This window comes from Cetorhinus maximus, chromosome 1 (genome assembly GCF_964194155.1).
Source record: "Cetorhinus maximus chromosome 1, sCetMax3.hap1.1, whole genome shotgun sequence".
NCBI lineage: Eukaryota > Metazoa > Chordata > Chondrichthyes > Lamniformes > Cetorhinidae > Cetorhinus > Cetorhinus maximus.
Genome location: NC_135879.1, coordinates 245,435,281 through 245,507,369, shown reverse-complemented (window position 1 = coordinate 245,507,369; position 72,089 = coordinate 245,435,281). Strand labels below are relative to the sequence as shown.

Sequence of the window (72,089 nt, the reverse complement as noted above, 5' to 3'; positions counted from 1 at the left end):
TTTATATGGCTAGTCCAGTTCAGTTTCTGGTCAATGGTAACCCCCAGGATGTGGATAGTGGGTGATTCAGTGATGGTAATGCCATTGAACATCAAGGGGCGATGATTGGATTCTCTCTCGTTGGTGATGATCATTGCCTGACACTTGTGTGGCGTGAATGTTACATGCTATTTATCAGCCCAAGCCTGCATATTGTCCAGGTCTTGCTGCGTTTTGACATGAACTGCTTCAGTATCTGAGGAGTCGCGAATGGTGCTGAACATGGTGCAATCATCAGCGAACATCCCCACTTCTGACCTTATAATGGAAGGAAGGTCATTGATGAAGCAGCTGAAGATGGTTGAGCTGAGGACACTACCCTGAGGAACTCCTGCAGTGATGTCCTGGAGCTGAAATGACTGACCTCCAACAACCACAACCATCTTCCTTTGTGCTAGGTATGACTCCAACAAGGGGAGAGATTTCCCCCCGATTCTATTGACTCCAGTTTTGTAGGTCTCCTTGATGCCACACTCGGTCAAATGCTGCCTTGATGTCAAGGGCAGTCACTCTCACCTCACCTCGGGAGTTCAGCTCTTTTGTCCATGTTTGAACCAAGGCTGTAATGAGGTCAGGAGCTGAGTGGCCCTGGCGGAACCCAAACTGAGCGTCAGTGAGCAGGTTATTGCTAAGCAAGTGTCCCTTGATAACACTGTTGATGACCTCTTCCATTACTTTACTGATGATCGAGAGTAGACTGATGGGGCGGTAATTGGCCAGGTTGGATTTGCCCTTTCTATGTACAGGACATACCTGGGCATTTTCCACATAGCCAGGTAGATGCCAGTGTTGTAGCTGTACTGTAACAGCTTGGCTAGGGGCAAGGCAACTTCTGGAGCACAAGTCTTCAGTACTATTGCCGGAATACTGTCAGGACCCATCAGTGTCCAGCGCATTAAGCCGTTTCTTGATATCACGTGGAGTGAATTGAATCGGCTGAAGACTGGCATCTGTCATGCTGGGGACCTCCAGAGGAGCTCAAGGTGGATCATCCACTTGGCACTTCTGGCTGCAGATTGTAGCAAATGCTTCAGCCTTATCTTTTGCATTGATGTGCTGGGCCCCTCCATCATTGAGGATGGGGATATTTGTGGAGTCTTCTCCTCCAGTGAGTTGTTTAATTGTCCACCACCATTCACCACTACTGAACCTAGATCTGATCCGTTGGTTGTGGGATCGCTTAGCTCTGTCCATCACTTGCTGCTTATGCTCTGGGGACCCGGACGTAAGTAGTCCTGTGTTGTAGCTTCACCAGGTTGACACCTCATTTTTAGGTAAGCCTGGTGCTGCTCCTGGCATGTCCTCCTGCACTCTTCATTGAACCCGGGTTGATCCCCTGGCTTGACGGTAATGGTAGAGTGAGGGGATATGCCGGGCTATGAGGTTACAGATTGTGTTTGAGTACAATTCTGCTGCTGCTGATGGCCCACAGCACCTCATGGATGCCCAGTCTTGAGTTGTTAGATCTGTTTGAAATCTATCCCATTTAGCATGGTGGTAGTGCCACACAACATGATGGAGTGTATCCTCAATGTGAAGGCGGGACTTCGTCTCCACAATGACTCTGCAGTGGTCACTCCTACCAATACTGTTATGGGCAGATGCATCTGTGGCAGGCAGGTTGGTGAGGGTGAGGTCAAGTATGTTTTTCCCTCACCACCTGCCGCAGACCCAGTCTAGCAGCTATGTCCTTTAGGACTCGGCCAGCTCGGTCAGTAATGGTGCTACCGAGCCACTCTTGGTGATGTACATTGAAGTCCCCACCCAGAGTACATTGTGCGCCCTTGCCGCCCTCAGTGCTTCCTCCAAGTGGATTCAACTTGGGGGTGGGCGGGGGGGCAGACAATACGTGGTAATCAGCAGGGGGTTTTCTTGCCCATTTTGGACCTGATGCTATGTGACTTCATGGGTTGCGGAGTGTATGTTGAGGACTCCCAGGGCAACTCCCTCCTGACTGTATATCACTGTGCCGCCACCTCTGCTGGGTCTGTCCTGCCAGTGGGACAGGACATACCCAGGGATGGTGATGGTGGTGTCTGGGACATTATCTGTAAGGTATGATTCTGTGAGGATGACTATGTCAGGCTGTTGCTTGACCAGTCTGTGAGACAGCTCTCCCAATTTTGGCACAAGCCCCCAGATGTTCGTAAGGAGGACTGCAGGGTCGACAGGGCTGAGATTGCTGTTGTCGTTTCCGGGTAGTCCGTCTGGTTTCATTCCTTTTTTTTGTGACTTTGTAGCAGTTTGTTACAACTGAGTGGCTTGCTAGGCCATTTCAGAGTTAACCACATTGCCGTGGGCCTGGAGTCACATGTAGCCAGACCAGCTAAGGACAGTAGATTTTCTTCCCTAAAGGGCATTAGTGAACCAGATGGGTTTTTACGACAATCGACAATGGTTTCATGGTCATTAGACTTTTAATTCCAGATTTTTATTGAATTCAAATTCCACCATCTACTGTGGCGGGATTCGAACCTGGGCCCCCGGAGCATTACCCTGGGGTGACAATACCTCTACGCCATTGCCTCCCCAAAGGGAAAGAGTAAAGTGGAATTCATGGAGATACAAAACATATTCCATTGTGTAAGGTAAATTTATAAACTAGGTTGAAAACAGGCGAGGTGATTGTTGAGGTAGTGGAAAAATTGCCCATTGCAAAGGTTCAATTTATCCTAGGAATTGATATTGCTGGGTTCACAGATGTTGGTGATGCCTACTGTAGTCGAGCAGCCTGTGGAGACGCAATCAACAGAGGTTTTGCAGAAAGAGCATCCTAGATTGTTTCCAGGTTGTGTAATAAAAGATCACAGACTCGGGTTGAAACAGGAAGAGGAAGAATCTAAAAGACCGGGGAGATGCTGACATCCAGTTAGTTGGATCTATTTTTAAAAAGTTTGTTCAGGAAGAGGACATGGAAGAGGGTGCGGCTGAAGTGTTTAGCTCAGTGAAATTAGTAGAGTTACAGCAGAAAGACCCATGAATAAAAGCAGTTATACCAGACAACTCATTCTGAAACAGAGGCAGAATGTATTCCAGAGTGGTGTTATTGAAGAAATGGAGACCCCATGTTCGGGCAGATGAAAAGTGGGTGGTAGTACACCAATAGTAATACCATCTGGATACAGAAATGAAACACTAAGAGTGGGTCATGAAACTCTAATTTAGGAATTAGGAAAAATCAGGCTAAAGTACGAAAACATTTCTATTGGCCAGGACTACATAAAGATGTAGTCAGATTCTGTAGAACATGACAGGTGATAGGAAAACCTCAAGCGGTGATTAAACTTGCACCTTCGATTTAGATTCCAGCATTTGAGGAAACGTTTACCGGGGTCCTGATTGATTGATTGTGTCAGGCCTTTCCCTGTCAGGAAAATATAATTTTCATAATTTAGTTGAAATTTATTGAAAGGATAGGAATAGTGTGTGCATGTGTGTGTGTGTGTGTGTGGGGGGGGTGGGGACTTAATTGAATTAAAGACAGTTGGTCTAAAGGCTTTGATGTATCAGACGACAAGATAGGTTTGAAATGTTAAATAGGGTTGAACTTGTAGAGTGTGAAGTGTAAAAGGAAAATTTGCATTTTTAGATAGACATGAGTAGTGAATTTTAAAGAGGTGGTAAGGTGTTACACTTAGCCAGCAACAGTGTGTTTATTTTTCCCCAAGCTTACTGATGACAAAACTTCCGTAGTATCAATTTTATTATTCAAAGAGTAGAGTTGAAAAGACACATTGAGACAATGAGGTTGAAAGGGGAGAAACCTGTATAAAGGAGGTGAAGCTGTGTGTAGGAAAGAAGGCATTCTAAGCTCTAACAAGTGTGAAAAAGCCTCCAGCCACTGTGCCCAAATTGCTGTCTGCAAGAACTGAAGTTAACGAAAACTCACTTTGAACATCCCTGGCCGGGGTATTGTGTGGTGCTTTGCCTGGGCCTGTTAAAATCTATTTTGTTTTTGCTGTTGCCTAAACAGAGGTGTAACTGGGAGTTAGATTAACTAGGGGAGCTAGGAGTTATCATAGTAGTAATTTGTAAACCTATGTATGTGCTTAAAATAATTTTTTTATTATTAATAAAGATTTTAGTTTTGTAAGAAACCTATAAACTCTGTTGTCTTATTACTACTGAATTCTAGGCGCACATCTCGGAATAAATACAAATTGTAAAATAGTTGTGGCAGAAACTGTGTTTCAAGTTTCCCTCTGGGATTTGAACAGCTCAGCATTTACCATCCGCTGTGCCATAACAAAATTGGGGGCTCTTTGGGGGGACATATTTGATATTCCTTGATTAGTTTGAAGTTGGTGAATCCTAAGGTTACGAGCACGAGAAGCACTTTGAATTCATGAGTGTGTGAGAGTTTGTTTTTTTAAGTGGTGAGACTTTGGCAGTTGCTAAGAGTTGGCTGGGAGTTGAAGTTATAACTTTGGTTGACAGAAGGCAAATAAAACTTAAGTTAATGGAATTGGCAGATAAGTTACAATTCGTGTTACCTGCAGGTGCAAGGAAATCAGACCTAATTGAAGATATGGCACAACATTTGAAACTGGAAGGAACCTGAGAGACAGTTCTCCAAGGGGTGGTTAATTGGAACGGGCTCAAATTCAGTTGCAAATGAAGAAATTGGAACTGGAAGCAGCAGCAAAGAAAGGGCAGACAAAGAAAAGGAAAGAAAAAGGGCATTCCCAAAGGGAACAGGCAGAAAGGCAGGAGAGGGAAAGAAAACAGGGAAGGGAATTAGAAATGGCGAAGTTAGAAAAGGAGGAAAGAGAAAAAGAGAGCGAGAGAGAGAGAATTCCAGCTTAAACTGCTGGCAGTTTATAAGAAAAAAAAGAAACTCCAGAAGATGCGGAAGGACTTAATTCCAGACCAGAACCCGGTTGGGAGATGTTTAAATTTGTACAAGCTCTTCCAAAGATTGAGGAAAGAGACGAAGCTTTCTTCATTTCGTTTGAGAAGATAGCTAAACAGGTGAAATGGCCACAGGAAAACTGGACATTGTTGTTACAATCCAGGTTGGTGGGTAGAGCATATGAGGCTTATGCTTCATTGTCAGAAGAAATGTTGGTGAAGTATGATGTGGTGTAAAAGGCTATTTTGAGTACACATGAGTTGGTTGCTGAGGCAGAAATTTAGGAATATGAGCAAAAAGCAGCCTGGGCAAACTTATATTGAGTTTGAAGGTCTAAAACAAAGTAATTTGACTGGTGGAGACTAGCTTTAAAGATTGAGGTGACGTATGCAGCTCTTAGAGAAGTAATTTTTTTGGAAGAATTTAAAGATTCAATTCCTTCAGTAGTGAGAACTCGTGTGGAGGAACAGAGGGTTCAACCGGTAAGACAAGCAGCAGAGATAGCTGATGTTAGTTCATAGAGCTAAACCTTTTTTTCATCAACCTTTTAAATCAGAAGGATAGAGAGTGGGAAGGTGAAAGGAAGGTGGATAGTCAGGGAAGAGGAGTAGCTGGAAGTTCCCAGGAAGTTTTTTTTTCAGAATAAAAAGGAAGGTGGTGAGGGTAGAAATGACATTCGAAAGTTGAGGTGTTTCCATTGTAACAAAGTTGGACACATGAAGTCAGTGTGTTGGAAATTGCAGGGCACATCTGTTGGGATTATTGGGGTGGAGAAAGTTCTGGAAGTAAAAGTACTCTGGATTCTGAGGTCCAGGCACAGGAAAAAACAGGTTTGTGTACAGGTAAAACAGGAAGAATCAGTGATAGCTAAAGAAGTGAGAATGTGTTCACAATTTATCCAGGAGAATTCTGAGGAGCAGGTTGCAGAAAGGTTTAAAGATTTTGTATGTGACGGGGGAGTCTTTCCATGGGTACAGGGTGTTGTAGGTAAAGATCTTAAAATTTTATGAGACACAAGCTAGTCAATCCATAATGTTGTGGGATAGTGACATTTGTTTGGAGGGAATATTGCAGGAACAGGTGATAATGGGTTCATGAAGATGCTAAACCTATTCCATTATGGAAGGTAAATTTAAAGAGTAAGTGGAAAACAGGTGAGGTGATTGTTGGAGTAGTGGACAAATTGCGCGTTGCAGTGGTTCAATTTATTTCGGGTAATGATAAAGCTGGGTCCCAGATTTGGGTGATGCCTTTGTTAGTTGCGCAGCCTGTAGAAGTGTTTTCAACAGAAGGGTTGCAGAGAGAGCATTCTGGATTGTTTCCAGATTGTGATGATAGGATCACAGGCTTAAAGGTTGAAACAAAAAGAACAGTAAGTTCAAAGGCAGAGAGAAGGCGTGGAAGTCCAATTAGCTGGCACTATGCTTGATAAGGTTGTTCAGGAAGAAAGATTGGAAGGCAATGCAGCTGAGGTGTTTAACTCAAGACAGTGGGAGTTACAGAAAAAGGATTCACAAATAAAATATTTATATCAGACAGCTGAGTCAGAAACAGGCAGAGCGTTATTACCTTAAGGGTAATGTTTTAATGAGAAAATGGAGGCCTTATGTTTCAGCAAATGAAAGCTGGAGGGAGGTACATCAGATTGTAATACCGTTTGGATATAGAAATTAGATTCTGAGAATTGCTCATGAAATTCCAATGGGGGTGGTATTTAGGAATTAGAAAGCCACAGGCACAAATACAAAAGCATTTTTATTGCCCTGGACTGCATAGAGGCGTAGTCAAATTCTGTAGAACATGTCGCACATGTCAGGCTATAGGGAAACCAAAAGCAGTGATTAAGCCGGCACCTTTAATTTTAATTCCAGCATTTGAAGAACGTTTTACCAGGGTCATGATTGATTGTGTAGGACCCCCTCCCTAAGACTAAAAGTGGAAGTCAGTACTTGCTGACAATCATGATGTGCTCGTGAGATTTCCAGAAGCCACACCTTTACAAAATATTACAGCAAAGAGGGTTGTAGAGGAGTTGACCAAGTCCTTTACAAGTTATGGGTTACCAAAAGAAATACAGTTGGATCAGGGTTCAAATTTCATGTTGCTGCTGTTTAAGGAAGTAAGGAACAGCCTGGGGATAAGGCAGTTAAAGCCATCAGCTTATCATCCTGAACCACAAGGTGCTTTAGAGAGATGGCATCAAACTTTAAAAACTATGATGAGGGCATATAGTCAAGACTACCCACAGGACTGGGACCGGGGGATTCCATTCTTGTTATCCGCTATTAGGGATGCCCCTCACAAATCAACAGGGTTTAGTTCTTTTGAATTAGTCTATGGTCATGAAGTAAGGGGACCACTTAAGTTGACTCAGGAGAAACTAGTGGGTCAAAGTAGTGGAAACTACTCTCCTGAATTGTGTGACAAAATTCAGAGTAAGATTGAACAGAGCATGTGAGTTAGCTAAGGAACATTTGGCTAACCATGATGTAGATGTGGCAGATTAAGTTTCAATAAGGCAACATCCTTAGAGATCCAGTAAAATTAGCTCAAGTGCAAAAAGGAATTGAATTCATGCTTCAGAATGACATCATAGACATCAGTAACTGGACTTCACCTATTATGATGGTCCTGAAACTGGATGGAACACAAAGACTGTGTGTGGATGATTAAAAAGTGAACGCAGTGACAAAAGCAGAGTCATATCCTATTCCACGGCCGGAAGATTGTATTGAGAAAGTGAGGGAATCAGAGTTTATCACAAAGATTGACTTGCTGCGAGGATATTGGCAGGCATCCTTATCGGAACGAGATATCGCCAGGTGGGTTGTATCAGTTGAAAGTTATGCCATTTGGTATGCAGAATGCACCAGCAATGTTTCAAAGACTGACAAATAAAGTAGTTGCAGGACTGAGCGATTGTGCTGTTTATATTGATGGCTTGGTAGGTTTCAGTAAAATGTGGGAGGAGCATTTACAATATCTGAAACAACTGGTCGACTGCAAGAAGCTAACTTGGTGGTGAATTTGGCCTAAGAGCAAATGTGCGAAATCGCAAGTTACATATCTAGGCCGCACCATTGGACATGGTCAGGTGGCCCCCACATGATGTAAAAGTAAAAGCCCATCATGAATTTCCCAGTGTCTGCAACAAAACGGGAAGTTTTGAGATTTCTAGGAGTGAGTGGACTTTATCCGAAGTTTGTACCAAATGTTAAGCATTGTTGTTGCTCCATTGACTGAACTATTAAAAAAGAACAAGGAGTTTCAATGGACACAGGAGTGTCAGAAGGTATTGAACAGTTTAAAAACTGTTGACTACTCCACCTGTTTTGTAAGTGCCTAATTATTCCAAGCAATTTAAGTTGGCGATTGATGCAAGTGATGTGGGAGTTGGTGCTGTATTGTTCCAAGAAGATGAAACAAGGGTTGAAAAGCCAGGAGGATATTTTTCACAGAAGCTGAATGTGCAACAGAAAAGATACTCAACCATCAAAAAAAAGAGACCCTCGGTCTGGTATTAATGCAGCAACATTTTGAGCTCTATGTTGCAAGCAATTCTTCAGAAACAATGGTTTATACAGACCACAATCCTTTAAAATTTCTGGAAAAATTTCAATACTGGAATGCCAGACAGTTCAGGTAGAGTTTATTGCTGCAAATTATACATGTAGCCGGATGAGAAAATCTAAGTTTAAAGTTCAAAGGAAATTCGACATTTGAAACATAGACAATGGACTGAACTATCCTCTTGATACAAAGAGCTTGTGTATATTGTCATGTTAATGCACGTACCTGGTAGTGTAATAGTTTTGTGTGTAGAGATAAGTATAGTAAGTAATGCGAAATGGGTTAAATGAAACCATCTTGTAGAATTATGACAGTTCATTTTTCTTTATTATTGTGAGGCAGCAAAAATGTCATGTGCTCTACCCACCAACCTGGACTGTAACAACAATGTCCAGTTTTCCTGTGGCCATTTCATCTGTGCCGAGTGGATGATCCATCTCGGCTTCCTCCGGAGGTCCCCAACATCACAGGTGCCAGTCTTCAGCCAATTCAATTCACTCCACATGATATCAAGAAACAGCTGAAGGCACTGGATTCTGCAAAGGCTATGGGCCCTGACAATAATCCGGCAATAGTACTGAAGCTCCAGAGCTTGACACACCCCTAGCCAAGCTGTTCCAGTACACCTACAGCATTGTCATCTATCTGGCTATGTGGAAAATTGCCCAGGTATGTCCTGTACACGAAAACCAGGACAAATCCAACCCGGCCAATTACCGCCCCATCAGTCTACTCTCCATCATCAGTAAAGTAATGGAAGGGGTAATCAACTATCAAGCAGCACTTGCTTAGCAAAAACCTGCTCACTGAAGCCCAGTTTGGGTTCTGCCAGGGCCACTCAGCTCCTGACCTCATTACAGTCTTGGTTCAAACATGGACAAAAGAGCTGAACTCCCGAGGTGAGGTGAGAGTGACTGCCCTTGACATCAAGGCAGCATTTGACCGAGTGTGGCATCAAGGAGCCCTAGCAAAACTGGAGTCAATGGGAATCGGGGGGGAAAACTCTCCTCTGGTTGGAGTCATACCTAGCACAAAGGAAAATGGTTGTGGTTGTTGGAGGTCAGTCATCTCAGCTCCAGGACATCACTGCAGGAGTTCCTCAGGGTAGTGTCCTCGGCCCAACCATCTTCAGCTGCTTCATCAATGACCTTCCCTCCATCATAAGGTCAGAAGTGGGGATGTTCGCTGATGATTGCAGAATGTTCAGCACCATTCAGAACTCCTCAGATACTGAAGCAGTCCATGTCCAAATGCAGCAAGACCTGGACAATATCCAGGCTTGGGCTGACATGTGGCAAGTAACATTCACGTCACACAAGTGCCAGGCAATGACCATCACCAACAAGAGAGAATCCAACCATCACCCCTTGGTATTCAATGTCTTTACCATCACTGAATCCCACACTATCAACATCCTGGGGGTTACCATTGACCAGAAACTGAACTGGACTAGCCACATAAATACTGTGGCTACAACAGCAGGTCAGGGGCTAGGAATAGTGCGACAAGTAACCCACCTCCTGACTCCCCAAAGCCTGTCCACCATCTGAAAGGCACAAGTCAGGAGTGTGATATTCACTATTCACAATATATTTTAATAATTTAGATGAGGGAACTAAATGTAATATCTCCAAATTTGCAGATGACACAAAGCTGGGTGGGAGGGTGAGCTGTGAGGAGGATGCAGAGATGCTTCAGTGTGATTTGGACAAGCTGAGTGAGTGGGCAAATGCATAGCAGATGCAGTATAATGTGGATAAATGTGAGGTTATCCACTTTGGTAGCAAAAACAGGAAGGCAGATTATTATCTGAATGGCTATAAATTGGAGAGGGGAATGTGCAACGAGACCTGGGTGTCCTTCTACACCAGTTGCTGAAGGTAAGCATGCAGGTGCAGCAGGCGGTAAAGAAGGCAAATGGTATGTTGGCCTTCATAGCCAGAGGATTCGAGTACAGGAACAGGGATGTCTTGCTGCAATTGTACAGGGCCTTGGTGAGACCACATCTGGAATATTGTGTGCAGTTTTGGTCTCCTTATCTGAGGAAGGATGTTCTTGCTATAGAGGGAGTGCAGCGAAGGTTTGCCAGACTGATTCCTGGGATGGCGGGACTGACATATGAGGAGAGATTGAGTCGATTAGGATTATATTCGCTGGAGTTCAGAAAAATGAGGGGAATCTCATAGAAACCTATAAAATTCTAACAGGACTAGACAGGGTAGATACAGGAAGGATGTTCCCAATGGTGGGGGAGTCCAGCACCAGGGTTCACAGTCTGAGGATATGGGGTAGACCATTTAGGACTGAGATAAGACCATAAGACATAGGAGCAGAAATTAGGCCATTCGGCCCATCGAGTCTACTCCGCCATTCAATCATGGCTGATAAGTTTCTCAACCCCATTCTCCTGCCTTCTCCCTGTAACCTTTGATCCCCTTACCAATCAAGAACCTATCTATCTCGGTCTTAAATACACTCAATGACCTGGCCTCCACAGCCTTCTGTGGCAATGAATTCCATAGATTCACCACTCTCTGGCTAAAGAAGTTTCTCCTCATCTCTGTTCTAAAAGTTCATCCCTTTACTCTGAGGCTGTGCCCTCGGGTCCTAGTCTCTCCTACTAATGGAAACATCTTCCCCACGTCCACTCTATCCAGACCTTTCAGTATTTCTGTAAGTTTCAATCAGATCCCCCCTCATCCTTCTAAACTCCATCGAGTATAGACCCAGAGTCCTCAAACGTTCTTCATATGTTAAGCCTTTCATTCCTGGGATCGTTCTCGTGAACCTCCTCTGGACCCTCTCCAGGGCCAGCACATCCTTCCTGAGATACGGAGCCCAAAATTGCTCACAATATTCTAAATGTGGTCTGACCAGAGCCTTATAAAGCCTCAGCAGCACATCCCTGCTTTTATATTCTAGTCCTCTCGAAATAAATGCCAACATTGCATTTGCCTTCCTAACTAACGACTCAACCTGCAAGTTAACCTTAAGAGAATCCTGGAGGAGGAGAAATTTCTTCACCCAGAGAATGGTGAGCCTGTGGAATTCGCTACCACAGAAAGTAGTTGAGGGCAAAACATTGTATGTTTTCAAGAAGGAGTTAGATATAGCTCTTGGGGCGAAAGGGATCAAAGGGTATGGGGAGAAAACAGGAGCAGGCTATTGAGTTGGATGATCAGCCATGATCATAATGAATGGCGGAGCAGACTCGAAGGGCCGAATGGCCTACTCCTGCTCCTAGTTTCTATGTATGTGATGGAATACTGTCCACTTTCCTGAATGAGTGCAGCTCCCACAACACTCAAGAAGCTTGACACCATCCAGGACAAAGCAGCCGCTTGATTGGCATCCCATCCACAAACATTCACTCCCTCCACCACCGACACACTGTAGCAGCAGTGTGTACCATCTACAAGATGCACTGCAGGAATTCACCAAGGCTCCTTCGACAGCACCTTCCAAACCCGTGACCACTACCATCTAGAAGGACAAGGGCAGCAGATAGATGGCGGGAATTTCCAAGTGGTGGTGTTCCCAAGTCACTCATTATCCTGACTTGGAAATATATCAGCCGTTCCTTCACTGTCGCTGGGTCAAAATCCTGGAACTCCCTTCCTAACAGCACTGTGGGTGTACCTACACCACATGGGCTGCAGCGGTTCAAGGCAGCAGCTCACCACCACCTTCTCAAGGGTAATTAGGGATGGATAATAAATGCTGACCCAACCAGCGAAGCCCATATCCCGGGAATTAATTTTTTAAAAAACCCAAGTATAGCAACTTATTTAAAAATATTACACTTTCTAATTTATTCACCAGGTCCGACTTACCAAGGCCACCACTCTTCAGAGTCAGAGTAATGGCACCACGGCTGGCTCTGTTGTTCAGCAGTGGGGGTCAAAGCACAGAAGAGCAATTGTCATAGGGAACTCTATGGTCAGGGGCTCAGATAGGCACTTCTGTGATCATGGAAGAGACACCAGGATGGTATGTTGCCTCCCTGGTGCTAGGGTCCAGGATGTCTCTGATCGGGTATGGAACATTCTGAAGGGGGAGGGAGAACAGCCAGAGGTCGTGGTACACATTGGTACTAACGACATAGGCAGGAAGGGTGACGAGGTCCTGCAGCAGGAGTTCAGGGAGTTAGGCAGAAAGTTAAAAAACAGGACCTCAAGGGTTGTAATCTCAGGATTACTTACTCCCTGTGCTACGTGCCAGTGAGGCTAGAAATAGGAAGATAGTGCAGCTGAACAGATGGTATAGGAGGGAGGGTTTCCGATATCTGGATCAGTGGGATCTCTTCCGGGGCAGGTGGGACCTGTACAAGAAGGACGGGTTGCATTTAAACTGGAGGGGCATCAATATCCTGGCTGCGAGGTTTGCTAGTGTCACTTGGGAGGGTTTAAACTAGTATGGCAGGGGGGTGGGAACCAGAGCAATAGGTCAACAGGTGAAATAAATGACTGGGAACCAGTGAATATGGTCAGTAGGACTAAGAGGAAGGGCAGGCAGGGAGGAATTACTGAACACAGTGGGACTGGGGGTCTGAAATGCATTTGTTTCAATGCGAGATGTATAACAGGCAAGGCAGATGAGCTTAGAGCTTGGATTAGTACTTGGGACTATGATGTTATTGCTATTACAGAGACTTGGTTGAAGGATGGACAGGATTGGCAGATAAACGTTCCAGGGTTTAGATGTTTCAGGCAGGATAGAGAGGGATGTAGAAGAGGTGGGGGAGTTGCACTGCTGTGCAACAGGAGGACACCTCGGTGGAGGTGTTGGGCGTCTTGAAGAATATTAAGGTGGATAAGTCCCCAGGGCCAGATGGGATCTACCCCAGAGTACTGAGGGAGGCAAGGGAGGAGATTGCTGGGGCCTTGACAGAAATCTTTGTATCCTCACTGGCTACAGGTGAGGTCCCAGAAGATTGGAGAATGGCCAATGTTGTTCCATTGTTCAAGAAGGGTAGCAGGGATAATCCAGGAAATTACAGGCCGGTGAGCCTTACGTCAGTGGTAGGGAAATTATTGGAGAAGATTCTTCGTGACAGGATTTACTACCATTTGGAAGCAAATGGGCATATTAGTGAGAGGCAACATGGTTTTGTGAAGGGGAGGTCGTGTCTCACTAACTTGATCGAGTTTTTCGAGGAAGTGACAAAGATGATCGACGATGGAAGGGCAGTGGATGTTATATACATGGATTTCAGTAAGGCCTTTGACAAGGTCCCTCATGGCAGACTGGTACAAAAGGTAAAGTCGCACGGGATCAGAGGTGAGCTGGCAAGATGGATACAGAATTGGCTTGGTCATAGAAGACAGAGGGTAGCAGTGGAAGGTGCTTTTCTGAATGGAGAGCTGTGACTAGTGGAGTTCCGCAGGGATCAGTGCTGGGACCTTTGCTGTTTGTAGTATACATAAATGATTTGGAGGAAAATGTAACTGGGCTAATTAGTAAGGTTGCGGATGACACTAAGGTTGGAGGAGTTGCAGATAGTGAAGAGGATTGTCAAAGGATACAACGGGATATAGATCGGTTGGAGACTTGGGCGGAGAAATGGCAGATGGAGTTTAATCTGGACAAATGCAAGGTAATGCATTTTGGAAGGTCTAATACAGGCAGGAATTATACAGTAAATGGCAGAACCCTTAATTGCATCGACAGGCAGAGGGATCTGGGTGTACAGGTCCACAGGTCACTGAAAGTGGCAATGTAGGTGGATAAGGTAGTCAGGAAGGCATATGGCATGCTTGCCTTCATTGGCAGGGGTATTGAGTATAAAAGCTGGGAAGTCATGCTGCAGCTGTACAGAACCTTGGTTAGGCCACACTTGGAATATTGCGTGCAATTCTGGTCACCACATTACCAGAAGGATATGGAGGCGTTGGAGAGGGTGCAGAGGAGGTTTACCAGGATGCTGCCTGGTCTGGAGGTTATTAGCTATGAGGAGAGGTTGGAGAAACTCGGATTGTTCTCACTAGAGCGATGGAGTTTGAGGGGCGACTTGATAGAAGTTTACAAAATTATGAGTGGCATGGACAGAGTAGATAGTCAGAAGCTTTTTCCCAGGGTGGAAGAGTCAATTACTAGGGGACGTAGATTTAAGGTGAGAGGAGAAAACTATAGAGGAGATGTGCGGGGCAGGCTTTTTAAGCAGAGGGTAGTGAGTGTCTGGAATTCGCGGCCAGAGGAGGTGGTGGAAGCAGGTACGATAGTGGTGTTTAAGAGGCAGCTTGACAAATACATGAATAGGATGGGAATAGAGGGATATGGACCCCAGAAGTGCAAAATGTTTTAGTTGACGGGCAATATGATCGGCGCAGGCTTGGAGGGCCGAAAGGCCTGTTCCTGTGCTGTACTTTTCTTTGTTCTTTGTTTGTTCTGAGGAAAGGTAGAAAAGAAAAGGAGCACCTCCTCCCTCCTCACCAAACCCCCTCAGTCACCAAACTCTAACTGAAGTACTTGACTGCAGACAAAGTCAGCACTATAGGATAGCCTCTGAAAACCTGATTAAGCTAGTTATCTAATTAACTGGTTGCAGCTGCAAGCAGAGTCAGGGTCAAGCTGCCTGGTTTAAATTTCAAACAATGCTTGGCAGTTAACTGTCAGTCACCATCACTGGTGCATTCGCTACGGTAATGCCTCTACCAATCAGAGTCCACTCGCCAACCAACCAGCACTCTCTCCGTATACAGTATAAATTGTTGTTTTCCCCTTATATTGGTATTCTTGTGAAGTGTCCTGATGAGTTCAAGACTAAAACCTTTGACACATCTTTTATTTCCAGCAATACTCAAGTTCTGGCCTCCCAAACTACTATTTGTAAACTCAGAATCTTGTTTACTTTTTCAATCGCCTCGCAACTTAACAGGTCACCTTCAATGATCTTTGCACATAAATCCTGTTCCTGCGTCCCTTTAGAATTGTATCCTTGATTTTATATTCTCTCTCCACGTTATTCCTATTAAAATGTAATACTTGATAGTTCCCTGCATTAAACTTCATCTGCCACATGCCTGCCCATTTAATCAGCCTTTCTATTGCCCTCTTGAAGTTTGTTACTATTCTCATTACTGTTCACTCCAATGCTGGTTTTTATGTCATCTGCAAATTTTGCCCTTTACACCCAAGTCCAGGTCATTAACATATATATATTCCTAATACCTTTCCGATAAAAGGTCATTGACCTGAAATATTAACTTGTTCTCTCCACAGATGGTGCCAGACCTGCTGAGTGTTTCCAGCATTTCAGGAGTCAAATATGCTGTGGATAAAGGGGAACTGGTGGATGTGCTGTACTTAGATTTCCAGAAGGCATTGGATAAGGTGCCACGTCAAAGGTTTTTAGGGAAAATGAAAGCTCACGGTGCAGGGAGTAACATATTGGCGTGGATAGAAGATTGGCTCGCTAACAGGAAATAGAGTTTAGAAGAGTAAGAGGTGACTTGATTGAAACCTTTAAGGTCCTGTGGGGGTCTTGACAGGGTGGATGTGGAGAGAATGTTTCCTCTTGTGGGGGAATCTAGAACTAGGGGTCACTGTTTAAAAATAAGGGATCGCTCATTTAAGACAGACGAGGAGAAATTATTTCTCTGAGCATCATGAGTCTCTGGAACTCTCTTCCTCAAAAGGCAGTGGAATCAGAGTCTTTGAATATTAAGGCAGAGCTGGATAGATTCTGTTTTAACAAGGGGTGAAAGGTTATCAGGAATGTGGGGTTGAGGTTCCAATCAGATCAGCCATGACCTTATTGAAGGACAGAGCAGGTTCGAGGGGCCGAATGGCTGACTCCTGCTCCTGGTTCATATGTTTCTTTCAGATTCAGCATCTGCCGTATTTTGCTCTTGTTCTGTTACTGTCCCCGGTGGTTACCACTGTCTCCCAGTAAAAAAACAGCCATTTCCCACTGCTCTGCTTCCTGCCCCTTAGCTGATGTTGTTTCTATTCTGTCAGTGTCCCTATGATTCCTTTGGGCTTTCATGTTGCTAACAAGTCTATTCTATGGTTCTTTGTAAAACTCCCTTTGAAAGTCCATATACACATTTGCTAATGAAATTTTCACTTCAACTCAAATCAAGTGAGTCAAACATGGTCTGCCTTCAACAAATCCCTCTTCACTTTCACTCATGAGCCTATATTTTTCCCCAGTAGAGTGTCAGGATGATTGAAGAGCTCAGGCGGGTGGATGTCACCCCTGGGCCCAGGTAAGAATCTCATGCTTAAAGAGTTCGGAGCCATGGCCAACAACAGAACCAGTGAATTTTCAGTGGTGACGACGGGAGGGTGAGAACCTCGAGGGACGGCAGAGAGAGGATCCTCTGGCAAGGGTAGTTGTGTTTAAGCACGCGAGGAAGGTAAGGGGTCACCACCCCATTTGTATTCTTTGACCTAGTTTATTGCACATTGAACTTGAAAGTGAGAAGCTCCAACAAGCAACAGAACAGGACCATGACAACTCTCTGTTTTGTAAAAAAAAACCCATCTGGTTCACTAATGCCCTTCAGGGAAGGAAATCTGCCGTCCTTACCCGGTCTGACCTACATGGGACTCCAGACCCACAGCAACGTGGTTGACTCTTAACTGCCCTCTGCAATGGCCCAGCAAGCTACTGAGTTCAAGGGCAATTGGGGATGGGCAATAAATGCTGGCCTTGCCAGTGACACCCACATCCCAGGAAAGGATAAATTTTAATGAATTCCCACCCCTACATTGCAACTGAAGATGAATCTCATCCAGGCGAGGTGGCATTTCTAAGAGGTGCTGCTGATGTTTTAAAAGCCTGGGGTGCTGGAGATTTATTGATCCTTAGTCTCATTATTTTCTCCATTACCATCCTTAACATTATTTACTGTGAGGACTGAATAAAGGATCAGTAGCAAGTCTGTCATTTCAGTTAGTCTGTCACCACTGTTATGATGACCCAGCTGCAACGCACTTTCTCACAATATTGATGTAAAAGCCTCCCCTGTTGTCACTCATATCTCTCGTACTCCAACCATTGTGGCTGTGACAGAGTGACCAGACAATGTTTATTTAAATAAATCTTTATTTACACGATAGTGGATGTGACAGTAAGGGTGAGAGTTCCAGAACTCAGCTCTGACAGACACTCTGGGCCAGTTCACTGCCAGGAAACCTTCTTCCCTAACACACGGTTGGTGATCTTCTGCAGAGAAAGAAAAGTGGGAGAAAAGGTTGATCAGTGTGAAACAGGAACATATAGATCCCAGGACAGACACAGCTTTCAACACAGAGCAGCGTTTCTTCAATAACCTTTCCAATTACAGACAGACAAATTGCAAAAACACCTAAATGTAAAATAACGTTCTGGTGCAATATTGGCGGGATAAGGATAAACGCTGGGACGCGGGTCCGTCACTCACTCCCTAAACGCTGGGACGCGGGTCGGTCACTCACTCCCTAAACGCTGGGACGCGGGTCGGTCACTCACTCCCTAAACGCTGGGACGCGGGTCCGTCACTCACTCCCTAAACGCTGGGACGCGGGTCCGTCACTCACTCCCTAAACGCTGGGACGCGGGTCCGTCACTCACTCCCTAAACGCTGGGACGCGGGTCCGTCACTCACTCCCTAAACGCTGGGACGCGGGTCCGTCACTCACTCCCTAAACGCTGGGACGCGGGTCCGTCACTCACTCCCTAAACGCTGGGACGCGGGTCCGTCACTCACTCCCTAAACGCTGGGACGCGGGTCCGTCACTCACTCCCTAAACGCTGGGACGCGGGTCCGTCACTCCCTAAACGCTGGGACGCGGGTCCGTCACTCCCTAAACGCTGGGACGCGGGATACCTGATTCCCGGGCTGCCTGTCTGCAAACTGAGGACTGAATGTACAGACTGGATCCCTGGACTTGGCTTCAATCAGCTCAGATTCTGGGATCAGGCTGATGGTGGGATTCCTGTGGTTGAGTCCTGAAGTAGGGGGGCACTGTTTTAGGACAGAGATGAGGGGAAATTTTCTCTCTGAGGGTTGTGCGACTTTGGAACACTCTGCCTCAGAAGGTGGTGGGGGCGGGGTCATTGAATATTTTTAAGGCAGAGGTAGATGGATTCTTGTTAGGTAAGGGAATCAGAGGTTATCAGGGTTAGATAGGGAATGTGGAAATCAAAACACAAGATCATCAGCCATGATCTTATTGAATGTCGGAGCAGGTTCGAGGGGCCGAATGGTCTACTCCTGCTCCTAGTTTCTCTGTCCATATGTTTCTGTGACAGCCCATCCCAAGTGCCATGAGGTAGCAGCAGATCAGTTTAGAGATCGTGTCCATATTATAATTGGCCATTCACAGAGACATGTGTTATTGTAAACACACACACACACACACACACACAGCGCGCGCCCACACACACACACAGCGCGCGCCCACACACACACACCGCGCGCGCCCCCACACACACCCACACCGCGCGCGCCCACACACACCCCCACACCGCGCGCGCCCACACACCCCCACACCGCGCGCGCCCACACACCCCCACACCGCGCGCGCCCACACACCCCCACACCGCGCGCACCCCACACCGCGCGCGCCCACACACACCCACACCGCGCGTGCCCACACACACCCACACCGCACGCGCGCACACCCACACCGCATGCGCGCACACCCACACCGCATGCGCGCACACACCCACACCGCATGCGCGCACACACCCACACCGCATGCGCGCACACACCCACACCGCATGCGCACACCCACACCGGAACACTCGTTGAACTAAATTGCTGTTCCTTCACTGTCGCTGGGTCAAAATCCTGGAACTCCCTTCCTAACAGCACGGTGGGTGTACCTACACCACATGGACTGCAGTGGTTCAAGAAGGCAGCTCACCACCACCTTCTCAAGGGCAACTAGGGATGGGCAATAAATGCTGGCCCAGCCAGCGAAGCCCACATCCCGTGAAAGAATTAAAAAACACACATGTGCACTCTCATGTTCCCAGAGGCACACACGCCAATGTGCACTCATTCACGCCCACGCACTCACACACGGACTGATTAACGCTCCGAGCTCTGGCCTGTGATTGAGGGGCTGCTGTTGAGAGAGACCTACCTGTTTATACAACTGAGCTTTCAGCCTGTTGGTCTGATACTCTGCCCTTCGTCTGTCCTCCTCTCGTTTCCTGCTCACCTCTGGAAGCTGCTCGTAGAGGCTGCAAAGGGACAGATAAGGGACTTTAGTGAAGTCTGACCACATCACTCCTGACTCTGGTACAGTACAAGGGCTTTCAATGGGGGAGTGTCCCGGGGTTGGGGGGGGACGGGGATATTGAGCTCATTCAGAACCATCCTGCCCGTTGCTCCATCCCGGGTCCCGGACCCTCTCTCCACCCCATCAACCACAGGGACACGGACCCTCTGTCCCTCCTCTTCACCCTCCTGGGGCCCAGACCATCACCCCACTCCCCCTCCCGGGACCCAGACTCTCACCCCATCTCTCCCCACCCCACCCTCACCTCCCCCGGGACCCAGACTCTCACCCCATCTTCCCCTCCCGGGACCCAGACTCTCTGCCCCCCCCACCTTCCCCGGGGCACAGACCCTCATCCCATCTACCCCCCACCCCCCCGGAACACAGACCCTCGCCCCATCCCCCTGGGACATGGGTTGTCATGAAGATATTAACGTATATAATGTTAATGGAAATTATTTTTGCATTGGACTTGTAGTTGGGTCTGTGTCTGTGGGTGTGAGTGTGTGCGTCTTAATTGGATTAAAGCCAGCTAGTCTGGGTGCTTTGATGTTTGTAGTTTTGAGGTGTAAACAGTAAGGTCGAGGGTACATTTGCATTTTGTTGAATAAATCATTCAAAGACTGGGGGTGAAATCTTGCACCTAGCTAGGAGACACCAAGCAATATGTTTATATTACTGATAAAATTGGTGCTATGAAAGGGGTTTTATTGTTAGAGGCGGAGTTCAAAGGGCCAGGTGATACAATGAGAATTTACATTCAAAGATATAACCCGAGAGGAGTTTGTGTGTGCAGTTCGGGGGCGTGGATGATCTAAGATCCCCATGAGCCCACAGTTGTCAGCGAAGGAGCAAATTGAAAGGAACCCCATTTTGAGCTTGCAGGATAAAATGTGCTTTGCCTGGAGTCTGTTTAAGTCTTTGGGGTATTGTTGCCTTGGGGAAGTTTACCTGGGAGTGATTAGTTTGGGGATTTGTTTAATAGTTATTATAGTAGTAATTTGTAGACATATGCATGTGTTTAATACCTTGTTAAATTAATAAATGTTTAATTTAAATTATATAAAAAACCTCTTGAGGCTTGGTGGTTTTTAATTCTTGAATTCAGAGCTGCAACTCAATTATAACCCATTGAAAATCTAGGTTGTGACACTTGTTTAAAGTCTCCCTCTGGGATTTGAAATAACTCAGCCTTTACCAACAGCTGCATCATAACATGGACCATCGCCCCGGGACATGAACACTCTCCCTCCCCATGGGACACGACCCATCTCTCCCGCACCCCCCACGAGTTACTGAATTCAATCTCTCACAACTTTGACCTGGTGGGATTTGAGCTGATGCCTCCCCCGGGTTGTTGGAAAGTTCTGGGATCAGTGCCTCGGGGGAAAGCAGGGAAGAATCCCGGGTGACCAGCAGCGTTCCATCATTTGGCCTATTCAGAGGAGAGTTGCACTAACAGGACAGGGTGAAACATCTCGACACCCATCGTCACAAGATTCCGAGGGGACTTGATAGGGTGGACGCTGAGAGATTGTTTCTGCTGGTCGGGGAATTGAAAAGACGGGGGGGGTTACGATCTGTGGATAAGGGGACGGCCATTTAGCACTGAGATGAGGAGAAATTACTTCAAAGGGCTGTGAATCTTTGGAATTCTCCACCCCAGAGGGTTGTGGATGCTCCATCACTGAATATATTTCAGGCTGGGATAGACAGGGAATTAGGGGATATGGGGAGTGGGTGGGAAAATGGGAGTTGAAGCCCAAGATCAGCCATGATCGTGTTGAATGGCAGAGCAGACCCGACGGGCCGAGTGGTCTACTGCTGCTCCTATTTCTGATGAAGACCCGGGGTAACACTCACCGTTTGGACCTGTCAAACATTTCCCTCTTTGGGATTTTCCTCTTGAATAAAATAGCTTCGGCTGAAAAATACAAGAGAGAGAAGGTGACTCTGGCATTGGGTAGAACTGTTAAACATGTTGAACGCTGACAACAAAATACACCCAAATCTCAAGGGGCAGGATATGAGTGTCGCTGGCAAGTCCATCCTATCCCATTACCCATCCTAGATAACATCCCCCCCGCCCCACGCCCCCCAAGCCCCACCGAGTACACCCGAATAGCTTGCTAGGCCACGTCAGAGGGCAGTTCACATTAGTGTGGGATTGGAGTCACATCTTGACTCACACAGGTAAAGAACAGCAGGTTTCAGTAGTGAACCAACTGGATTTTGACCACATGGTCACTTTTACTGGTCCCAGCTTCTTAATATCCGATTTTTTTAATGCAGGGCCCTAGGTTACAGGTCCAGGGACCTAAGCACTGCACTACTACATTCAGTCAGGGTGACAACAACCCCATGTGGAATACGAAGTAGTTCTCCCAGGTTGACAGTGGTTAGATTAAGCAGGATGGGTGGGTAGAGAGACTCGTGTGGCACATCAACAGCAGCGTGGACCAAATGGCCTGTTTTGGTGTTGTACACAAGGTGTAATATGGAATTGGGTGTAAACGTGTGCTCACCAAGCTGATAGCCCCTCCTATCCCTGGGGCCTCTCTCCTGGGGCTGGTTGAAAAGTCTCTCTCTCTCGCTCTGCAGAATGCTCTGTATCTTCCTCTCTTCCATCAGTAACTCCAGGCGCCTCACCCGTTGCCGGGAATGGGAGATGAAATCCGGTCTGTTCATGTGTAAGGCTTCCTGTCAAACAGCAAAATAAAACAGACACCCGTGGACTCGGTACTGAGCCACAGCACACCAGAGCACTCCTGGTTTCAATCCCGATCTTCGGGAGGTCTGCCTCCTCTGAAGATGCTGATTCTCTGCCGGGAAACAGCTCCATCGCTGCTGAGCCCAAGAGGTTATTTCCCATGCGTGGACTGTCTCGGCTTACCAGACTTCCCTCCCCGGCTCACAAAGAAATTCTCTGGCATATGTGAGGATCCCATCCCCAGATAAGCCCTCCATTTTCTCCCTAATCCCATCACCACCCTTCCCCCATCTCATCACTCCAAAAATTACACCTCCACCACTCTCAACATCTTTTCCACAATTAATGTTGGGCCCTGACTGACTGGAGACATTTAATCAGGCATCAATAATATTTCAGTCGAATTCTCTGGTGCTTCCAAGAATGAGAGGTGATCTCATTGAAACATATAAACCTCTCTGAGGGGGTGACAGAGTAGATGCCGAGGGGGCTGTTCCTCATGGCTAGAGGTTCTGGAGCGAGAGGGCATGGACTCAAGGCAAGGGAGTGGACATTTCAGACCGAGAGGAGGAGAAAACGAGGAGGGTTGTGAATCTTTGGACTTCTCCACCCCAGAGGGTTGTGAATGTTGAGTTGTATTCAGGGCCAAGATTGAGAGACTTATTTTTGGAAATGAAGGAAATCGAGAGAGATTTCAAAGCAGGCTCTTGGGGCTGTAAAGTCAACTCCTGCTCCTCTTTATTAGATAAGAGCATTAGAAATGTGAGAAATAGGAGTTGGAGAAGGCCATTAGACCATCGATGATGCTGCTCTGCCTTTCAATATCATGGCTGATCTTCCACATCAATTTAACCTTCCCCCATTATCCACATACACCTCGATTCCCTCAGGACACAAAAATCTATCAACCTCTGTCTTTGATATACTCAACGATGGAGCATCCACAGGTCTCAAGGGTAGAGAATTCCTAAGAGTCACAGCCCTTCGAGTGAAATAATTTCTCCTTATCTCAGTCCTAAATGGCGGACCTTATCCTGAGAGTGTGACACCTACTTCAAGACTCTCCAGCCTGGGGTAACACTCTCTGTGTCTACCGTTAAGTTAAGCCCTTTAAGAATTTTATATGTTTCTATTAAATCATCTCTCATTTTTTTTAAATTCAAGGGAATACGCAATCGCTCCTCATAGGGCAATCTTCCCTCATCCCAGGAATCAGTCTGGTGAACCTCCATTGCACTCCATCTAAGGCAGGTATATCCTTCCTTAGAGGAGGAGACCAAAACTGTACACAGTGCTGGTGTCACAGAGAAAGATACAAATAACTTCCCAGAAATACTCGGGAGCCAAGGGTCAAGTGAGAAGGAGGAATTGAAGGAAATTAATATTAGTAAAACAATAGTGCTGGAGAAATTAATGCGACTGAAAGCCAATAAATCCCCAGGGCCTGATAATCTACATCCCAGGGTACTAAAGCAGGTGGCCACGGAAATAGTGGATGTGTTGGTTGTCATCTTCCAAAATTCTGTAGATTCTGGAACAGTCTCGGCAGGTTGGAGGGTGAAAAATGTAACCCCACTATTTAAAAAAGGAGGAAGGGAGAAAACAGAAAATTACAGACCAGTTAGCCTAACCTCAGCAGTAGGGAAAATGCTAAAGTCTATTATAAAGGGTGTGATAACAGGACACTTAGAAAATATCAACAGGATTAGACAAAGTCAACATGGATTTATGAAAGGCAAACCATCCTAATGGAGTTTTTTGAGGATATAACTAGCAGAATAGATAAGGGAGAACCAGTGGATGTGGTGTATTTGGATTTTCAGAAAGCTTTTGATAAAGTCCCACATCAGAGGTTAGTGTGTAAAATTAAAGCACATGGGACTGGGGGTAATATATTGGCATGGATTGAGAACTGGTTAGCAGACAGGAAACAGAGAGTAGGAATAAATGGGCCTTTTTCAGAGTGGGAGGCGGTGACTAGTGGGGTACTGCAGGGATCAGTGCTTGGGCCCCAGCTATTCACAATATATATCAATGATTTAGATCCAGGAACAAAATGGTTGGCAAGTTGACTCTGATTGGCTGCGGTGTTGCCATGGAGAAATCAACTTGGGGATCTATAGGCTCACCAAGCTCTCAGGTAATTCAAAATAGGTGCAAGGCTTGAACATATTGGTCAAGGCAACACCCTGAGGAATGAGCCAGCGAATGGCTGTCACTTGTTTTATTTAGCTGAACCAGATGCAATGTTCTTTCTGTCTGTGAACAGCAGAGCCCTGTAGATTACTATCTGTACCTTCCAGTATATGCAAACGCACCACCCTGCCAGCCCGACTGACAATCTTAAAATGGTTGTCAGTGTAATTCTTAGCACACCGAGAATTATTTAGCAAGTGTTGTCCAATCGCGGAATCACATCTAATGTCGGACACTTTGTTTTGAGTTTTGCAAGTACGGACTGTTTGGGTCCGGTCTGTACCCTGCCCATTGTGAACAGCGGCTGGGACACGCTGTTTGATATGATCTGCCAGTCTTTGGGATGCACAGCCTACATACCAAGCATCACACTGGCACTGAAATTCATATACCACATTATTCATCTATGTGAAAGGCAGAATGTCTTTTTGGCTTGACGGCAGCATCCTGTTAGCGGTGAATACCACTCGTGTTGCTACTGCATCATAGCAGCGCGAAACAGCTAGCTTCACCTGTTACTCAAATTTTTCACATTTTATAAAATAATCCTCAGTGTGCTAGAATTACGCAGAATCACATCTGTACAACCCACACCCCAATAACAAATCTCAATTTATGATTGTCAGTCGGGCTGGCAGTGTGGCACATTTACGTGTACTAGAAGCTACATATATTAATACACGGGGCCCTGTTCTTTGCAGACAGAAAGAACATATACATGCATTGCGCCTGTTTCAGCTAAACAAAATAAGTGACAGCCATTCACTGACTCATTCCCCAGGGCAATGCCTTGACTAATCAGGGTCGAGCTTCCTGGCTTAAATTTCAAACAATGCTTGGTAGTTAACAGTCAGTCACCATCAATTAGTGCATTCTCCATGGCAACGCCTCTACCAATCAGAGTTGACTTGCCAACCAATCAGCACTCTCTTCTCATACAGTATAAATTGTTGGTTTTCCCCTTGTATTGGTCTATTTGCAAAATGTCCTGATGAGTGCCAGACAAAAAGCTTTGACATGTCTCTTTCTTCAGTAATACTCAAGTTCTGCACTACCAAACTACTAATTATTTAGAAACTGTTTGAGTCTCAGCTTATTCTTAGCTCTTGTAGCTGAATGTTAAAATGCCTCCATACCCAACCCTGTTACAATGGGAGACTGAGACTCCACCAGACACTCTACCATTCACAACCATCGCTTAATTAGCAAGTTTGATTCACTGAGCTAACACAGCACTGATTACTTGTGCTTTAATCTTCCCTCAACAGCGTGTGCCTGTGGCTGGAAAGTTTCACCATTATTGCGAGTCACACAAAGTTCCTTACTTTCAAGGTGATGCGTATTAAGGGGGAAGGATTCTTCAGAAGAGCATCGGTCTGTGCAGGTTCCTGGCCCCAGGCTCTCGCAGTATTGCTGATCCATTGCTGTTGTAGCTGTTTCTCTCGCAGTGGTTCTCTGCACAAGGTGGTTGATGGTAACAATTCGAAATTGCCTGAAGTGCAACTGTGGCAGGGCCCTGGATCATTCTCCTTCCTCGAGGCCCACTTCAGCTCAGTGGCAGGAATGAACCAGGCTGGGGTTTGATAAAATAAAGATATTAACTCTCACTCAAAAACTACACGTGTCATCACACCTGTACAGCCTGTAACCCAAAACAACCCCAATAGAAAATCACACCTGTACACCCCACACCCAGTAACAAATCACACCTGTACACCCCGCACCCCAGTAACAAATCACACCTGTACACCCCACACCCCAGTAACAAATCACACCTGTACACCCCACCCCCAATAACAAATCACACCTGTACACCCCACACCCCAATAACAAATCACACCTGTACGCACCACACCCCAGTAACAAATCACACCTGTACACCCCACACCCCAATAACAAATCACTCCTGTACACCCCACACCCCAGTAACAAATCACACCTGTACACCCCACACCCCAATAACAAATCACACCTGTACACCCCACACCCCAATAACAAACCACACCTGTACACCCCACACCCCAATAACAAATCACACCTGTACACCCAAGTAACAAATCACACCTGTACACCCCAGTAACAAATCGCACCTGTACACCCCAGTAACAAATCGCACCTGTACGCCCCAGTAACAAATCGCACCTGTACGCTCCAGTAACAAATCGCACCTGTACACCCCAGTAACAAATCACACCTGTACACCCAAGTAACAAATCGCACCTGTACGCCCCAGTAACAAATCGCACCTGTACGCCCCAGTAACAAATCGCACCTGTACGCCCCAGTAACAAATCACACCTGTACACCCCAGTAACAAATCGCACCTGTACGCCCCAGTAACAAATCGCACCTGTACGCCCCAGTAACAAATCGCACCTGTACGCCCCAGTAACAAATCACACCTGTACACCCCAGTAACAAATCGCACCTGTACGCCCCAGTAACAAATCGCACCTGTACGCCCCAGTAACAAATCACACCTGTACGCCCCAGTAACAAATCACACCTGTACGCCCCAGTAACAAATCACACCTGTACGCCCCAGTAACAAATCACACCTGTACACCCCAGTAACAAATCACACCTGTACACCCCAGTAACAAATCACACCTGTACACCCCACACCCCAGTAACAAATCACACCTGTACACCCCACACCCCAGTAACAAATCACACCTGTACACCCCACACCCCAGTAACAAATCACACCTGTACACCCCACACCCCAGTAACAAATCACACCTGTACACCCCACACCCCAGTAACAAATCACACCTGTACACCCCACACCCCAGTAACAAATCACACCTGTACGCCCCAGTAACAAATCACACCTGTACACCCCAGTAACAAATCACACCTGTACACCCCACACCCCAGTAACAAATCACACCTGTACACCCCACACCCCAGTAACAAATCACACCTGTACACCCCACCCCCAATAACAAATCACACCTGTACACCCCACACCCCAGTAACAAATCACTCCTGTACACCCCACACCCCAGTAACAAATCACACCTGTACACCCCAGTAACAAATCACGCCTGTACACCCCAGTAACAAATCACTCCTGTACACCCCAATAACAAATCACTCCTGTACACCCCACCCCCAATAACAAATCACTCCTGTACACCCCACATCCCAGTAACAAATCACACCGATCTGTTGAGGGTGGGGATTCAATTGAAGGGGACTGAGGTGGTCGACTCCTCCCTCCAGTGAGGAAGCCAGGAAAAGAGGTCTTTGCGTTCCAAGTATACGCTCCTGGTATGAGTGTTTGAGAAAGTGAGATCCAAATAATAAAAGATGTAAAAATTATCAGAACTGTTCAGATTTTGGGGCTTAGGTTTTAGAGTGAGGGCCACTTGGAATTGAAGAGGTAAAGCCCTCATAGGCTAGAGTTTCACAGGAACAGGAGGAGGCCATCCAGCCACTTGAACTTGTTACAAAGGAACAAGAGGAGGCCATTCAGCCCCTTGAGCCTGTTACACAGGAACCGAATTATGCCATACAGGCCCTTGAGCCTGTTACCTGGGAACCGTAGGAGGCCATTCAGTCACAGCTGATCTGTGTAACTCCATTTCCCCACCTTTGCTTCATATCTCTCAAGGCTCTTACACAACAGCCATCTCATTCAGACATCGGGTGATGAATCGAGTGGGTGATTCCTGACTTGAATGGAATGAGGCTTACCTGGCCCAGCTGATGTCCTGCCGTCTTTCCCAGGAGCCCTCTCTGTGTGTGAGCTGCCCTTCCTCTTCCTGTCCTTGTCCCTGGCGGAGCTGCAGCCAGCGGGAGAGGCTGAGTGCTGACGGTGACTGCCCAGAACAGCTGGTCGACGCAGGGCTGGCTCTGAATCTGGCGAAGGGAAGGTCACACCCACATCGCGAGTCCGTCTCCCCTTAGCACTTGCGACAATGGGCGGAGATTCTGACACATGGCGCAAAACAATGTTACAGACAGAGAGAGGCGGAGTATGGGGAACATCTATCTCTACGATAACAGGGGCATCCAGCACATTGAGGGACTGGCGGGTATGTATGTGTGTGTGTGCGTGTGTGTGTGTGTGAGGGGTTGAGGGACCCGGTGTGGAGGGGTTGGATATATGGGAAGGAATTGAGGGATTTTCTAATCGGATGACACTGGTGAGCTGTTATTATTGCCCTGATATATTTACAGCCAAGCACATACTGTGGACCTGAAGTGACATATAGTCCAGACTGGGGGAGGTGAGGGTGGTGCTAGCAGACTCTTCCTAAACTCGCTGGGTTTTCTAACACTCTGGCCGTGTTTTCTGGTACGTGTCCACAAATTACCAAGTTATTGGGTCATAATCATTGAGGTCTACAGCACAGAAAAAGGCCCTTCGGCCCATTGAGTCTGCGCCAGTCAAACAAGTACCTAACTATTCTAATCCCATTTTCCAGCACTAGGCCCATAGCCTTGTATGCCATGGCATCGCAAGTGCACATCCAAATACTTCTTCAATGTTATGAGGGTTTCTGCCTCTACCACCCTTTCAGGCAGTGAGTTCCAGATTCCCACCACCCTCTGGGTGAAAAAATTCTTCCTCACATCCCCTCTAAATCTCCTGCCCCTTACCTTAAATCTATGCCCCCTGGTTACTGATCCCTCCACCAAGGGGAAAAGTTCCTTCCTGTCTATTCTATCTATGCCCCTCATAATTTCATACACCTCAATCATGTCCCCCCTCAATCTCCTCTGCTCCAGGGAAAATAACCCCAGTCTATCCAATCTCTCCTCATGACTAAAACTCTCCAGCCCAGGCAACACTCTGATAAATCTCCCCTGCACTCTCTCTAGCGCAATCACAGCCTTCCTATAATGCGGATTCCAGAACTGCATGCAATACTCTAGCTGTGGCCTAATCAGCATTTTATACAAATCCAGCATAACCTCCCTGCTCTTATATTCTATGCCTCAGCTAATAAAGGCAAGTACCCCATATGCCTTCTTAACCACCTTAAGGGCTACCTTAAGGGACCGGTGGACATGAACACAAAGGTCCCTCTGATCCTCGGTACTTCCCAGGGTTCTACCATTCATCATGTATTCCTGTGCCTTGTTTGTCCTGCCCAAGTGCATGACCTCACACTTATCCATTAAATTCCATTTGCCACTGATCAGCCCATCTGACCAGCCTGTCTATATCCTCCTGTAATCTAAGGCTATCCTCCTCACTATTCACCACCCCACCAATTTTCGTGTCATCCATGAATTTACTGATCGACCCTCCTACATTCAAGTCTAAATTGTTGATATATACCACAAACAGCAAGGGACCCAACACCGATCCCTGTGGAGCCCCACTGGACACAGGCATCCAGTCACAAAAACAAGTTCTATAAGAATAGCAATGTTAATGAGAACACCATTACCTCCAAGCTGCCTGACACTCTCTCACTATCCCAAGCAGAACATACATCACAAGGTCAAAAAAAGTGTTAGGAGCAGACCAGATGGCCACACCAGCCTGATCTGCCATTTAATACCATCATAGCTGCTCTGATCTTGGCCTCAACTCCACTTTTCCGCCTGCTCCCATATCCCTTGATTCCCTGAGAGGCCAAAAATGCATCTCCCTCAAAGTTAAATATATTTAACGATGAAGCATCCACAACCCTCTGGGATAGAGAATTCCAAAGCTTCACAAACTATTTGAGTGAAGAAATGTTTCCTCATCTCAGTCCTAAATGATCAATCCTAAGGCAGTGACCCCTTTCCTAGATTCCCCAACCAGGGGAAGCAGCTTCTCATTGTCGACTCTGTCAAACCCCTTCAGAATTTTGTAGGTTTCAACGGGATCACCTCTCATTCTTCTAAACTCCAGAGAATATAGGGCCCAATTTACTCTCATCCCAGGGCCTAATCTAGTGAACCTTCGCTGTACTGCCTCCCAGTAAAGCCTTCCTCAGATATGGAGACCAAAGCTGCACACAGTAGTCCAGGCGTGGTCGCACCAAAACCCTAAACAAATCTTGCAACACTTCTTTATTCTTGTACTCCAATCCCCTGGCAATAAAGGCCAACATGCCATTTGCCTTTCCAACTGCTTGCTGCACCTGCATGCTAACTTGCTGCATTCCTTGTACGAAAACACTCGAGTCACTTTGAAAATCAACACTTAACGTTTCACACCTTTTAAAAAATACTCTGCTTTTCCATCAAAGTTAATAACTTCACACTTCCCCACCTTATACTCCATCTGCCATCTTCTTGCCCATTCATTTAACCTGTCCATATCTCTTTGCAGCCTCTCTGTGTCCTCCCCACAGCTTATCTTTCCACCGAGCTCATTATCAAGCGCAAATCAGGATACTTTACTCTTGGGTCTCTGTGTTGAAGTCATTAATATAGATTGTAAATAGCTGAAGCCCCAGCACTGATCCTTTGCAGCAGTGAACTGGTGCCAACTTGAAAATGCCCTGTTTATCATTGCTTCCTGCTTGTTCTTCCAACCCTTTACCCATATTTTACCCTCAACTCCAGGAGTCCTTGTTCTTGCCTATTAACCTTTTGTGACTCCTAATCAAGTGCCTTTTAGTAATTCGAGTAAACTACATCGACTGCTCCCCTTCATCTACCCTACTCCTCACATCCTCAAAAAAAACTAATAAATTTGTCAAAGGTGATTCCCCTTTCATAAAACCACGTTGACGTTGTCTGTTAAAGCTTTGATTTTCTCACTGCATTTTCAGGCCTTCCCTAATAATAAGAGTCCAGCACTTTCCCGATGACTGATGTCAGGCCAACCGGCCTGTGATTTTGTTTTTTTTTTCTTTCTCTCTCCTGGCTTGAATAGCGGAGTTACATTTGCCAACTGCCAGGCTGCTGGAACTGTTCCAGCACCTAGACAATTTTGAAAAATCATCACCAGCGCAAAACCCTAGGACATAGGCCATCGGGTCCCTGGGGATTTATCATATTTTAGTCCATTAAGTTCCTCTAACGTTTTTAGTCAACTGATATTAATTATTTTAAGTTCCTCACTCTTTTGAGCCCCAGGTTACCTATGTTTTTGGTATGTAATTTATGTATTCTACCATGAATTCAGATGTAAAATGTCATTATTTCCTATGATAATTTTTCCTATCCCTGTCTCTAAGGAACCAATGTTTACTTTAGCTGCTCTCCTTTTTATATACTGTAAAAGCTCTTACAATCTTTTCATATTTCTGGCTCGTTTACTCATTCTATTTTTTTCCCTTTTTATCAACTTGCTGGTCACCTTTTGCCGATTTCTAAAACTCTCTCAATCGTCAGACTTACTCCTATTTTTTGGAACATCATTAGCCTCGTCTTTTAACCTGATACTTTCCTTAACCTCCTTAGTCAGCCACAGATGGATCTTGCCCACTGAGTTTTTTTTTTAATGAAATGTATTTTCGTTGAACATTTTGAATAATTTCTTAAAATACTTCCCATTGTTTGGGTAAATAAATTAAAAGACAAAGCACTGAATAATTGACGTTAGCCAGCTCTCCCCTCATACTAAGCAACTGGTTTGTTTAAGTTTAAGATTCTTGCTTTCTACTCAAAACTCCTCCTCATCTCAGTCCTAAATAATCAACCCGTGACCCTAAGGCTGTGTCCATGTTCTAGATTCCCCAGCCGAGGGAAACAACACCTCATTATCAACCCTGTTAAGTCTCCTCAAAATCTTGTGCCACTAGTTCCGTCTATCTAGAGGTGTCAGCTGTGGCTCAGTTCATAGCACCCTCGCCTTTGAATCAGAGGGTTGTGGGTTCATGACCCACTCCCGGAAACCAAGAACTGTGATTATACTCGAAAGAGTTGCAATCTGTGACTGTTGATAACTCGAAAGAATTTTTAGTTCCGTCTATCTTATTAAGAATGGTTTGTGCATTCAGATGAAGAACCTTTAATTTTACTTGTTTAATCCATTATGATTTGTTTGGACCTTATTCATCAACGCACTATTACCACTAAACTCTCTATCCCTTCCTGTCCCACTCTGCTTGTCTTTATCCAAGTCGATAAACTATTCCATGGCCTTGACTTCTCTCTTCGGATTTCTAAACCTCCCTTCATCTGACCCTTCTCTCCCTTTTCATTTGAAGTCTTATCCACAACCGGAGTTACACAATTCACCAGGACGCTAAACCCAGCCCTGTTTAGATGGAGCCCCATCCCAACGGAACAGTTCCCTCTTTCCCCAGTACCAGTGCCGCACAAGTCAAAAGCCCTTCCCCCACCCCCACACCACTCTCTGAGCCATGCATGTAATTCTCTCATCTGCTTGACCCTATGCCAATTTGTATGTTGCTCAGATAGTCATCCAGAGATTATTACCCTCAAGCTACTGCTTTATTAATTTACAGCTCCACAAACCCTCTAGCTATGTCTTTGGTTCCTATGTGGACCAGAGCAACTAGATTCCTTCGGTGTGGCAGGGTCAATATCTTAAAACTCCCTTCCTAATAACAATGTGGGCTGTGCCTACTCCATACAAGCCCCAGAGGATGGCTCACCAACAACTTCTCGGGGTGCCCGAGGATGGGCCCCTGGGTTGGGAATTCAGTACCAGGACCACAAGGCTACAGTACTAGTACATGGAAAGACTGAGACACCCAGTAAGGCAGGAGATTTCAGTCATGAAAAGCACCAGGCTCTCAGGCTAATAGCCTTTTCTATGGTTCCGAGACAACCTCATGCTCTGTCAGAAGGCGAGGCAACAACTCCGGAATGATATCAATGGTTTGGTTGAATAGGCGAAAAAGTGGTAAATGGAATTTAATTCAGAAAAGTGAGGTAATGCACTTTCAGAGGGAAAACAAAGTTAGTGAACACACAATAAACAGAAGGACAGTGTGAGGGGTAGAGCAATAGGCTTGGAGTGCATGTCCACACATCCCTGAAGGTGGCAGGACAAATGGATAAGGTGGTAAAGAAAGCATATGGAATGCTTTCCTTTACTGGGCGAGGTATTGAATACAAATGCAGGGAGGTAATGATGGAACTGTCTAAAATTCTGGTTAGGCCACAGCTGGAATTTTGTGTACAGTTCTGGTCACCACATTATAGAAAGGACATAACTGCTCTGGAGAGAGTGCAGAGGAATTTTACAAGAATGTTGCCAAGGCTTGAAAACTGCAGCTATGAAGAAAGATTGGATAGGCTGGGGTTGTTTTCCTCAGAACACAAGAGGCTGAGGGGTGACTTAATTGAGGTGTGCAAGATTAAACAGGAAAGGCCTGTTTCCCCTAGCTGAGGGGTCAACTACCAGGGGGCATCGATTTAAGGTGGTAAAGGATTAGAGGAGACATGAGGAAAACCTTCTTCATCCAGAGGGCGGTGGGTATCTGGAATTCACTGCCTGGTTTAGCAGTGAAGGCAGAAACCCTCAACTCATGTAAAAGGTACCTGGATCTGCAGCTGAAGTGATGGAAGCTGCAAGGCTACGGACCAGGTGCTGGAAGGTGGGATTAGAATGGGTGGTTAGTTTTTTCTTTCCTCTTTTCTGGCTGGCACAGACATGATGGGCTGAATGGCCTCTTTCTGTGCTTTAAGTTTTCTGTGGTTCTGTGGCAAACACTGAGTAGGGGCCATGAGTCATGCAAAGTGGCCACTCAGCTGCCTCCCCAGCCTGCCACTTCTGCTTCAGATTTTACAGCCTGTTGGCTGAGGACCACAGACAGTCGGTCATTCATTACGTGTGAGCCAAGGTAGTGGCTGTTCGGCCATGAGGGGAACACCCACTCTGACAGCTGCAGTAACTGAAGAGCCTCTTGTGGGCAGGGTTCCTGATTCATCCTTTTGCTCCTTCACTGAGATGGGGGTGTTAGTGCCAGGAGACCCTGCCCCATCCACGCCCAACTGCCCCACCCACTGACTCTTGCTTTCACATAAGGGTCAGCCTTGAATCAATGGTGGCGGAGTCAGAGATTGTGGATCCAAGTCCCACTCCAAAGGCTTGAGCACATAATCCGCTGAGGGAGTGCTATACAGTCAGAGGTGCTGTTTTCCAGATGAAGCTTTAAACCCTGTCTGCCCTCTCAGATGGACGTAAAATATCCAATGACACTATTTCGAAGAAAAGCATGTCATGGCCAACATTTATCCTTCAATCACCACAATGAAATAGATGATCTGTTATCACATTGCTGTTTTTGAGGTCTTGCTGTATGCAAATTGGTTGCCAAGTTTCCTACAGGACAACAGTGACTACACTTACTGGATTGGCTGTGAAGCTGTTTGGGATATCGGGGGGGGGTTCATGAAAGGTGCTACAGAGCTACAAGTGTCATCTATCTGAGACTCCTGGGCTCCAGAACCTCTCTGCTCTGCGTGACCTGGTTCCACACCAGGTTAATAAAGAAACCACCCACCAAACAACACACCAACTCCTCCCAGGCACTTACCTGTCTGCACCCCCTGGTTGACCAGCCTGGTGCACCTCTTGTTGATTAGTTTGCTGGAGGGGCCGTGTGGTGGATGGGCAGAGGGGCTTTGAGTGGACGTGGAGTCGGACATGGTTACGGGTACGGTGAAGCTTTGTGCTCCAGAGATCTGTGGAAGGAAACACAGGAGATATGGCTGAACAATCATATTCCTTAAGAACATAAGAAATAGGAACAGGAGTAGAGCATTCAGCCCCTCGAGCCTGCTCCGACATTCAATAAGATCATGGCTGATCTTCTTGTGTTTCGATTTCCACATTCCCTATCTAACCCCGATAACCTTTGATTCCCTTACCTAACAAGAATCTATCTACCTCTGCCTTAAAAATATTCAATGACCCCGCCTCCACCACCTTCTGAGGCAGAGAGTTCCAAAGTTGCACAACCCTCTGGGAGAAAAAAATTCCCCTCATCTCTGTCCTAAAAGGGCGACCCCTAATTTTAAAACAGTGACCCCTAGTTCTGGACTCACCCACAAGAGGAAACATCCTTTCCACATCCACCTTGTCAAGGCCGTTCAGGATCTTGTATAACTTCAATCAAATCACCCCTCACTCTTCTAAACTCCAGTGGAAACAAGCCCAGTCTGTCCAACCTTTCCTCATAAGACAATCTGGTAAACCTCCTTTGAATCGGTGTCGGTGCAGACTCGATGGGCCGAAGGGCCTCTACTGCACTGTGATTCTGTGATCGATTCTGTGAACCGCCTCCAATGCATTTACATCCTTCCTTAAATAAGGAGACCAAAACTGCACACAGTATTCGAGGTGCGATCTCACCAATTCCCTGTATAACCGAAGCACAACATCCTTACTTTTATTTTCAATTCCTCTCGTAATAAAGGATAACATTCCATTAGCCTTAATTACTTGCTGTACCTGCAAACTAACTTTTTGTGACTCGTACTGGAACACCTAGATCCCTCTGCAGCTCAGAATTATGCAGCCGCTCTCCATTTAAGCAATACTCTGCTTTTTTGTTCTTCCTGCCAAAGTGAACAACTTCACATTTTCCCACATTAAACTCCATTTGCCAGATGTTTGCCCACTCACTCAACCTATCTATATCCACCTGTAACCTCATGTCCTCTTCACCACATACTTTCCTACCTACCTTTGTCTCATCTGTAAATTTAGCTACCCTGTCTCCACTCCCCTCATCTAAGTAATTGATGTAAATTGTAAAAAGTTGAGGTCCCAGTACAGACCCCTGTGGGACTCCAGTTGTCACATCCTGCCAATCAGAAAAAGACCCATTTATGCATACTCTCTGCTTTCTGCCAGCCAGCCAATCTTCTATCCATGCTAATATGTTACCCACTACACCATGCACTTTTATTTTCCGTAATAATTTTTGACATGGCACCTTATCAAATGCTTCAGTGACAGGAGGCTGCTGCTGCAGCCCCCATTACACAGCAACCAGTGATTGGTGAGCCAAAGACAGCACGGTTGGGCAGGGGGGGGGGGGGGTGGAAAAGAGATGGCAGTGAACCGGAGTGCCATCATGTGAGCCTGCCAATCTCTTCCCACCGCCCCCTAGCCAGCAGCAGGGAGAATGAAGGATTCCAGCAGAGCTGTGAGTGAGGAGAGAGACAGCAAGAGAGATGAGCAGAGTCCTTTGCCAGCAGCATATCGGTGCACTTCCCACTGGGCCACACTGACCGATTGCTCATCAATGCTGAGTCTCAGTAAGTGTGGGAGGGTTCAGAGGGTGAGGGGGGTGTAGTTTAACCAGGGTTCTTGGTCCTGCGGTGAGAACTTGGGGCAGTGTAGGCACAGAGGTCATTCCGTGACTGGATTGTGCTTGACCAGAAATCAGACAAAAGCACTCCATAAGACATAGGAGCAGAAATTAGGCCATTCGGCCCATCGAGTCTGCTCCACCATTCAATCATGGCTGATAAGTTTCTCAACCCCATTCTCCCGCCTTCTCCCCGTAACCTTACCAATCAAGAACCTATCTATCTCGGTCTTAAATACACTCAATGACCTGGCCTCCACAGCCTTCTGTGGCAATGAATTCCATACCGGTAGATACAAGGTTGGCCTTTATCTCACTGGGACTGGAATTCAAAGCGATGCTTCAGCTGTCTGGAGCCTCAGTCAGATCCCATCTGGAGTGACTGCATTCCATTCTGGGCTCTGCACGTCAGGTAAGATGTATTAACCATGGAGGGAGCACAGTGCAGATTCACCAGAATGATCCCTGATAAAATATGAGAGGTTGCATAGACCAGGCTTCTATTGGCTTGAGTATAGAAGATGAAGGGGTGATCTAATCGAGGTGTTTTAAGATGATTAAAGAATTTGGGAGGGTAGATAGAGAGGAACTATTTCCCCTGGTTTTGGGGGAGTTCAGAACAAAGGGGCAGAATGTTAAAATTCAAGCCCGGCCTTCAGGGGCGATGTCAGGGAGCACTTCCTCACTCAAAGGGGAGTGGAAATCTGGAACTCTCTCCCGCAAAAAAAATAGAACAAAGCTGTTGAGGCTGGGGGTGAATTCAAATGTCAAAAATGAGTGACTGATTTTTGTTGAGCAAGCGTTTTAAGGGTTATGGAACCGGGACAGGCAGCTGGTTGAGATACAGATCCGCCTCGATCAAACGGAATGATTGGTCAGGCTTGAAGGGCTGAATGGCCTCCTCAGAGTATTGCCAGCCCTCACCGAGGCTGTTTAACGTGCACAGTGGAAGTGGGTAAGTCAATGCTTTCAACATAGTTGAGTGAAACTACACACCAGCAGCATTGTGAGGGAGACAAGGAGCCAGAGCCTGACCGAGACTCACTCACTCACCTGCTGGTCACTGGCAGCACTTGAACATCTGGTCTCTGCCCTCCTTGGCCTCTCCCTCCTATGAACCAAGCTCTCTTTCTGTTTCTCAATGGTGCCGTATAAGCGGGAGAGGGGCTGCACAGTGACACGGTCCGGCCCGAAAGCCCTGACCAAGCGCGCCGTGTCGATGGTCGATATGGTGCTTCCTGTCTCAGTCTGCGTCTGCACGTCTGTCTCGGCCAGGGCCGTGGTGTCTGAACGAGCCGAGCTGCTGTTCTGTGTGTCCGCGTGCCGCTGGTGGTTCAGGATCTTCTTTATTCGCTCGGTAGAGATTTCCTCCAGGGAGTCGGGGCTCTCACTCTTTGGGGTGGCCAGGGAACCTGGAGGAGGGGAAGACGGACGCGCCATCGCTGGGTCCTCCCAAGCTCTGCGTCTCCTCTCTCTCTGCGCTGTCCTGTGCTGCCTATCCCTCCCCTCAGCGGAGAGGAGTGAGTGGTGTACCGGGTTTCTGAGGATCCGGGCTAGCTCGTCCAAACGTTCCAGCAGGGAAAGTTCACTGGCACTGCTCGAACCCAGCCTCTTGTGCTTCTTCTGCCTCTCTTTAAACCTCTGCCACAGCTCATCCAGGCTGCTGTGTCTCTCTGTTCCTCCAGCTCTTGGCAGGCCACTGCTCTGCTCTGTCGGGGAGACTGCACTCACAGCCAGTTCAGCGTAGCGACTGATGGGGGTAGGCTGACCTCGAGGTCTGCCACGTCGGGGCTTCCTGGCAGCTGCCTTTGTCCATTCCAAGTACGACAGGGCTTGATGTCCCCCCTCCTCCTCCTCCCGGTACCTCTGAGCCTCTCCTGTGGTGTGGGGCCAGACTGCGTTCCTGTAGCCAACTTCGGCAGATCTGGCCTGTCGCGTAGTTGGGTATGATTGAGAGCCCCTGCTACTTGGCTCTCGCTCGCCTGCTCGCTGCCTTGCTTTCGGGTGAAGTGGGGGGCGCCTGCTCTGGGACTTGCTCGGGCTCCTGATGTTGTGCCTGACGGGAGCGCTGGTGGAAAAGTCGCCGTCACTGACATCCTGCAGTGGTATTTTCTCAGGCAAAGTCCCTGCACCAGGGGTGAGGGAGCTCTGATGACATCGGATACCTGTGGTGACAACACGGAAACCAAGAGTGAGAGTAAAGCCAGGAGGTCAACACAAGTGAACCCTATCCGAACTTGCACCAAATCCAGTTCGCCCTCAACCCTTTTCTCACCGACCGACACTGTCCTCAAGTCTAGCAACTCGCCCATTTCAAGATTCTGATCCTTGTATTCAAATCTCCACGAGCCCTAACACTCTCAGAGATTTCTGTGCCCCTATATGCCTGTGCCCCTAAATGCCTGTGCCCCTAAATGCCTGTGCCCCTAAATGCCTGTGCCCCTAAATGCCTGTGCCCCTAAATGCCTGTGCCCCTATATGTCTGTGCCCCTATATGTCTGTGCCCCTATATGTCTGTTCTCTTGAGCATCCCAAAGTTCTTTGTACCACCACTAATGGTCGTGCCTTCAGGTGTCAAGGCCTGAGCTATGGGATTCTCCCCCTAAAGGTCTCCAACTCTTTACTTAAAACCTACCTCCTTGACAAAGCTTTTGGTTACCAGACCTAATATCTCCTTAAACCATTCAATGTCAAATTTTGTTTGATAATTGATCCTGTGAAGCACCTTGGGAGGTCTTACAACATCAAAGAAAATATACAACAGCAAGTTGCTGTTGTATCAATCCCAAACTAATCCCACTCTCTCCCCATAGCCCTGTATCAATCCCAAACTAATCCCATTGCCTCACTTTCTCATCGTAGCCCTGTATCAATCCCAAAAGAATCCCACTGCCCCACTCTCTCCCCATTGCCCAGTGTCAATCACAAACTAATTCCACTGCCCCACTCTACCCATAGCCCTGTATCAATCACAAACTAATCTCACTGCCCCACTGTCTCCCCAGAGCCCAGTGTCAATCCCAAACTAATCCCATTGCCTCACTCTCTCCCCATAGCCCTGTATCAATCCCAAACTAATCCCATTGTCCCACTCTCTCCCTGTATCAATCCAAAACTCATCCCACTGCCTCACACTCCCACCATAGCCCTGCATCAATCACCGGAGATAACACTACAAACTACAGGTGGGAGGGTTTATTTGCGCCATGTGACACAATTAATGGAGCAGACAGTCTTTACTTGTCCATCTTTTCATATGTCCTGTCCAATATTTATCCCTCAACCAACATCACTCAAACAGCAGATTATCTGCTGTTATTATTTATCACAATGAAGTCTGAGAGATCTTGCTGTGTGTAAATTGGCTGTCACGTTTCCTATGTTACAACAATGCCTACACTTCACAAGTGCTTAATCAGCTGTGAAGTGCTTCAGATGCCCGAAAGTTGAGCAATATAAATCGATACTGTATAAATGCATATTTTCTGAGGTTGTGGTTGACTCCTATGTGCCCTCTGAACCAGCCGAGCACATTCACCACCTCCCTCTGCACAGGATGGACAACATTCACCACCTCCCTCTGCACCAGGATGGACAACAAACACTGACCTCACCAGCGACTCCCACGTCCTGAGGAAAATAAATTCTTCTTTAACGGTGGTCTAATAATTATTTGGTACATATTTATTTTTACTCTCGTTCTCTATGCCCCCATTCATGAAACTCAAAATGCTATTTTTTTAAAAACCTTCACACACACACACACACACACACACACACACACACACAATTTCGGGGAAGTACGTACTTGACCCTCTAGATCTCATTGTTCATCCACATTCCTCTGAGCGATACCATTCTCATTTTTCCTCCCAACTTGTATTATCTCACACTTATCCATATTAAACTGTTTCTGGCCCCTGCCTACCCTTTCTACGCCATCTGGTATTGCGTTGATCTACACATGCACATTCTCACCGCTTTCTAACAATCTAATGTCCTCCTTCTCCCTGGGCTTCTTTGGGGCTGCTGCTTTGCTGTGCCTTGCTCTCTCTCTGTGTTTGGTTTGTTTGCTCGATGGAGCCTCAGCCGGGCTTCTCGCGGGAGGTGCCTCCTGTGAATCTGAGAGGTGAAACAGAGAGCTGAGGTCAAATCGCCGGGGTCTGAATCGGCAGAACAATGTTTAGAAAAGCCAAGGAGCTGACCTGCTCTCAAGCTCTCACTGCTACTCTCGGGGTCCAACTGGCCAATCCTGCTCCTTGTCCCTGATTTCGGCATGTAGAAGAGTTTGGTGCTACCTGCAGGCTTGTACGGCAACATCACAGGGGCACCTGCAGGCAAGAAAAGATATTTGAGCATGTCTCCCCCCAGAATGGAAAACCTGATGTCTTGTAGGTCAGTGGTTTAAGTACTGGGCACAGTTTTTGGTCTCCTTACTTAAGGAAGGATACAATCGCATTGAAGGCAGTTCAAAGAAGGTTCACGAGGCAGATACCTGGGATGAAGGAGCGGTCTTATGAGGAAAGGTGGAGCTGTTGGGCATGTGCTCCTTGGAGTTTAGAAGAATAAGAGGTGATCTTATTGAAAGATAAAAGATTCTGAGGGAGCTTGACAGGGTAAACGTGGAGAGGATGTTTCCTCTCATGAGGGAATCTAGAACAAGGGGGCACAGTTTAAAAAAAAGTTTCCCATTTAACGTGGAGGTGAGGACGAATTTCTTTTCTCAAAGGGTGGTTGGTCTTTGGAATTCTCTTCTACAGAGAGCAGTGGAGGCTGGGTCATTGAATATATTCAAAGCTGAGTTAGACAGGTTTTTGATGACAAGGGAGCCAAGAGTTACGGGGGTCAGACAGGAGAGTGGAGTTGAGGCCACAACCAGGCCAGCCATGATCTTATTGAATGGTGGAGCAGGCTTGATGGGCCAAATGGCCTACTCCTGCTCTTATTTCTTATTACCATATCAAACTGAGATCCCCAGAGAAAGTTCAGGGTCCACAAGCTAATGTGAATGGGATTTGCTGCTGTGATGGCATGGGTTGTGGTGGGTCAAGCATCGCTGGTTGTTATTTTGATTTCTTCACCAGCTTGGGCAGCTCAGTTGAGGCCTCACAAACCGGGGAGCTCGGTGTCAGGCCTGGGGGCCTGGTGCACTCCGACAGCGAGACGTTACCAAGTGATCGCAGGGTGAGCTCTGAGTGACTCTGGAGAAGGACATGTAACGGGATTATCAGCACCTCAGACTGGCTGAGAATCCTGAGAGAAGCAACAAGAGGCCTCAGAGACACAGGGAATGGATTTGCAGGGTTAGGGCTGGAGTAGGATAGGAATGAGCCACTATGTCAACATTGTCCAGGAGCCTCAAGCAGGGTTTCGTTCACTGAGTTTGACAGTTGGGCCTGCGAGTGGAGCTCAGTCCCAGTTACTGGTGGTGCCCCAATGGTAGAAATGCCACACACCAGGCAGCCTGTTAGTAATATTCCAGCATAGACAGGCTGGTAAACAGCAAGAACAAGACCCTGGAACACTCAGCACTACTGTACAACCAATAGGCCCAGCAGTGGAACGTTCCTGACAGGAGCCACTGAGCCTAATCCCGCTCCAGGAAGAGCAGGGGGTTGTTGTGTGATGAAGCAGTTAACAGGCAGGTTTCCAATTACCTTCCAGCTGGAGGGAAGGTAAATGTTTTCACGTCACCAATTGTTAGGAACTAGAGATAGTTTAATAAGTTATATTTGTATGCGTTAGGAATAAGGTATATCTTTAAGTTTAATTTGTACTTCTGTATTTGTGTGTTAAAAAGGGAGGACTTGAGTTTTGGTTTCACTTTAAAAGGTGCCTGCATTCTAATGAGGGTTTATGACTCACAGAGGGACCCACAGAGACAGAGAAAAACAGAAATTAAGTTTCAGTTCAGCTGAAACCAGGAGGAGCTGGACAGGAGAGGGAACTAAAGAAATCAGATCTCTCATTAGAACAGAAGAAGGTCCCAGAAGCCAGGGAGCGGGAAAAAAAGAAAGTGCCAAGAAGACCTTCTAGTGAAAAGAAAAGAACAGGAATCTGGAAACGGTCCTGTTAAATGAAGTTAAGAGTGAGGGGCAAAGGGAGGCTCCAATCTTAAAGGGAGAAAGCTGCAGGATGCAGACTTAAAGCAAAACAGGGATACGGGAATTCAGAAGATTCAAGGCGACAGCCAAAGGTTGGTAACCCCTTACTATGGGCATGTGAAGCAGTGGTGTTCTGTTGGCATGGCAGAGGATCTGAGAGAGAGTGCGCGGAGGGCAAAAGCCTGAATGCACGTGGCAATCCAGGGGAGAGGGACATCAGAAGGAGAGTTCAAAACCCTGGATGTGGAACCTTGTGGAAGGTGTCCGAGAGAGAGCGTGGTTTGGGAGTAGATTCCAAAGTAGGTTCTTCGAGAGTGAAGATTGGAAACCCTTGTGTGAAAGACAGAGTTCAGTTCAGGGTATAAGATACCTTTTCTAACTTGTGTTATCCTTACGAATCTGAATATATCTGTAAAGGGATAGATGTGGGTGAAGCTTGTAATAAAGTTAAGCTTTTCCTGTTTAATGAACGTTTTATTCTTTTGTTAAAAGTTCATCAAGCTGACTCCTGTGACTCTGCTCAGTAGGCGCCCTCCATGTTTCTAAACAAAAAATAAAAGTTAGGATCTATCAAGCCGGTTTCCACCCTGAGACCTGATGTCACAGTAACACCAGCGGGGATCATAACACAATCACAATCTTTATTATATCAGATCACCTCAGCAAATTTCCTGCGAGTCCCTATAACAGGGCATTGATGGACTTTCCACTCAGAAATGTAAACAGGCAATGAGTTTACAGTACAATGATTTTGATGGGTGAGTCCATCATTAATCACTCTTTGGAGAAAAAAAAATCCTTCAACCAAAAGATCTTTAGGACAATTGTTGCAGGCAATTATATTCTCATCCAGTTATCCACTCCGGGTATATAGAACAGTGTCACACTCCCCGCACACGGAGCCTCTGTCACACTCCCCGCACACGGAGCCTCTGTCACACTCCCCGCACACGGAGCCTCTGTCACACTCCCCGCACACGGAGCCTCTGTCACACTCCCCGCACACGGAGCCTCTGTCACACTCCCCGCACACGGAGCCTCTGTCACACTCCCCGCACACGGAGCCTCTGTCACACTCCCCGCACACGGAGCCTCTGTCACACTCCCCGCACACGGAGCCTCTGTCACACTCCCCGCACACGGAGCCTCTGTCACACTCCCCGCACACGGAGCCTCTGTCACACTCCCCGCACACGGAGCCTCTGTCACACTCCCCGCACACGGAGCCTCTGTCACACTCCCCGCACACGGAGCCTCTGTCACACTCCCCGCACACGGAGCCTCTGTCACACTCCCCGCACACGGAGCCTCTGTCACACTCCCCGCACACGGAGCCTCTGTCACACTCCCCGCACACGGAGCCTCTGTCACACTCCCCGCACACGGAGCCTCTGTCACACTCCCCGCACACAGAGCCCTGTCACACACCCCGCACACAGAGCCTCTGTCACACTCCCCGCACACAGAGCCTCTGTCACACTCCCCGCACACAGAGCCCTGTCACACTCCCCGCACACAGAGCCTCTGTAACACTCCCTGCACACAGAGCCTCTGTCACACTCCCCGCACACAGAGCCTCTATAACACTCCCTGCACACAGAGCCTCTATCACACTCCCCGCACACAGAGCCTCTATAACACTCCCTGCACACGGAGCCTCTATCACACTCCCCGCACATGGAGCCTCTATCACACTCCCCGCACATGGAGCCTCTATCACACTCCCTGCACACGGAGCCTCTATCACACTCCCGCACTCAGAGCCTCTATTACATTCCCAGCATGCAGATCCATAATACACTCCCAGTTCTGGGAGTATTTTTGGTTTCTACCTGCTGTTTTTGGTGCTCGTCAGCTTCTGCGAGCTGGACAGTGTCGAGTGCAAGGCGTTGACGGCGCAGGGGCTGAACCAACCAGAGCTCCGATGTGTGGCTCCGGCTGGAGACTGAGTGGACAATTCGAGCTCAACAGCGGCAGTGGCTGGTGGGGCAGTGACAGGTACCAACACTATGATTGAAAACCAGTCGGAAGAGAGGCTTTATGCAGTGCGGTGTGACGCTGCACCAGCTGCCTGGTCCTGTCCGAAGCTTCAGTCTACCAGAGCCCACCAACCGAGGAAGAGGCAAGCAATACCCCAGAGGAGTGAAACAGGCCCAGAGTCAATGAGAATATTGGTTATCTGTGGGTTTCCATTTGATCAACTACACTGTCAACACTTTTTCAAATGAACTTTTTTATATTACATATGACCTTAAATGATGCTGTACTGTTGCAACACTATTACACTCCCAGCATATAGACGTGTATTTGTTTTGCACTCGCAGCATACAGACCCGTATTAGTTTTGCATTCCCAGTATACAAACCCATATTACACCCCCAGCACTACAGACCCATATTAGTTTCGCACCCTGTATACAAACTTGTATTACACTCCCAGCACACAGACCAGTATTACACTCTGATTACACAGATCCGGACCCGCATTACACTCCCAGCGCACGGACCCGCATTACACTCCCAGCGCACGGACCCGCATTACACTCCCAGCGCACGGACCCGCATTACACTCCCAGCGCAAGGACCCGCATTACACTCCCAGCGCACGGACCCGCATTACACTCCCAGCGCACGGACCCGCATTACACTCCCAGCGCACGGACCCGCATTACACTCCCAGCGCACGGACCCGCATTACACTCCCAGCGCACGGACCCGCATTACACTCCCAGCGCACGGACCCGCATTACACTCCCAGCGCACGGACCCGCATTACACTCCCAGCGCACGGACCCGCATTACACTCCCAGCGCACGGACCCGCATTACACTCCCAGCGCACGGACCCGCATTACACTCCCAGCGCACGGACCCGCATTACACTCCCAGCGCACGGACCCGCATTACACTCCCAGCGCACGGACCCGCATTACACTCCCAGCGCACGGACCCGCATTACACTCCCAGCGCACGGACCCGCATTACACTCCCAGCGCACGGACCCGCATTACACTCCCAGCGCACGGACCCGCATTACACTCCCAGCGCACGGACCCGCATTACACTCCCAGCGCACGGACCCGCATTAATTTTGCATTCCCAGTATACAGAACTGTATTACACTTCAGTTTACGAACTAGCTTTCCATTCTCAGTATACAGGCCCCATTATCCAGCTACTGCACATTTCTGTTTTACATAATGTTAAAATTTCCAGTCACCCAACTGTAATAGCAAATTAGAGTGCTGAATTATTGTAGCAGTGAGATCATAATCCCTCAGTAATGATCTCATCAACAAAAAATGCATCACTCTGTAAATATCTCAGCAACCAATAACAGGCTAATCGGTAAAAGCTAACAGAGCAATCCGACCCAAATAAATACCCCATTAACCCCACTAACAGAGCAATCTGACCCAAATAAATACCCCGTTAACCCCACTAACAGAGCAATCTGACCCCAAGACAAAAGGATGCATTTAATACAAGTTAAAATAAAAGCACTGGATAAAAATATGGTGCTTAAGATAAGTTTCCAGCTCAGGGTATTATAAAAAGGTGAGGAAATTGTAGAGGTGTTAGTCATAATATTTAAAAGTATCAGTCACTCCATTATTTATGAAGGATGGTGGTGGCGGGACACCAGATAACTTTGGATTCATCAGTTTAAAATGTGCTGTGGAGGCTACAAGAATCTATCATTTAGGGTAGTATATATGTATATATTGATCATATATGAGTTAGCTAAAGAGAGGCAGTGTGGATTTGTAAATGGCATGTCATATGTGATAATTTAGGTGGCTGTATAGATTTTATTTATATTGATTTTCAATGACATTATTTATCAATGACTTGGCTGAAGGAATAAAGAGTTGTATATCCAAGTTTACAGATGACGCAGAATTAGGAGGGAACGAAAGAAAGACTGCATTTATATAGCACTGTTCACACCACCAAACATTTCAAAGTACTTTTTGTTATTTATTCACGGGATGTGGGCTTCGCTGGCTGGGCCAGCATTTATTGCCCAACCCTAGTTGCCCTTGAGGAGGTGGTGGTGAGCTGCCTTCTTGAACCGCTGCAGTCCATGTGGTGTAGGTACACCCACTGTGCTGTTAGGAAGGGAGTTCCGGGATTTTGACCCAGCGACAGTGAAGGAACGGTGATATATTTCCAAGTCAGGTTGGTGAGTGACTTGGAGGGGAGCTTCCAGGTGGTGGTGTTCCCATCTATCTGCTGCCCTTGTAGCAGTTGTACGTTTGGAAGGTGGCTGTAAAGTGCTTTAAGTGCAGTCACTGTTGTACTGTAGGAAATGCGACAAATTGTGCACGGCAAGATCCCACAAACAACAATGTGATAATGACCAGATAATCTGTAATCAGTTTTTTGATTGAGGGATGAATATTGGCCAAGACATCAGGGATTAACTTCCCCGCTCTTCTTCAAAATAGTCCCATGGGATCTTCTACACTCACACGAGCAGGAAGATGGGGCCTCAGTTTAATGTCTCATTTGAAAGACAGCACCTCCGGCAGTGCAGCACTGTGCAGTGTCAGCCTTGATTTTTGTGCACAAGCTCTGGAGTGGGACTTGAACCCAGAACCCACGAAGCAGGCACACAACGAGCAAGTTGTGCAGATGGGAACAGGAGGTTACGTAGAATGTAGGATAGACTGACTGGGCCCGATTTTAACTCACTCAAAACCCATTCATTTAGACAGAGTTAAAGTCTGGCCCAGTACTTAGGGAATAGGCAAAGCTGTGGTAGTTGGCAAATGTGAGGTCCAGTGCTGAAAGCGATCAATCAAAATATTTTCTAAATGGTGAGAAACTGGAAGCTGTGAAGGAACAAAGAGGTTTTCATCAGTTCACCAATCATTAAAAGTTGGTGGAGAGATGCAAAAAAAAAATTAAAAGCTAATGAATGAAATGTTGACCCGCATCTCAAGTGTAAAGAAAATTTCATTTTTTTCCTAATATCACTGTGCGATACTTTAAAGCAGGCTTGAGGGGGCTGTGTCTGTGTATGTTTGTGCGTGTGTGAGACTAATTTAATCTAACTGAAGACAGTCAGACTGCAAGGTTTAAATCATCAAAGGGGTTAGGTGTAAGCAGGCATCTTGAAATAGAAATGGACGAACTAACATTTGCATTTGTAGAAGTTGAGAGGTTGCTTGAATTTCAAAGGGGAATTAGAAGGTGACAAGGAAAATGGTTGCATCTTGCAGGAGCTCATAGGTGGCAATGGAGATATCATGTTTCATTGACCAAAAAGCAAAGCTAAGATGAAAACATGAAAGATCTTATATTTGGAAGAGTTTGAGTTTCAAAGAAAGTTTAAAACAATGGATTTAAAGATCAAAAGAGGAGAAAATAGATTTAAGGAAAGATTGAAAGCTGTGAGTGGCTGTGCGAGATCTTGAGGAGTGTACTATGAAGTATCAGCTTCTAACCACCCCAGAGAAGTGCTTGCTTGTTTCAGAGAGCAAGGTTTTGTTAAAAGCCCTGGGAATTCCATTTTCCAGTGAGGGGGAGAGGGGAGCTGTGAAATACCTCCCTTATAGCAACAGTGGGTGCTTTGTGATAATATTACTGGATGTTTTATAGATTAAGAATCTATTTGGACTGTTGCCTGGAACAGGGTGCTTATTTTGGGAGTCTAGCGAAGTAAAAATCTTTTGGGGAATGTTGTAAGATTGAACTTAACTGCGTAGCTGTAATCTTGTGTGTTTGAGTTTTCTTTTCTTTCATTAATAAATATTTTAATTTAATCCTTAAAATCTCCTAAAGTGATAGTGGACTCTCTACTTCTGACTTCAGTGCACATACCTTCTCATAATAAAATTGCAAAATCGTTGTGATAGCTTGGCCAAGTTTCCCTTTGGGAAACTTTGGGATTTGGTCAGCCTGGCAATTACCACCTGCCATATCATAACAAAAGACGACTGTGGGGTGAAATGATATTTCAGTTGTACAGAGCTTTGGTCAGAGTCCATCGAGAGTAACTGTGTTCAGCTGTGGGCGCTGCACCTCAGGAAGGATATATTGGCTTTAGAGGGGGAGTAACGCAGATTTGTCAGAATGAAACTGGGGCTTAGAGGGTTACACCATGAGGACAGGTTACATAAACTTTGTTTATATTCCCCTGAGTTTAAGGCAATTCGGTGATCTGATTGAGGTGTTTAAAATGATATTTGGATTCAACAGGGCAGATAGAGAAAAACTATTTCTTCTGGTGATAGGGAATGTCAGAGCTAGTTCAAGGGACTAAGTTGACCCATAAACCTGCTTCTATGTTCCCACATAGGTATTCCAGTAATATACATTATAGAGGCTCAGCCTCTGTCCTCGCTGCCCAATACCACAGTATTCACAGATTCAGGTTGGGAATTCACTCCAGAATATACATTTCTCAGTTTAGTAGTCTTGATACCTACCTGTTCCCTGAGTGCCCGGTGTGTGGCTGGAGGTGGCTGTGCTGCTGACAGTTGTCCTCAATGCCACATCTGGCTGAGTTCTCCTGGTTTGCGCCAACACCTCCTGCTCCACTGTAGCGGCAGTGGCAACTGGCGGGTCCGGTGAGGGTGGTCTGATTGTCTGAGTGGATACGTCCACCTTACTCCCGTCCTGTGCGGTCGGAATCCTCGGTTCCAGCTTGACTTCAGAGGGGTAGTCAAACAAGGGCAGGAAGGTGGGGTAAAAGGCCGGAACGGGCATGGGGAGGGGTGGGTATGGTGGCCCGTGGCCGGCCGGCTGACAGGCAACAGGACCGGACACGTCCGGAGAGTCGTGGCGGGTTGGGGGAGGAGCTGGTTGCGGTCCTTCTCCTGACGCGTGTGTCTCTTCAGCACTGAGGAGGGGTCTCCCGGACGATGTGGGGGTGTTACCGGCAAGAGCTCCGGGGGCAGCTGGCCGCGTGGGGGTAAGGGTTACCCGGATGTGTGAAAGCACAGTCCTGGCGGAAGAGGAACTACGGGGATCTGGAGGGCTGGAGTGGGGCTTCTGTTCTGTGGGGGTGCCTGGACAGGGCGGTTCACCTGTACCTGCCAGCGCCTGCCCAGGAACACTGCTCTCGCTGGCGAACTGCTTCCTCTGCTCTGGGCCACTTTGCGGGCGCTTCTCCTGCGTCTCGCAGAACGTGGGGCTCGGCGGCTGGGCGAGCTCATCTCTCGCTGTCCTGGCAGAGGTGGGAGAGGCCTCATTGGATCTGTTGGTGGCCCCCTGCTGTCTACTGGGTATCTCCTCGGGGAGCGGAGTGCTGAACTGAGGACCGGAGGAAGGGGGCTTCCTGCGTGAGGAGAAGGTGATGGCGACGACGGGCTTCACAGGCTGGGATGGAGGGGACTGGACGCGGTCACTCACGGGGGAGTCCCCATCCATTGCTTTCAGCTGCTTGTCCATGTCCCTGCGCAGGGGGGTCCGCAGCTGCACGGTGGTGTCAAACAGATTGTCAGAAAGCTTCTGGAGCTGGTTGGAGATCTGGGATCGTGCTGTGTTGACAGATTGGAATGCTGCAGATGGGATGGTGGGCGGCTCAATCTCTGAGGCGGTGTCTACCGACGAAGCAAGATCTGACGGCAGTGATATATCCTCAGCATCCAGTGAACAGTCATCCTGCCAAAGACACAAAGGTTATTTTCATCGGCTTTTTAATTTGAGGCTGGAAGGCACTCCCTGAGAATGTGATGGAAGGAGATTCAATCGTGGCCTGTGAAAGAGAATGGTGTCATTATCTGAAAGGATAAGATCTACATGGAAAAGGCAGGGTTGTGAGACTTGCTGAGTCGCTCTTTCAGAGAGCTAGCATGGACACAAGGGGCTGAATGGCTTCCTTCTGTGCTTTAACCATTCTATGATTCTACAGTTACACAATTCTCTCCTAAAGGACTTGGCTTCTGCAAAGACAAGAGGTTCCTGGTCCCCAGCTGCACTCTGCCGGCTCCGCTGGGAAAGTATTCTTTTCACAGGAGCTTAGGCCATGACTGTCAGTGGGAAAGTGATGATGAGGGGCCAGGGTAAAAGCCTGATTCAGTCCTTACTCATCACCTTACCAGCTGGGCTACACGCTGGCTGATCATCAGCAGCAGAGGCCAGGGCTGCCTTCTCCCACAACCAGCCCAGTGGCGCTGACATCAACCCATGTTACAGAAACAAGGAGGCCATTCGGCCTTTCAAGCCTGTTCCACCATCCAATAAAATCACGGCTGATCTTTAACTTAATTCCTTTAGAACACAAAAATCTATTGAGCTCTGTCTTCAATATATTCTATAACTTAGCATCCACCGTCCTCTGGAGGGGAGAATTCCAAAGATTCACAATCCTCTGGGTGAAGAAATTTCACTTCATCTCAGTCCTAAATGGCCAATCCTTTATCCTGAAGCCATATTCTAGATTCCCCAGCCTGGGGAAACATTTTTTTCAGCATCAATAACCATCAGGCCATGACCATCCCCAAAAAGAGAGAATCCAACCATCGCCCCTTGATGTTCAATGGGCATTAGCATCATTGAATCCCCCACTATCAACATCCTGGGGGTTACCATTGATCAGAAACTGAACTGGACTAGCCATATAAATACCGTGGCTATAACAGCAGCTCAGAGGCTGGGAATTGTGTGACGAGTAACTCACCTCCTAACTCCCCAAAGCCTGCCCACCATCTACAAGACACAATTCAGGAGTGTGATGGAATACTCCCCACTTGCCTGGATGAGTGCAGCTCCCACAACACTCAAGAAGCTTGACACCATCCAGGACAAAGCAGCCCATTTAATTAGCACCACATCCACAAATATTCACTCCCTCCACCACCAATGCACAGTAGCAGCAGTATTTACCATCTACAAGATGCACTACAGGAATTCACCAAGGCTCCTTAGACAGCACCTTCCAAACCCATGACCACTGCCATCTAGAAGGACAAGGGCAGCAGATAGATGGGAACACCACCACCTGGAAGTTCCCCTCCAAGTCACTCACCATCCTGACTTGGAAATATATCGTTGTTCATTCACTGTTGCTGGGTCAAAATCCTGGAACTCCCTCCCTAACAGCACTGTGGGTGTACCTACACCACAAGGACTGCAGCGGTTCAAGAAGGCAGCTCACCACCACCTTCTCAAGGGCAACTAGGGATGGGCAATGAATGCTGGCCCAGCCAGTGAAGCTCACATCCCATGAATGAATGAAACAAGAGTGGAAAACAGCTGCTAACAGTAAGTGTGTTGAGAGACATTTCTCTTGTCAGGTGTTAATTTTAAGTTTGTGTAAAGAATCAGTAAATAATACAGCAGAAAAGGAGGCCATTCAGCCCAACAAGCTGCACTAGCTCAACAAAAAATAATTCAGTTGGTCTCACTCACCTGTTCTTTCCTATAATCCTGGAATGTTTCTCCATTAAGTTTTTAACTTTTGAAGGTTTCTGTTGAAACTGTATCCACCACCCCATTGACAACTCATTTCAAATCCTAAACACTTTTTTTAAATGCAGCAAGTTTTCTTATGTCTACTCTGTCTGTTTTGTCAGTCCCCCTAAATCTGCAATCTCTGCATTGGAAACAGTTTCTCTTTATTTACTCACTGAAACCCTTCACCATTTTGAGCATCTCTAACAAATCTCACCTGAAACTTCTCTGCTTCTGGAGAACAACCCTAGCTCCTCAGGTCTCTCCAAGTTACTGTAATTCTTCAATCCGGGAACCATTCTGGTTCATCTTTTCTATACTCACTACAAAGCCTGCACATCATTCCAAAAGTGTGCTGCTTCGAATTGGTCACAATATTCCAGCTGGGGCTCAAACAGTTTTCTATATAGGGTTGGCATAACTTCTGGGCTTTTGTACTCTCTGCCTCTGTTTATTAAGCCCAGGATCCTCCTGTATGTTTTATAAACTGATTTATTAACCTGTCTTACCACCAGGAAGTACTTGTGCACAAACACCACTGATTCTCTCTGTCCTTGCATCTCCTTTGAAACTGTACCATTTAGTTTGCGCTGGGTCTCCTTATTCTTCCTATTATGCTATATCACTAAAACTTTGGCCACAGCGTTCTATCGAGTGTGTGAACAGCAAGTGTGTCGCAGAGTGTTGCATCAGGTTAATGCTAAGTATTTTATGAGCCATCTCACTATTAGGGTTTATCGGGTGTTCATTACCAACAGGTTTCTCAAAACTCCTGTGAACGAGAACTCCAGGCTTTGTATGGAGTGCACACCTGGGTTAACAATTCCTCCAGATTATAGCCACAACGCCACACTCACACGGCAAATGTGCAGGCTCCGCGCTCCGCAAGGGGGGGCAAGTACCCCTCCCCTCCCCTTATCCAACCGGATTCACTGCACAAAAATAAGCACAACACCAACCTCCAATCCATGCCAGTCAACTCAAACTGAAAGCATGCAGCACCCGGGAAGGAGACAGAGGAGCACCCAGTGGATAAACTGCATCCTCATGCATTTTCCACACACCACGTGTAGCCCATCCTCTCGGCTGTAACATACTTCATGGACCAGAGAGCAGTGGAGAAATTACACACCAGGGGGGTTTAAAAAGTTAAAGCAAAGCAACTTACACCCTGGCAGCCGCCACTGAAGGAGTCCGTGCCTGCAATAAAGAAACCTGAACTTGTGAATCTGGCTGAGTGCAGGGCATCTTCCAGGGTCCCGGCCTTATAAACCCCACCCAGTGGCCTGGTTTGGCAAGTCTACAGGAAGCTGCCTGCTGCAATGCCTGATTGTGCTGGGTTAACTGATCTCAGCTGGCATGAAGGGGTCAGGTTCTGCAATTTGTCTCAATGCCCCTGAGCCAAGGAGGTGAAAATCAACTTCCTGAGCATTAATCAGCTACTATTGTGACACTGCTGGAAAACAAAATGAGTGCGTGCGTGCGTGTGTGAGACAGTGAGTGTGTGCACATGCGTGTGAGCATATGTGAGCGTGTGCGCACGTGAGAGCATGTGTGTTTGTGTGAGCATGCGCACACATATGTGTAAGCACATGCTTTCAGGTATACAAAAACAAAAATAGCTGGAAAAACTCAGCAGGTCTGACAGCATCTCCGGAGAGGAATACAGTTAACATTTCGAGTCTGAATGACTCATCAGAGTCCTGAAGAACAGTCATACGGACTCGAAACGTTAACTGTGCTCCTCTCCACAGATGCTGTCAGACCTGCTGAGTTTTTCCAGCTATTTTTGTTTTTGTTTCAGATTTCCAGCATCTGCAGTATTTTGCTTTTATCTTAGTGTTCATGCCTACACGTGAGTGTACATGTGTATCTGCTCACATGGGCAGACATGTGTATATTTGTATAGATGTTATACATATATAATATATATACGCGGGTGCAGCATCTATTAATACATATTGAATATTTATACAGGCTTTAAAATAATTAGTTGGGGGAAGGGTTAAATTGAAGGGAAGTTTAAAAAATCCAAACTAAACGAGAGAGCAGAGGTGCAGGGTAGTGAAGAGGTGAACGATAATCAAAGTGTGACAGGAAGGGACAGAAAATATAAGCAGAAGGGTGCAGCAGAAATTAGAACCAGAATTAATTAGTAATAATGGTAAAAAGACAAAGCTTAAGGCTCTTTATCTGAATGCACGCAGCATTTGTAACAAGATAGATGAGTTGACGGCACAAATAGAAATAAATGGATATGACTTGATAGCTATTACAGAGACATGGTTGCAGGGTGACCAAGACTGGGAACTCAATATTCAAGGGTATTCAACATTCCGGAAAAATAGGCTAAAGAAAAAGGGGATGGGGTAGCTTTGTTAATAAAGGAAGGTATCAGTGCGTTGGTGAGTAGTGACATAGGTGCAATAGATCGAGATGTGGAATCAGTTTGGGTGGAAATAAGGAATAGCAAGGGGAAGAAGTCACAGGTGGGAGTCGCCTATAGGCCCCGAAGAGTTGCCTCACTGTAGGACAAAGTATAAATCGGGAAATAATGGAGGCGTGTAAGAAGGACGCTACAATTGTCATGGGTGATTTTAATCTGCATACTGACTGGACAAATCAGGTTGGCAGGGGTAACATGGAAGGCGAATTTGTAGAGTGCATCAGGGATTGTTTCTTAGAGCAATACATTGCAAGACCTACCAGGGAACAGGCTATTTTAGATCTAGAAATGTTTAATGAGGTGGGATTAATAAGAGATCTTGTAGTTAAGGATCCTCTGGGGGCAGCGATCACAACTTGGTAGAATTTCAAATTCAGTTTGAGGGTGAGCAACTCGGGTCTCAAACCAGTGTCCTCAACTTAAATAAGGGCAATTACAGGGGTATGAAGAAAGAATTGTCTAAAGCAGGCTGGGAAAATAGACTAAGGGGAAGGTCAGTGGATAGGTAGTGGCAGAATTTCAGTAGATATTTCATAACCCTCAGCAAAAATTTATCCTGGTCAAAGAGAAGGACTCGATGAGAAGGATGGACCACCTGTGGTTAACAAAGGCGGTCAAGGAGAGTATCCAATCAAAAAGTAAGGCATACAAAACGGCCGAAAACCAGTGGTAGGCCAGAGGATTGGGAATTTTTTAGGGTCCAGCAGCAGATGATTCAAAAGCTAATGAAGAGGGAGAAAATTGATTACGAAAGTAAATTGGCAAGAAATATAAAAACAAGCAGCAAGAGCTTCTATGGGTATATAAAAAAAGAGCAGCTAAAGTGAGCGTGGGACCCTTGGAGGATGCAACAGGAGAATTAATAACGAGGAACAGGGAGGTTGCAGATAATTTAAACCAATATTTTGCATCGGTCTTCATGGTGGGGGACACCATAAACATCCCTAAGATATCAGATAAGCAAGGAGCTAATGGGAGGGAAGATCTTGTAACAGTCTCTATCACGAGGGACAAAGTATTTGACAAACTAATGGGTCTAGAGGCAGACAAGTCGCCAGGACCTGATGGCCTGCAGCCAAGGGTTTTGAAGGAAGTGGCTGCAGAGATAGTGGAGGCATTGGTGGAAATATTCCAGAATTTACTGGATTCCGGGAGGGTCCCAGCAGATTGGAAAACCGCTAATGTGATGCCCCTGTTCAAGAAGAGAGGGAGACAAAAAGCAGGAAACTATAGGCCAGTCAGCCTAACATTGTCATTGGGAAAATGCCAGAGTTCATTGTTAAGCAAGAAATAGTAGGACATTTGGAAAAGCTTAAAGCAATCAAACAGAGTCAACATGGTTTTGTGAAAGGGAAATCATGTTTGACAAATTTGCTAGAGTTCTTTGAGGATATAACAAACAGAGTTGGTAAAGGGGAACCGGTAGATGTAATGTCTTTGGATTTCCAGAAGGCATTCTATAAGCTGCCACATAAAAGGTTATTGCACAAGATAAGAGCTCACAGTATTGGGGGTAATGTATTAGCATGGATTGAGGATTGGTTAACACACAGAAGACAGAGAGTTGGGATTGATGGGCCTTTTTCAGGTTGGATAGTGGAGTGCCACGAGGATCAGTCCTAGGGCCTCAATTATTTACCATCTATATTAATGACTTGGGTGGGGGCAGAGTGTAATGTATCCAAATTTGCTGACGATACAAAAATAGATGGGAGAGCATGTTGTGATGAGGACATAAGGAATCTGCAAGGGGAGAAAGACAGATTGAGTGAGTGGGCAAAAAGTGTGAGGTCATGCACTTTGGTATGAAAAATCAAAAGGCAGACTATTATTTAAATGGAGAGATACTCTAAAAAAAAGTGTAGCACTCAATTATCTAGGTGTTCTTGTGCATGAAACACAAAAAGTTAGCATGCAGGTGCAGCTAGTAATTAAGAAGGTAAATTTTGGCCTGTATTGCTAGGGGATTGGAATTTAAAAATAGGGAAGTCTTGTTACAACTGTACAGGGTGTTGGTGAGGCTGCACCTGGAGTACTGTGTACAGTTTTAGTCCCTGTATTTAAGAAAGGATATACTGGCATAGGAGGCAGTTCAAAAGAGATTCACTAGGCTGATTCCTGGGATGAAGGGGTTGACTTATCAAGAACAGCTAAACAGGCCTTTATTAGGCCTTAATTAGGCCTTTATTCATTAGAGTTTAGAAGAATGAGGGATGATCTCATTGAAACGTTAAAGATTCTGAGGGGGCTTGACAGGGCAGATGTTGAGAAGATGTTTCCACTAGTGGGGGAATCTCGAATTAGGGAACATAGTTACAGAATAAGGGGACACTCATTTAAAACTGAGATGTGAAGGAATTTCTTCTCTCTGAGGGTAATGAATGTCTGGAATTCTCTACCTCGGAGGGTTATGGAGGCTAGATCACTGAAAGTAGTTAAAGATAGATTTTTGAAATATCGGGGAGTTGAGAGTTATGAGGAGCTGGCACGAAAGAGGAGTTGAGGCCTGGGGCAGGATCAGCCATGATCTTATTGAATGGCAGGGCAGGCTTGAGGGGCCAAATGGCCTACTCCTGCTCCTATTTCTTATGTTCTTATGAACATCTTTCATCCGTACATCCAAAAATCAAACACATCAAAAAAACCAAATGTTTGCTGAACGGCTAAGCAGTTAATTTGTACGTTAATAAAGCAATGTAATATTATGTTAAAGGTGTAATAAGTGTAACAGATAAGGAATAGGGTGCGTGAGAGTTGGCAAATGGAGAAACAACCTAGTATTTATAGACACAAAAACAAAAATAGCTGGAAAAACTCAGCAGGTCTGACAGCATCTGCGGAGAGGAATACAGTTAACGTTTCAAGTCCGTATGACTCTTTATCAGAACTGAAGAACCTGCTGAAGAGTCATTCGGACTCGAAACGTTAACTGCGCTCCCCTCCACAGATGCTGTCAGACCTGCTGAGTTTTTCCAGCTATTTTTGTTTATGTTTCAGATTTCCAGCATCCGCAGTATTTTGCTTTTATCCTAGTATTTATAGGCTATAGTTAGCCTAGGCTTGGGCTATTGGAAGATAAAAGCAAAATACTGTGGCTGCTGGAAATGTGAAATAAAAACAGAAAAAGCTGGAAAATCTCAGCAGGGCTGGCAGCATCTGTGAAGAGAGAAACAGTGTTAACGTTTCGAGTCCAATGTGACTTCCTCAGGGCTCTGAATTTTAGCTGTGTTTTTCTCTCCACAGATCGATGCTGCCAGACCTGCTGAGATTTTCCAGCCTTTTCTGTTTTTATCTTAGGATATTGTAATGTAAGTAGACGTGGGCCAACCGTGTATACGGTAGATCCGAAAGTGTCTGAAAACTGAAATACAATCGGCCTCAAAGGTTTTGGCTATAGGATACTCGGCCTGTATATGGCTGTGTTTGAATGCGCATGTGTATGTTTGTGTGTGCCTGCGCACATATATACAGGTATATTTGTCTGCATGTGTATCTTTGTGTGCATGTAAAAATATATTTGTACATATGTGCATGAATATGTGCACGTGTACATAACTGTGCATGTGCGTTTATAGCAGTGTGGATATTTGTATGCATGTGTGGATAGTTGCATGCACAAGTGCACATATTCCTGCCTGCATGTGCTTGCAGTGTGACCTTATGATTGTGCACATATATTTGCATGCATGTATGTATAAATTGAACAAGGGCCAAGCAAGCTTGGATATAATGCTTTTCATTGTCCATTCAAGGTTGAATCAAAGTGCCCCTGGATGAGTAAACATGAGGAAATCACAGGTATTAAACACTATAAAATACCGGTTAGCAGAGATTCTACTCTGAAAAGGAACTGATAGCAGGTTAGGAACAGAAAACTTGCACTTGCATAGCGCCTTTAAAGAGGAAAAAACATTCCAAGGCGCTCCACCAAGCTGTGAAGGGAAAAGGGCGCTGAGCCAAAGGGCGAGAAATTAGGGGGGATGACCAAAAGCATAATCAAAGAGGTTGTTTCTAAGGGGTTGTCAAGGTAGAGTTTTTATTTCATTCATTTATGGGATGTGAACACCACCAGCCAGGCCAGCATTTAACACCCAGCCCTAATTGCCCTTATGGCCAATAAAGGGAGTGGCGAATGGAGCAGCGAAGGAGTTTGGAGGAGACATTGCAAAGCATGAGGCCGAGGTGATTGATAGCACAACTGCTGGGAGTGGGGCAAAAAGAGGGGGCAAAGTCAGTCAGGAGAATGCAGTGGTTTCTAGGGGTGTGGGATGGGTGGGTAAAGCAGGATAAGGTCACCGAGATAGGGAGGGGCAAGGCTGTCGAATTAAAGAGTGAACATAATTAGATAGCACAGGTTTTAGACTGAACATATCACGGGTTACAAACTGATGAATTTGTGCAAACTGAATAGTTTATACCGCAGCTGAATAATTGATACTCTCAATAAGAATAGCAAGCACAAATTATACGGAGTTGAAGCAGATGGAATAGAGGGTTAGAAACAGAGTGGAAACAGACAGAAAAGAGGAGAGAGGCTGAAAGGCGTAAAAGGAGTTGAAACAGACAGAGACTACCCCAGCAGAAACTGAACCTTACCCTCATGCAGTGAATTGTAACGTTGGTCCTTGTTAATGTAAACAATCTTGAGACTTTGTCTACATATAATTATGCAAGTCTTCCATTGGTCAGCTCTGAGGGCAGGAGACAGGCCCAGACTTGTTGCTTTCTGTTTACTAACAGTTACCCTAACACCAACAAGCTTATAATCAATGGATTCAGGGCCTTGCGTGGGTCAGAGTAATATCACAGGCAGAAAACTCCTATTTATTCCACCCTGGCTTCATTCCCTTTGATAATGAGCAGAACAAAGGGCAGAATGAGCGTTACAATGTCAGCAACAGTTCCATCAGTCCATTCGCACTCACTGACACAAGCAGCTTAGGAGAAAAGAAGTCCTCGTCCGAATATTGATGACTAGTTCTCGCCACATAATTAAAGAACTGATTTTTTTCTCCAACACACCTAAACACAGACTGCAGACAGCTCATGTCATTTCCAGCAGCCAGTGTCAAAATCAAATACTGCGAGAACTGGAATATTATGGGGTTAGATACAGAGTAAAGCTCCCTCTACACTGTCCCCATCAAACACTCCCAGGGCAGGTACAGCTCGGGCTTAGATACAGAGTAAAGCTCCCTCTGCACTGTCCCATCAAACACTCCATGGACAGGTACAGCACGGGGTTAGATACAGAGTAAAGCTCCCTCTACACTGTCCCCATCAAACACTCCCAGGACAGGGACAGCACGGAGTTAGATACAGAGTAAAGCTCCCTCTACACTGTCCCCATCAAACACTCCCAGGACAGGTACAGCACAGGGTTAGATACAGGGTAAAGCTCCCTCTACACTGTCCCATCAAACACTCCCAGGACAGGTACAGCACGGGATTAGATACAGAGTAAACTCCCTCTCTACTGTCCCATCAAACACTCCCAGGACAGGTACAGCACGGGGTTAGATACAGAGTAAAGCTCCCTCTACACTGTCCCATCAAACACTCCCAGGACAGGTACAGCACGGGGTTAGATACAGAGTAAAGCTCCCTCTACACTGTCCCATCAAACACTCCCAGGACAGGTATAACACAGGACAGGCCAACATCAGACAACAAACCAGGTCTACAGATAAAAGCACTTTCTCAACCATACCTGAGGGTGGATGAAATTTTTGGACGTTTGAAGTAATTCTGCTTTGATTTCTTCAATCTTCCTCCTGTCCTCTTCATCCAGGATTGTGAGTGGGTCAGGAGGCGGCATTGACAGCTTCATCTGTTCCTCATCTAGATCAAAAGGTTAGGTGGTCAGATTCTGCTCACTGTGGCCCTCAGAGACCGAGTACATTGTGACTCTTGGGTACAGCATCTGGCCGTTTTTTTACTCTGAGACTGGGTGGCTGAGAGGCCCCATTTTTTGCAGCACTGTAATTTCTCGTGTTCCCACACACTGAGGTGGGGAGTATGGTATTTTCCACATTGTGAGTTAAGGGATACTCCAGCAGAGCAGCAGTCCATTTAGCTCATCAGCTTTCTCTCCATGTTAGTTTGATTCAATCCTCTGTTCACTCACCATTGTCTTTCAATGTTCCTCTTTCACAAATCAACCTCCTTTAACTGTCTCATCAAACACTCCCAGGACAGGTACAGCAAGGGGTAAGATACAGAGTAAAGCTCCCTCTACACTGTCCCCATCAAACACTCCCAGGACAGGTACAGCACGGGGTTAGATACAGAGTAAAGCTCCCTCTACACCGTCCACATCAAACACTCCCAGGACAGGTACAGTACGGGGTTAGATACAGAGTAAAGCTCCCTCTACATTGTCTCCATCAAACACTCCCAGGGCAGAAAGAGCACAGGGTTAAATACAGATAAAGCTCCCTCTACACTGTCCGCATCAAACACTCCCAGGACAGGTACAGCATGGGGTGAGATACAGAGTAAAGCTCCCTCCACACTGTCCGCATCAAATACTCCATGGGCAGCTACAGCACGGGTTAGATACAGAGTCAAGCTCCCTCTACACTATCCCCATCAAACACTCCCAGGACAGGTACAGCACGGGGATAGATACAGAGTAAAGCTCCCTCTACACTATCCCCATCAAATACTCCCAGGACAGGTGCAGCATGGGGTTAGATACAGAGTAAAGCTCACTCTACACTGTCCCCATCAAACACTCCCAGGACAGGTACAGCACGGGGTTAGATACAGAGTAAAGCTCGCTCTATACTGTCCCCATCAAACGCTCCCAGGACAGGTACAGCACGGGGTTAGATATAGAGTAAAGCTCGTTCTACACTGTTCCCATCAAACACTCCCAGGACATGTGCAGCATGGGGTTAGATACAGAGTAAAGCTCACTCTACACTGTCTCCATCAAACACTCCCAGGGCAGAAAGAGCACAGGGTTAAATACAGATAAAGCTCCCTCCACACTGTCCGCATCAAATACTCCATGGGCAGGTACAGCATGGGTTAGATACAGAGTAAAGCTCGCTCTACTCTGTCCGTATCAAACACTCCCAGGGCAGGTACAGCACGGGGTTAGATACAGGGTAAAGCTCCCTCTACACTGTCCCCATCAAACACTCCCAAGGAAGGTACAGCAAGGGGTTAGATACAGAGTAAAGCTCCCTCTACACTGTCCCCATCAAACACTCCCAGGACAGGTACAGCACGGGGTTAGATACAGAGTAAAGCTCCCTCTACACTGTCCCCATCAAACACTCCCAGGACAGGTACAGCACGGGGTTAGATACAGAGTAAAGCTCCCTCTACATTGTCCCCATCAAACACTCCCAGGACAGGTACAGCACGGGGTTAGATACAGAGTAAAGCTCCCTCTACATTGTCCCCATCAAACACTCCCAGGACAGGTACAGCACGGGGTTAGATACAGAGTAAAGCTCCCTCTACATTGTCCCCATCAAACACTCCCAGGACAGACTGTTTTCCGGCGAGGACAATATAAACAGGAAGGGGATATGAGGATCGTCAAGGCTGCTTGCTGGTTCTCTCACCATGTGTTCTGTGTTTCACTTTGTCTGCTGCCCTGGTGGGAATGCTTTCCCGTGTTGCAGTGCTCCGGTCTCGGAGCAGGTTGGATACTCGTACAGCCAGCGAGTCAGTGCTGCTGTCTTCATCAAGATCTCCATCTCTGCTGCTGTTGGCACTGAGCGCATGGGCCCTCTCAGGCTGGCTGGCAAATTGGGGAGCAGATGGGGATGCTAGTGGTTTAGAGGCAGTCAGGTTGATGGTCTTGGAGGTGGTTCTGGAAAACTCCGCTGTGGCCGGCCTGCCAGCGGTGGCCCCGCTGCACCCCTCAGGTTCGGCTCTGTCCGCACGGGGAACGAAAGCTGGTTGTGTTGCCCTTTCTCCACTTGCAGTTGACGCTTGTCTCTCGAGGGGCTCTTGCCACTGCCACTCCCCCTCCCCTGGGAGTGAGCGCGCACTACGGCTGGTATTCCCGATGGTGGGAGGTGTCCTGTGGCCTAGGTCCTCTCCTGTCCTGGGACCCTCTCCAAACAGGCTGTTGGACTGTGGGCTTGTGACTGTCCACCGAGATAGGAACTCTCTCTCTTCCTCCTTCGCCGGGGTCACTGCCTCGTCCTTATTGGAGCCCAGCTTCTCTGGAATAAAGTCTGTGGCGACGGAGCCCTGCCGGTTGGTCGGAGGAGTTCCTGTTTCACCTAGCAGCTTCCGAATCTCACTTAGGGTCTTCAGGCCGATGAGTTCATCCTCATGCCAGGGAGTATCGTCACGGTGGAGGTGAGAGCGGCCACAGCTCTGGGTGCCAAGCGAGAAAGCCTCCACCCCCTCTCCAGTCAGTAGGAGGCCGGCTGCAGGAGATGCAGCAGGCACTCGCCTGCTGCCTGGGGAGGAGCAGAGTGGCCTGGGGTCATGGGCAACCACATTGGCGGCGCTTTCCAAACTGTGCAAAGACTGTCCAAACGTCCTGGACAGAGACTTGGAGTTCAGGCCCGACGCCACATTCAGGATTGGTTTTTCTTCCCCTTCAGGCGAGTCCTTCAGGGCCGGCTGGGTGTGGGCTGGGAGCTGGGTGGAGAAGTCTAGCTGTCTGGTGACAGAAGGATACATAGTGCCGCACTGGTTGACTGTGGCCATCCCCGGAGACAGCGGGGAACGAATCAGGGTGTCCTGGCCCCTGTCACAGCCATTGGCAATGGACGTGCTGTGGGTCAGAGTATCAGAATTGAAGCTGCATCTCGAAACATGATCCAACGAAGAGAGCTCTGTAATTTAAATAAGTCAGCATCAGGAATTAACAGCATCCAAAAATCACAGTCTGTTCATGAAACACATGGAAAATCAGGACACTTTATTTTTCAGAAAATAGGAGTGTAAAATTTGATCTATTTCTCCTGCTGGCTGGGAGCGAGGCCTCATGTAAAACTGAGCAGCCATATAGACAAGCTTGGGCCCTGGTCCAGGATCCACCTGAGCAAGGACAACATGTGGTAAAGTAGCATTTCCATCCGGGAAAAGTGAGTCATTTATTCATTCCCCGGATGTGGCCATCACTGGAAAATCGAAAAATTATTGACCATCCCTATCGGAAATTAATGTTGACCTTCAGGGCGATGCAGACATCACATGAATCAAAAATAAGCGACTCAAATGACAACAGGCACTTAAACCTCACTCCCAACTGAACACAGACGCTCCAAGCTCACTCCCCACTGAACACAGACGCTCCAACCACACTCCCCACTGAACACAGACGCTCCAACCACACTCCCCACTGAACACAGACGCTCCAACCTCACTCCCCACTGAACACAGACGCTCCAACCTCACCCCCCACTGAACACAGACGCTCCAATCTCACTCCCCACTGAACACAGACGCTCCAACCACACTCCCCACTGAACACAGACGCTCCAACCTCACGACCCACTGAACACAGACGCACCAACCACACTCCCCACTGAACACAGACGCTCCAACCTCACGACCCACTGAACACAGACGCTCCAACCACATTCCCCACTGAACACAGACGCTCCAACCTCACTCCCCACTGAACACAGATGCTCCAACCTCACTCCCCACTGAACACAGACGCTCCAACCTCACTCCCCACTGAACACAAAGACGCTCCAATCTCACTCCCCACTGAACACAGACTCTCCAACCTCACTCCCAACTGAACACAGACGCTCCAACCTCACTCCCCACTGAACACAGACACTCCAACCTCACTCCCCACTGAACACACACTCCAACCTCACTCCCCACTGAACACACACTCCAACCTCACTCCCCACTGAACACACACTCCAACCTCACTCCCCAGTGAACACACACTCCAACCTCACTCCCCACTGAACACAGACACTCCAACCTGACTCCCCACTGAACAGACACTCCAGCCTCAGTCCCCACTGAACATAGACACTCCAATCTCACTCCCCCAACTGAACAGACACTCCAACCTCACTCCCCCACTGAACACAGACACTCCAACCTGACTCCCCACTGAACATAGACACTCCAATCTCACTCCCCCAACTGAACAGACACTCCAGCCTCACTCTCCCACCGAACACAGACTCTCCAACCTCAGTCCCAACCGAACAGACATTCCAACCTCACTAACCACTGAACAGACACTCCAAACTCACTCCACCAACGAACAGACACTCCAAACTCACTCCACACTGATAACAGACACTCCAACCTCACTCCCCACTGAACAGACACTCCAAACTCACTCCCCCAACGAACACAGACACTCCAAACTCACTCCCCACTGAACAGACGCTCCAACCTCACTCCCGACTGAACAGATGCTCCAGCCTCACTCCCCCACCGAACACAGACTCTCCAAACTCATTAAGCACTGAACAGACACTCCAACCTCCCTCTCCAATGAACAGACACTCCAACCTCCCTCCCCACTGAACACAGACACTCCAGCCTCACTCCCCACTGAACAGACACTCCAGCCTCACTCCCCACTGAACAGACACTCCAGCCTCACTCCCCACTGAACAGACACTCCAGCCTCACTCCCCACTGAACAGACACTCCAGCCTCACTCCCCACTCAACACAGACACTCCAGCCGCACTCCCCACTCAACACAGACACTCCAGCCTCACTCCCCGAACTGAACACACGCTCCAGCCTCACTCCCCACTGAACACACGCTCCAGCCTCACTCCCCACTGAACACATGCTCCAAACTCACTCCCCACTGATCAGACACTCCAAACTCACTCCCCACTGAACAGACACTCCAAACTCACTCCCCCACCGAACACAGACTCTCCAACCTCAGTCCCAACCGAACAGACACTCCAATCTCACTCCGCACTGAACAGACACTCCAACCTCACTCCCCACTGAATACAGACACCCCAACTTCACTCCCACACTGAACAGACACTCCAGTCTCACTCCCCACTGAACAGACACTCCAATCTCACTCCCCACTGAACAGACGCTCCAATCTCACTCCCCACTGAACAGATGCTCCAGCCTCACTCCCCCACCGAACACAGACTCTCCAACCTCCCTCTCCAATGAACAGACACTCCAACCTCACTCCCCACTGAACACAGACACTCCAGCCTCACTCCCCACTGAACAGACACTCCAGCCTCACTCCCCACTGAACAGACACTCCAGCCTCACTCCCCACTGAACAGACACTCCAGCCTCACTCCCCACTGAACAGACACTCCAGCCTCACTCACCACTGATCATAGACACTCCAAACGCACTCCACACTGATCACAGACACTCCAAACGCACTCCACACTGATCACAGACACACCAAACTCACTCCCCACTTAACACACACTCCAAACTCACTCGCCCACTGAACACAGACACTCCAACCTCACTCCCCACTGATCACAGACACTCCAACCTCACTCGCCCACTGAACACAGACACTCCAACCTCACTCCACATTGATCACAGACACTCCAAACTCACTCCCCACTGATCACAGACACTCCAACCTCACTCCTCACTGATCACAGACACTCCAACCTCACTCGCCCACTGAACACAGACACTCCAACCTCACTCCCCACTTAACACACACACTCCAACCTCACTCGCCCACTGTACACAGACACTCCAACCTCACTCCACATTGATCACAGACACTCCAAACTCACTCCACACTGATCACAGACACTCCAACCTCACTCCCCACTGATCACAGACACTCCAACATCACTCCCCACTGATCACAGACACTCCAAACTCACTGCCCACTGATCACAGACACTCCAAACTCACTCCACACTTAACACAGACACTCCAACTCACTCCCAACTGAACACAGACACTCCAACTCACTCCCAACTGAACACAGACACTCCAACTCACTCCCAACTGAACACAGACACTCCAACTCACTCCCAACTGAACACAGACACTCCAACTCACTCCCAACTGAACACAGACACTCCAACTCACACCCAACTGAACACAGACACTCCAACTCACTTCCAACTGAACACAGATACTCCAACTCACTCCCCACTGAACAGACACTCCAACCTCACTTCCCACTGAACACAGACACTCCAACCTCACTAACCACTGAAGACACTCCAACCTCCCTCTCCAATGAACAGACACCCCAACCTCCCTCTCCAAAGAAGATATTGCAACCTCACTCTCCACTGAACAGACACTCCAACCTCACTCGCCCGCCGAACACAGACACTCCAACCTCACTCCCCACTGAACAGATACTCCAAACTCACTCCGCCTCTGAATACAAAACTCCAGCCTCTCTCCCCACTGAACACAGACGCACCAACTTCACTACACCACTGAGCAGACACCCCAACCTCACTCCCCACTGAACAGACACTCCAACCTCACTCTCCACTGAACACAGACACTCCAACCTCACTCGCCCACTGAACACAGACACTCCAACCTCACTCCCCACTTAACGCAGACACTCCAACCTCACTCGCCCACTGAACACAGACACTCCAACCTCACTCCCCACTGATCACAGACACTCCAACCTCACTTCCCACTTAACACAGACACTCCAACCTCACTCGCCCACTGAACACAGACACTCCAACCTCACTCCCCACTTAACACAGACACTCCAACCTCACTCCCAACTGAACACAGACACTCCAACCTCACTCCACATTGATCACAGACACTCCAAACTCACTCCACACTGATCACAGACACTCCAACCTCACTCCCCACTGATCACAGACACTACAAACTCACTCCCCACTTAACACAGACACTCCAAACTCACTCGATACTTAACACAGACACTCCAAACTCACTCCCCACTCAACACAGACACTCCAACTCACTCCCCACTGAACACAGACACTCCAACCTCACTCCCCACTTAACACAGACACTCCAACCTCACTCCACACTGAATACAGACACTCCAACCTCACTCCACACTGAATACAGACATTCCAACCTCACTCCACACTGAATACAGACACTCCAGCCTCACTCCCCACTGAACAGACACTCCAACCTCACTCCATACTGAATACAGACACTCCAACCTCACTCCCCACTTAACACAGACACTCAAACCTCACTCCCCACTGAACACAGACACTCCAACCTCACTCCCCACTGAACACAGACACTCCAACCTCACTTCCCACTTAACACATACACTCCAACCTCACTCCCCACTGAACAGACACTCCAACCTCACTCCCCACTGAACACAGACACTCCAACCTCACTCCCCACTGAACAGACACTCCAACCTCACTCCCCACTGAACACAGACACTCCAGCCTCACTCCCCACTGAACACAGACACTCCAATCTCACTCCCCACTGAACAGACGCTCCAATCTCACTCCCCACTGAACAGATGCTCCAGCCTCACTCCCCCACCGAACACAGAATCTCCAACCTCCCTCTCCAATGAACAGACACTCCAACCTCACTCCCCACTCAACACAGACACTCCAGCCTCACTCCCCACTCAACACAGACACTCCAGCCTCACTCCCCACTCAACACAGACACTCCAGCCTCACTCCCCCAACTGAACAGACGCTCCAACCTCACTCCTCACTGAACACATGCTCCAGCCTCACTCCCCACTGAACACACACTCCAGCCTCACTCCCCACTGAACACACGCTCCAGCCTCACTCCCCACTGAACACACGCTCCAGCCTCACTCCCCACTGAACACACGCTCCAGCCTCACTCCCCACTGAACAGACACTCCAGCCTCACTCCCCACTCAACACAGACACTCCAGCCTCACTCCCCACTCCACACATACACTCCAATCTCACTCCCCCAACTGAACAGACGCTCCAACCTCACTCCCCACTGAACACACGCTCCAGCCTCACTCCCCACTGAACACACGCTCCAGCCTCACTCCCCACTGAACACACGCTCCAGCCTTACTCCCCACTGAACACACGCTCCAGCCTCACTCCCAACCGAACAGACACTCCAACCACCCTCTCCAATGAACATACACTCCAACTTCATTCCCCACTGAAGACATTCCAACCTCACTCGCCCACTGAACACAGACACTCCAACCTCACTCCCCACTGATCACAGACACACCAAACTCACTCGATACTTAACACAGACACTCCAAACTCACTCCCCACTCAACACAGACACTCCAACTCACTCCCCACTGAACACAGACACTCCAACCTCACTCCCCACTGAACAGACATTGCAACTTCACTAACCACTGAACAGACACTCCAGCCTCACTCCCCAGTGAACACAGACGCACCAACTTCACTATCCCACTGAGCAGACACCCCAACCTCACTCCCCACTGAACAGACACTCCAACGTCACTCTCCACTGAACACAGACACTCCAACCTCACTACCCCACTGAACAGACACCCCAACCTCACTCCCCCACTGAACAGACACTCCAAACACTTCGCAGTGAACACAGACACTCCAAACTCACTCCCCACTGAACAGACAGACACTCCAAACTCACTCCCCACTGAACAGACAGACACTCCAAACTCACTCCCCACTGAACAGACAGACACTCCAAACTCACTCCCCACTGAACAGACAGACACTCCAAACTCACTCCCCACTGAACAGACACTCAAAACTCACTCCCAACTGAACACAGACACTCCAACCTCACTCCCCACTGAACACAGACACTGCAACCTCACTCCCCACTGAACAGACATAGCAACCTCACTAACCACTGAACACACTCCAACCTCACTCCCCACTGAATACAGACACTCCAACCTCACTCCCCACTGAACACAGACACTCCAGCCTCACTCCCCACTGAACACAGACGCACCAACTTCACTACCCCACTGAGCAGACACCCCAACCTCACTCCCCACTGAACACACATTCCAACCTCACTCTCCACTGAACACCACACTCCAAACTCACTACCCCACTGAACAGACACCCCAACCTCACTCCCCCACTGAACAGACACTCCAACCTCACTCTCCACTGAACACAGACACCCCAACCTCACTCCCCCACTGAACACAGACACCCCAACCTCACTCCCCCACTGAACAGACACTCCAAACACTTCGCAGTGAACACAGACACCCCAACCTCACTCCCCACTGAACACAGACACCCCAACCTCACTCCCCACTGAACACAGACACACCAACCTCACTCCGCCACTGAATACAAACACTCCAGCCTCACTCCCCACTGAACACAGACACTCCAGGCTCACTCCCCACTGAACACAGACACACCAACCTCTCCCCACTGAACACAGACGCACCAACCTCACTACCCCACTGAGCAGACACCCCCAACCTCACTCCCCACTGAACAGACACTCCAACCTCACTGCACACTGAATACAGACACTCCAACCTCACTGCACACTGAATACAGACACTCCAACCTCACTCCACACTGAATACAGACACTCCAACCTCACTCCACACTGAATACAGACACTCCAACCTCACTCCACACTGAATACAGACACTCCAACCTCACTCCCCACTGAACAGACATTGCAACCTCACTAACCACTGAACAGACACTCCAACCTCACTTCCCACTGAACAGACATTGCAACCTCACTAACCACTGAACAGACACTCCAACCTCACTCCCCCACTGAACACAGACACCCCAACCTCTCCCCACTGAACACAGACACCCCAACCTCTCCCCACTGAACACACACTCCAAACTCACTCCCCACTGAACACAGACACTCCAGGCTCACTCCCCACTGAACACAGACACACCAACCTCTCCCCACTGAACACAGACGCACCAACCTCACTACCCCACTGAGCAGACACCCCCAACCTCACTCCCCACTGAACAGACACTCCAACCTCACATTCCACTGAACACAGACACTCCAACCTCACTACCCCACTGAACAGACACTCCAAACACTTCGCAGTGAACACAGACGCACCAGCTTCACTACCCCACTGAGCAGACACCCCAACCTCACTCCCGACTGAACAGACACTCCAACCTCACTCTCCACTGAACACAGACACTCCAAACTCACTCCCCACTGAACAGACACTCCAACTCACTCCCCACTGAACACAGACACTCCAACCTCACTCCCCACTTAACACAGACACTCCAACCTCACTTCCCACTTAACACAGACACTCCAACCTCACTTCCCACTGAACAGACGTTGCAACCTCACTAACCACTGAACAGACACTCCAACCTCACTCCCCACTGAATACAGACGCTCCAACCTCACTCCCCACTGAACAGACGCTCCAACCTCACTCTCCACTGAACACAGACACTCCAAACTCACTCCCCACTGAACAGACACTCCAACTCACTCCCCACTGAACACAGACACTCCAAACTCACTCCCCACTGAACAGACAGACACTCCAAACTCACTCCCCACTGAACAGACAGACACTCCAAACTCACTCCCCACTGAACAGACAGACACTCCAAACTCACTCCCCACTGAACAGACAGACACTCCAAACTCACTCCCCACTGAACAGACACTCAAAACTCACTCCCAACTGAACACAGACACTCCAACCTCACTTCCCAATGAACAGACATTGCAACCTCACTAACCACTGAACAGACACACCAACCACACTCCCCACTGAATACAGACACTCCAACCTCACTCCCACTGAACAGACACTCCAACCTCACTCCCCACTGAACACACTCCAACCTCACTCCCCACTGAATACAGACACTCCAACCTCACTCCCCACTGAACACAGACACTCCAGCCTCACTCCCCACTGAACACAGACGAACCGACTTCACTACCCCACTGAGCAGACACCCCAACCTCACTCCCCACTGAACACCACACTCCAAACTCACTACCCCACTGAACAGACACCCCAACCTCACTCCCCCACTGAACAGACACTCCAACCTCACTCTCCACTGAACACAGACACCCCAACCTCACTCCCCCACTGAACACAGACACCCCAACCTCACTCCCCCACTGAACACAGACACCCCAACCTCACTCCCCCACTGAACAGACACTCCAAACACTTCGCAGTGAACACAGACACCCCAACCTCACTCCCCACTGAACACAGACACCCCAACCTCACTCCCCACTGAACACAGACACACCAACCTCACTCCGCCACTGAATACAAACACTCCAGCCTCACTCCCCACTGAACACAGACACTCCAGGCTCACTCCCCACTGAACACAGACACACCAACCTCTCCCCACTGAACACAGACGCACCAACCTCACTACCCCACTGAGCAGACACCCCCAACCTCACTCCCCACTGA

At 47.6% G+C, this 72,089-nt stretch overlaps 1 protein-coding gene across 1 annotated transcript; it reads right to left on the bottom strand.

Annotated features, from left to right (window-relative positions):
• Positions 1-17,495: 17,495 nt before the first annotated feature.
• On the bottom strand, positions 17,496-63,401 carry LOC144688510 (uncharacterized). The gene is made up of 9 exons (XM_078555172.1): positions 62,312-63,401; positions 60,442-60,572; positions 34,997-35,144; positions 28,287-28,523; positions 25,910-26,157; positions 22,204-22,378; positions 21,542-21,602; positions 19,541-19,640; positions 17,496-17,633 (listed from the first exon to the last, which is right to left on the bottom strand). The coding sequence occupies exons 1-9, from the start codon at positions 63,387-63,389 to the stop codon at positions 17,589-17,591; spliced, it is 2,223 nt and encodes a 740-aa protein (XP_078411298.1). The 5' UTR covers positions 63,390-63,401; the 3' UTR covers positions 17,496-17,588.
• Positions 63,402-72,089: the final 8,688 nt, after the last annotated feature.

Coding starts and splice junctions, on each gene's coding strand:
- LOC144688510 (XM_078555172.1), bottom strand. CDS start 63,389: ATGTATCCTTCTGTCACCAGACAGCTAGACTTCTCCACCCAGCTCCCA. Junction 21,603..22,203: donor TAGGAGGGGCTATCAGCTTG/GTGAGCACACGT, acceptor TGTATTTTTCAG/CCGAAGCTATTTTATTCAAG. Junction 17,634..19,540: donor AAGCTCAGTTGTATAAACAG/GTAGGTCTCTCT, acceptor CTTTCTCTGCAG/AAGATCACCAACCGTGTGTT.